Source organism: Pseudonaja textilis, chromosome 1 (assembly GCF_049901715.1).
Source record: "Pseudonaja textilis isolate UNSWEBS1 chromosome 1, rPseTex1.2, whole genome shotgun sequence".
NCBI classification, from domain to species: domain Eukaryota; kingdom Metazoa; phylum Chordata; class Lepidosauria; order Squamata; family Elapidae; genus Pseudonaja; species Pseudonaja textilis.
Genome location: NC_141990.1, coordinates 157,807,528 through 157,868,475, shown reverse-complemented (window position 1 = coordinate 157,868,475; position 60,948 = coordinate 157,807,528). Strand labels below are relative to the sequence as shown.

At 38.5% G+C, this 60,948-nt stretch overlaps 1 protein-coding gene across 1 annotated transcript; it reads left to right on the top strand.

The window, feature by feature from the left end:
- Positions 1 to 2,071: 2,071 nt before the first annotated feature.
- Positions 2,072 to 38,133, top strand: TNFRSF21 (TNF receptor superfamily member 21). Its single transcript, XM_026707699.2, has 6 exons — positions 2,072 to 2,653; positions 10,828 to 11,470; positions 12,558 to 13,052; positions 19,441 to 19,706; positions 34,883 to 35,102; positions 36,742 to 38,133. The coding sequence occupies exons 1-6, from the start codon at positions 2,579 to 2,581 to the stop codon at positions 36,969 to 36,971; spliced, it is 1,929 nt and encodes a 642-aa protein (XP_026563484.1). The 5' UTR covers positions 2,072 to 2,578; the 3' UTR covers positions 36,972 to 38,133.
- Positions 38,134 to 60,948: the final 22,815 nt, after the last annotated feature.

Genomic DNA, 60,948 nt, shown 5'->3' with positions numbered 1-60,948 from the left:
GATCTTTTATGTGTTTCCTGAAGGTGTATTTTTATTAATCACAGGTAGGGTTCCACTTGGATTAAGTGGACAGGTTCATATCTTGACATTCACATTGGGATTATTCGATGTGCTGCAATGGTGGTTGAAACATGTTAACATATGCTCCTATGAGTGGTGGCAGTTCAGCTACACCACTTATATAAGGAAATTTGCACGTGTATCTTTCTCTGCATAGATCTCCCTGCATAGATCTTTATCATATGTCATATCTATACATTTTCAGTGCATAGGAGAGAACTATTGTAGACCTTTCTTTCTCAGTTGTGTGAAACCCTTTTGTACAATTAAGATATATGTATGTATGTATGCATGCATGCATGCATGTATGTATGGTATTCAGCTTTGTTTGGGTATTTTCCCACGTCATTATAGTTGTGCTTTTAAAGTTGTAGCAACGTTTCGGCAGAATCTCATCTTACTGATTTTGTCTGTAGTACCCCTTAGGTAGGGCAGGACAGCTGTTCCATAGGTCTGTTCCTCTATTAGGTCTCCATTATGTTTCAGTGTGTTTTTGTTCTCTGAATTCGAATCCAGAGCCCTAGCCAATGCCACCCACAAACCCAAACTATGGTTAAGATACATCGATGACACATTTGTTATTTGGCCCCAGGGAAAGAAAACCTAAACAATTTCCTAACACACCTAAACAGCACACGCTCAAAAATCAAATTCACCATGGAAACGGAAACAAACAAACAACTACCATTCCTAGATGTACTAATCTACAAAAAAACAGATGGCACACTAGGACACACCATATACCAGAAGAAAACACATACCAACCGCTACCTCAACACCCAATCCCACCACCACCCAGCACAGATAAACACCGTGGCCAAAACACTAATTGCCAGAACCAAATGCCTGGCAGAAAAGACACCTAAAGACTGAACTATGCACCCTGACTAAAGTACTGACAGCCAATGGCTTCCACAAAAGCAAAATCACAGGTCTGATCCACAAAAATACACTGAGACACAATGAAGACCTAGAAGATGAACAGACCTATGGAACAGCTGTCCTGCCCTACATAAGAGGTACTACAGACAAAATCAGTAAGATACTACACAGGCATCACATCAAGACTGCCTTCAAAACAGACAGAAAAATAGCAGCCATCCTAAGAAACCCCAAAGATAAAATTGACCTGGAAAACCAAGGCATATACAAAGTCCCTTGTGCATCATGCCCTGCCACATACATCGGACAGACCAATAGAATAATAAGTACCCGCCTGGATGAACACAAAAATTCAGTAAAAAAGCTGGAAAACACTTCCTCACTAGTCCAACACATGAAAGCCACAGGTCATAGCATCGACTTCAATGGCACCAAAACCCTAGCCACTCTAGAAAAGCCCAGCCACAGAATTATCAGAGAAGCCATAGAGATTGAAAAAAGACCAGAAAGCATGAATAGATGACTCCAGCAGACTGTCAATTTTCTGGAAGCCTGCACTCTCAAACAAAAAAACCCTCCACACCACAAGCCAGGCAAATACCTGGGCACAAACAGATTTCCCCGATACATACAGACTCACACACAAACACTCTCTGACAGACCGACCAGACAGACCGAGGACTGTCCATGGTTCTGGAACAGCCGTGGGCTCTCTCAAGAATGCTTCAGTTGTGATCAACTCTAGCCAGCTTAGCTCGCTTGTCAAGGAAGATGGAAACTGCAGTCTAACATACAGCCTGTTTTGCCGCCCAAAATTAAGATGACGTCCCATCCTTACCATACAAGGCTAATGTCTAGAGTGTCCCCCCAATCTAATACACCTGGGAGAGAGCCCGGGCGCCCGATTCCTGTCCCTGTAGAATCGTGCTAATCGCATCTGACCCAAAACCCCTTTAGGGACGAGCTGAGGCCAGACCCTAGTCTGGAAAAGGAGATGAAGTCCATTCCTCCTCTTTACAGTCGTTTCGAGTCCGACGAAAGGATTTTGCGCGGGACTGGGTTGGGCTGGGCTGGGCAGGACGGGGCCGGGCAGTCTTTCTGAAAAGATGATGTAACAAAAGAAAGGCCCGCCCCTCCTTCTCGGCCCATGTGCGCTCTCGCCGCCTCTCTTCCCGCCCACCGGCTGCCTTTAGGCGCAGACGTTTCCCCGCCCTTCTGGCCATTCGAAACAGGCTGGGGAGTGAGGTAGGTGGGAGTTGGGGTCTCTCGCCGCCCCCAGTCGCTATGGGAAGCCGGCCGCTTCTTCTGCTGAGCGCAGTCCTCCTCCTGTGTCGTTCGGCTCCTACCACCGAGGAGCTGCACGGCTGGCCCCGGAGCCCGGTGCGGCCAGCCTTCCCTCGTGGCCGGGGGGCTGCCCTTTGCTAAAGCCCCTCCAGCCCCTTTTTCCTTCCCCGCCCTGCCCTTCCCCGAGCCCTCCCTTGCCCACCCGCTGCCCGGCCATGGGGCAGCGGGGCTGCTAGATGGGCAGCTCTTCCGGCGGTGGGCAAGGCGCGCCCTTCTCAGCTCTCGGCCTCCATGGCTTCGTAACTGCCTCTGCCCGCCCAGAAAGCATCTTTCCCCGCACCCAGCGCCGGCCATGGGGGTTGCAGCCGCCGCCGCCGCCTTCCGCAAGGCCACCCGAGGAGCCGCGTTGGTCTCCAGCCTTCTCCTGGTGAGTCACCGCCTCAGGGATGCGGGCGAGAGAAAGGAAGACACCGGAACGCCTCGGGAGTTTCCCTATTGCGGTAGAGGGGTAGGTGGTGTGTGGGGGACGGCGAGGGGGAAGAAGCGGGGGGAGGGAAGGGAAGGAGCCGGGGAGCGGAGTCCCTCCGCAATGCTGTTGCTCGGGGAGCTGCGCCCTGAACCATCCAACCATCTTTGACTCGAGCGGTCCGTGCTCCGAAAATGAAACGCGCCGGCTCCCCCCCACCCCCACCTCCCGGTATGGAGAAGCGAGCCAGCCGCCTTTGCTTCGGAAGCCTTTTGAGCCTGCCGGCCGGACCTGAGGAGGCGACTCCAAGTCATAAGCTGCCCTCACGATCGGAGGCGTTTTTTTGTGTGTTTTTGTTTTGGCGGTTAACCTCAAGTGGCCTTCAAAACAAGAGAGAGGGCAAGTCGTTTATCCAAGGGGAAGGCTGGCGCGGGGAAGCCTCACAAAGCCGGCTGCTCATCCCACATGTTCCGAAAGCTAGGAAAAGGCAGGGGGGTTGGCCCTTGGGTTGGGCTTCCTTCCAAAGTTCGTGGGCGAAGATGCCTCCAGGATCTCATGACTTCCATCTGCCAAAGGGCTCCGGCCACCAGACTGGTGGGGAGAGAGATGTTTCAATTTGCTAAGTCATGGATCAGTGCCACTGCAGCAGGGAAACCTATGAATCACCCCTTGCCCAACTGGGAACTGCTCACTTCCTCCCTTCAGGCTGGGAAGGGTGGGGATGGAAAGCTTTTATTTGCCCAGGATAGACAGTGTCTCCTTTTCTTGGCAGCTAGGGAGACGTTTCCATAAGCTGCCTTCATGCCTTTAGGGTAGTCATCCCCATCCCTGGCTTAGAGAGAGATGGCTAATGGGAGAACTGGAGGAGAGGAAGATTGTCATAGAAGAGTTCTCTCAACTCTCGGGTGTCCAACATGGGAAACCCCAGTGCATCTTTGAACCAAACTGTAGTCCCGAACCAGAGATTATTTCATGCTTTCCACATATCATGGTTTATAACAGTGGCTTTGCAAATGCTCTCTTTTGGTATGTCTCAGGACATCCACCCTGAGGGAAAAAGAGCGAAGAGCTGAGGTTATGAAAAGAATGGTTCTGCCACAGCCACTGTTGCTTTGTTGCCATCAGGAGACACGGGGTGGACAAGTGCATTGTTGTTGTTCAGTTTTTGGCCTGTTATTGTTGGAAGGGACTGAGGTGCTGCTATTTTGTTCCTCTTTGATTCCAATGCTGTTTTCTGTTATAAATGAATTAGTAGCAGTGTTCTAGATCGTGCTGTCAAATACCTGATAAACAAAGCATTGAGAATTTGAATGTATTCTTGCTGCACCAATATGCTGCTTTTCTTCATTTTATTTATTACATTTATATTTGCTGTCTTCAAGGGAGGCAAAAGTGTAATTTGCCTGTTTCCCAGTTTTATTCTTGAGCAATTCTCTGAAATTGACTATAGCAAGACACAATGACCTTCATGGCAGTAAGGATTTGCTGTCGTGAAGAATATTAAGTACAAAATACCAGTACAAAAGCGCCATATAGAAGTCATACAGATATTTACCTGCAGTTTTCTATCCATCATCTTTAAGACACTGCGGGTGTGCGAATGGTCTTGTTCAGATCTCTCAGTAGACTCTCTGATGCAAGCTACTATGTTGCCTACAGTTTCTCATCTTGCATTTCATAATAACATTGACTTAATTTAAATTGAAGCGTTTGGAAGAGTGTTACAAAACAATTGTTGAAGTCTTACTTAGCCCTTTTTAACAGCATTGATACTGTTGCAACATCTGGCACATAGGAAATTGCTTTTTTCAGTTACCAGGCTCCTTAGAGGCCATTTAGAAGCTGGACATTTTGTTGTCTGCTAGATGCAGGAATGTTTTCCCAATACTGGTCTAAAATGCCAAAACTTATTTCAAACATAATGCAAAGCTATAACGAGTTCTTTAGGAAGAGAGGGGTAGTTTAACAAATTCATTTGTTATTTTTTGTAAATCACAGTTTGATTTCTTGATAGGATTCTTATATAACACTTGAGGCTGGAGGAAGACAATTTTTGAATGGCTGGCAGAAAACCTCACTTCAAAATATGGGAAAGGCCTGGGAAGATTTAAGTATATCGATAAAATTTAATTGATTAGGAGTCAGATAATTTGATTGCTTAGCATGCATTACTTTCATCTTTCTATCATATTCAAAATCACAATTCGGTAGCAAATCCAGAAAAGGGATCTGAAGCCATAGCCAAGGCTTTAGAAAGCATGATGTGTGCTGGGACAAGAGGTTTTGCATTTGGAAGCTGAACCAAAAATGGGCAAACCAGATTAACAAAATGTTTCACCCTGGTCTATGCCTCCACAAGGATTGTTCAAGTTAATAATGACATAATGGGAGAAAAGAGTAGGATCCTTTGGCTCATTTCTTATCTCTGAACAATGGTAAAGTGATCGTCATATTGTCTGTAGGAGAACTATATGATTAAGGTGATAATGACATATTTCTCCTCTTCTGTGTTGTCAGTGGGAATTTTTCCACTGGACCTCAGGAGATTCACAAAGGTTGGTACAGTTGCATAGCTACTTGGATGTGAACTGTACTGTTGCTATGGTGCTGTACATTCAGCATTTTTCAAGGACAACATGAAGTTTGTTTTTCATTTGGAGGCCTTGTGAATTTGATTCCCTTTATAACAGCTGAATTTGGCTAGCATTTGGGGTTTGGTGCAGTGTTAATCTTTCTTTTGAGATTATTTTTATAGCCAAGGGTGCTTCAACAATATCAGTTGAAAGCTTACTTCTTTACTTCCTCAAGGAGTGACTGGCGCTTCGAGAATAATGATTTTTTTAAAAATGATAATAATTCAGTTAAAGGGAACCATATTCTCTATTTGAGGGGCTGCCCCAGAGAGGAAGGGATCAAGCTATTTTCTAAAACTCCTGTAGGCCAGACAAGGAATAATGGATGGAAACTGAACAAGGAGAGATTTAACCTGGAAATAAGGAGGAACTTTCTGACAGTGAGAACAATCAACCAATGGAACAGAAGTTGCCCTCAGAAGTTGTGGGAGCGCCATCACTTGAGACTTTCAAGAAGAGATTGGACTGCCGTTTGTCAGAAATGGTGTAGGGTCTCCCGCTTGGGCGGGAGTTGGACTAGATGACCTAGAATATAACTTCCAACCCTGTTAATCTAATCTGAAAGAGCTTCTTTTATAGACATGAATGCTGTGGGTTCCAGCAAGACCACTTCCAGGAAGGCCCCTCAGTTTGGACCAATTTTGACCCAGATTAGATTATTTAATTCTCAGGATTAGGTTTAGGATTCACTTACTGCCTTTTATAAATAATAATTTTTTACATGCTAATATATCCTTCCCCAGCCTTTACTGTCTATAGTCAGAATTACACTTGCATTTTCTGTTATGTCTTTGCACGTGCTTTTATAATATAGATAACATTCATTTAATGATCATAATTAGAGCTGGCCACTTGGTTGTTAAGTGGAGTGCTCACTAAATGAAATCATGACTGTAATTATGATCTGTACAACTTTCCTTAGCTGTACAGATTTTAGAGTTGTAAATGTGAGACTTGGTCATAGTTGCTTTTTCATCACTGTCATAATTGCCAACAGTCACAAAATTTGGCATTTCCTAAATAAGGCCTACCTATACTTCACTGCTTCTTTTAATCTGTATATGTATCAGATTAGAAGGAGAGCTTTTTAATGCCTACATCTCCTGAAACAATTCCAGTTTACAGAATTGGAAGGGACTTTATAGGTCAGTGATGGCTAACCTTTTCGGCACTGAGTACCCAAAATGCATGCGCATCCCCCAAATGCATTACACATGCATCCCCCGTGCATGTGTCCCACCCCACATTTGCCCCTTGATCCCCACATGCCCCCCCGCATGCATGGCAGAGACCCAAAGACCAGCTGGCCGGCGGGAGGCATGTGCACATGTACAGCAGGGCTGAGCTGGGGTAATGGCCTGCATGCCCACAGAGGGGGCTCTGCATGCCACCTCTGGCACGTATGCCATAGGTTCACCATCATGGTTATAGGTCATCTAGTCCAAATCTCTGCTCAAGCAGGAGACCCTATTCCGTTTCTGAGAATCAGCTGTCCAGTCTCTTCTTGAAAGCCTCCAGTGGTAAAGCACCCACAATTTCCAAAGGCAAGCTGTTCCACCAATTGATTGTTCTCATTGTCAGAAAATCTCTCGTGAATGAAGATGAAAATAAGGAAAATCTCTCCTTATTTCTAGGTTGAATCTCTCCTTGACCAGTTTCCATCCATTGTTCCTTATCTGGAATTCAGGGGCCTTGGAAAATAGATTGTCACCCCTGGTCCTTGTCTTCAGTAGACTAGCCGTGCCCAGTTGTTTCAGCTGTTATATTTTAGCCTCCTAAATCATCCTGTTTGCTCTTCTGTGCACTTTTTCTAGAGTCTCAATATCTTTTTTTATAGTGTGGTGACCAAAACTGGATTCAGAACTCCAGGTGTGGTCTTACTAAGGTTTTATAGAGTGGTATTAGTACCTCACTTGATTTCGATTGTATCAATTGCAATTTAGGATTGCATTGGCTTTTTTGACTGCCAATGCACACTGCTGGCTTATATTTAGCTGGTTGTCCACTAAGACTCCAAGATCCCACTCACAGTTACTGCTATTAAATCAGGTTTCACCTAATCTGTACATGTACTTTTGGCACGTGTGTGTGTGTGTGTGTGTGTGTGTGTACAATTGATGGAAGAGTGTCAAAAGAGCTTTCTACTTAGACTTTGAAGATAAAACTTCTAATCAGGTAAATGGAAAAAAACAACTGATTATTAGCCTGAAAAATGTAACTTCCTCCATATTTATAATAACCAGAATGTAGAATTTCAGCCTAGAAATCTGATCTGCAAGCATCTCCATGAATGAGCAGGAAGGAGAAGTCTGCTATTTCTGTACTTCAGTTTCTTTTCTTTTTTATGAAATTTGGATGACGTAGCCATTTTACATCATAACATAACAATACAACCCCAAGGGAATAAATTAATAACAAAAATAAGTTTTAAGAAAAACCGTACTGTAATTTCTGTTGTTATTATACATTTCTGTTGCTATTATACATTTTATGCATATCTAATATTAAACAGCATAAACCACTGATATTTTCAATAGAAGTATATTCCTCCCTTCCCAGTAAGAGGGTGAACTAGTTAAGAGAGTGTAAAATATTCGAAGAGACCAGACCTGGTACTCAGTACAATCAACTGGTCCCTGTGAATTGAAATGCTCTGCAAGTATTGTTGCCTCAGTCTTAAACACAAGAATGGTATACTATCGCCTCTGAATATAATACATCATATATGGTTTTTATACTAACACAAGGCTAATAGTTTCATTCAGATTTGAACTTCTCAGACTGCCACTGAATTAATCTACTGCCCCAGTAATAAAGAGTGCCAGCTGCCCTTAATTTTTATTCCCATGCATTAACTGTTGACCTAGTTATTGGTTAGCAACTAATCTACCCAGCTAGCTTTCCCTTCTCTTTTGTCTTTAATGTCCTTATCCTCTAGATTTAATAAGTTGTCACTGATACATTACTTTTTTTGTTAATAAAGTAGCTAATTTTGAGCTATTTCCAGTGCTTTCTTAAAAATAAATCTAAGCATCGAAATGGTAAGGAGCATTCAGTTCTTTGTGTCATACCTAAGCAGTCCAACTAGTATTAGCAAATATTAAGCTTCCTTAAAACTTAAGAAACATTAATAGGTGTTCACTGATTTTAAAGCTTATTTTTCAAGACAATTTCAAGTGTCAAAAAGTTTAAATGTTTAAGAAATTAACAGTTGGAAAATATTGGCATCTTCAGTCTTTTGCATGTTACTCACTAACCCCTGAGCATAATGTAAAAAATTATTCTATTAAAATTAAGTTATTGCCCATTGTTTGTTTATTTTGTATGTGTAATGGCTCTATCTTTTTATATTGTCAGTGATGGCATGGATTTTTAGGAATCTTGTTACCTTGCGATAGCCAGTCATGGTCCTTTTTCTTATAGTGAGGAGTTAATTGGCTTGGTTCATGCTTTAGACTTCACCCAAATTATGATTTATTTTAACTTGATGTGCAAATTCATTCCATGAAAGAAACTTAATTTTACATTTTGCCAACAAAGGCAATGTGAAGTTATTTGTTGATTATAAATCATAGCTTGATATGCCTGAATCATGATAAACTGATTTGCTCAACAGATTTTTGTCAATGCAGATTTTAGCATTGCATACTGTGCAGATATTGCCATTGTAGGCTAAGCCATTGTTTTAATTATGCTTTGATGAACATGCCAGAATCCCACAGATACACAGATTAATGATTGCCTGATTGTATAATTCCTGCTTTGGTTTTCCTTTGTCTTAACCAGTTGTTTGTCTTGAGTTGCTGTAGATTGATTAGAAAGTTTAGGGTAGAGAGGAAATCAGGAATAACCAGAAAATGCTGGTTGTTCACACATCATGCTCATTCTTACTTACAATGTATAAGCCAACAGCCAATTGTAATTATTAAAAGAAATAAACCACAATGTGTCAATATTTATATATCATGCTTAATACAATGCAGAGTGTCCTCATTTAGCAACTGCCTCAGACAGTGCCCATTTATAGTTGCAATGGTAATGAAACAGTAACTTTGAAACTAATCCTCCCATTATGACCTTTGCAGGTTTGCAAAGCAAAGGAAAACTGAAATAAGATCCTAAGCACAGTTGTGGACTTAGCAATTGCTTTGCTTAATGACTGAATTGAGAATGCCAGCTGTGGTTGCTAAATGATGTGTATGTGTATGTAAATCCAGTAGTTTTTTTGCTGTTGTTCTCCCTATATGTTACCCAGTAAAGAGGCATTCATTTTTTACTGATAGATCGATATTGACTGATATTACTCCCAACCTTAAGATTCTTGATAAGACCAATAAAACTTTTGTGTGCATGTGATGTTTGCTTCTGCAAGAGAAGAAAAGAAAGAAGAGAAGCTCCCTACAAGTTGAGGGAAATGCATAGTTTGCAATTTTGAACATGTCAATTTCTGGCAAACCAACCAGTAGGAATATTTCACTGGGAATAGAAGAAATGAACTGAGGATGTAATAGAAGCACCCATAAGTAGGTTGTGATCAAACATCTGCTCTCTTACAAAGTTTGTAGCTGAGACAGAGTTTTGGGTGGACCTGGTATTTGGGATTAGAAAGGATTCTATTAAATAGCAGATTGGTTGACACTATGAGAAGTAGTTCTCATATAGTCAGAAAAACAACAACAACAACTAGATGCTAGCAGATCTTACTGTTGCAAAAACAAGGGGCAGTTGGAATTGGCTCTTTATGTATAGGATGAGATAGAGCATTTGAATACTGATCAAGTCGATTTGAAAATAAGGCAGAGCTGCCTGGGAGCTAGATTAAACCATCTCTCATGTCAATCATACTCTTCTATTGCAATTCCTTTGTCAAAAAATCAAATAGTTGAGTTGAGGTCTTAAAAAGAGAAATATATTGGACATCCTCTCTACATCAAGCTTCCTTGTTTTTACTGAAGTGTACCCTTCTGTTGTCAATAGTGAGTGGTAGCTTTGTAAAGGTGTCAAGTGAAGATGAGCTATTTGAGCTGCAAGTTATGTTCAGAATCTCCTCCAAGATTGCCCATTTTGAAACATGGATTCTTAAGAAATGTCCCTTCCTATATCATCCTGCTTTGTGAGAAGGGTTGAAGTTCTGTCATCGGAAATGTATGTCTATATCTGTATGTCTATATCTGTCTATATCTGTATGTATGAATCTGTAAACTACTATATGTTTTGTGAATGTGAATAAATGTGAATATATGTGTCAGATTTCACCACTGAAATTCAATCTGAAACCCATATTTTAATTCACTTGCTGAGATCAAGAGAAAGGCAAAAAGACTTCCAAGAATCCAAGAAATAAGTGTCTATAAGAGGGCAAATAGTCTCTATGAAACCACAGATTTAAGTATGTATTTGGATTATACTTACTCAGTAAGCCAGTAAAGCTGTAATTTGTAATTATTTACTGTAATTTGCCTTGCAAAATGTATTTGACTTGCATTTGTGTATGTGTTTCAGGGATTTATGTTCCTGGGCACTGTGGATGCTCAGTCTGAGTTGTCATCCGAACAGAACACCATAAGTACATACACCCATCATGATCGTGCCACTAACACACATCTGACTTGCCACAAGTGTCCTGCAGGAACTTATGTATCTAAGCACTGTACCATGATAACCTTAAGAGAATGCAGCTCTTGTGCTAACGGGACCTTCACAAAGCATGAAAATGGTATAGAAGAATGCCATTCATGTAGGAAGCCCTGTGAGCAGTCAATGATTGAGAAGACACCTTGCACTGCTCGGACTGACCGTGAATGCTCCTGCCCACCTGGTAAATTTTTACATGGAGACACCTGTATCCCCTATAAAGTATGCCCCATTGGATGGGGTTTAAGGAAAAAAGGAACTGAAACTGAAGACAACAGGTGCAAACCATGCCCTCGTGACACTTTCTCTGCTGTGCCTTCTAGTGTGCTGAAATGCAAACCCTTTACTAACTGTTCACAACTAAACATGGTGGTAATAAAACCAGGGACAAAAATGTCAGACAACATCTGTGGATTGCAGTCAATTTCCAAGAATGTAGCTGGGCTTTTGTCAAGTCCAGAAGAAGATGAAAAGCACTATGAAGTTTCTTCTGCTACTTTTCTTACCAAAGGTAGGTGTAAAGCATTGGGAAGCATTCTCTGCTCGAACGTGGGAAATAATGTGATGAATATGAAACTTTCTTTTGAAGTAATAAAAGCTGATAATGCTCCAGTCTGGAGTTCCCTTCCTTTCTCTAAAAGTTGCCTGTTGGGCTTCTACTTTACATTATGTTAGGTCCCCCTTTTTACAGCTCTTCAATGGTTAGCCTGATTCAGCTTCAGCATAATCCCTCTGGCAAGTACAGCACATTATGGCAGCAATAATTTGATCAGCATATGGCTAATGGGGAGGTGGAGGGGCCAACTATGCTGTAGTGAAAGAGAGAGACATAAAAGAGTTTTAAGTTGCATCATTTTATCAACCTGATGCAGAATTGTATTTCTTAAACTTGATCTTTCGTAGATATGTAATTAGATACCAAGTGAGTTCTTCATTTTCCAACAATAAAATTGATTAATTTGTATAGTGTTTTGTCTTCTTGCTTGATGGTTTAAAATACTGTATGTAGTACATAGTGACACCTGCATCCTAGTCCACTACTTTTACTAAACCTTTCATTGTTAGTATTTTGATTTCATTTGAAACTATAGTATTAAACTTGGCTTAAAATCAGCATCTATTGCAAAACGTTTTTCATGAAGTGAGGATTAGCCTAAGAACTGTGCTCAGCAACTATGTTTTGCAAGACCTACCCTCTTCATGGCTATTTCACAGCATGAGCTACTTTGGAGTAAACAACTAAACAACCTGATGCTTCCAGGTGTTCGGGACTTCATCAGCTATCAGCATTTTTCATCCTTGTGGAAAGTGGCATCTCCACCAAATAGGGAGGACACTTCATTGTATACCCTTGAACCAGTTACTTCTTTCTAAATTAAGTGCTCTTAGAGGTCTTTTTTGGTCAGAGCTGTATTAATAGCTCTTAGCAGACTTCCCCAACAAGGGCTTTCCAGACAGGCTGGATTTCAGCTCTTGTAATTCCCAGTCTTTTAGATCATGTTGACTTCTAAATATAATTGGTAGCACCAGCCATGGAAAGACAGGCTGATAGGGTCTATGCTTTCTGATTCATTTTTAATATTATATGTGTTTTTCAGGTGTGAATGCTTCCTCTTCCAACTTCACCACCACTCCTTCCCCAAGCACATATGCTGACATGTTGGAGCCAACAGACATATACAATGAAACCTCCAAGAATGAGAATGTGGCAGCTTTGAACTATTCTAAATCTATACATCACCAGCAGCTATATTACCACAAACAAACCCCTTCCAATCTTAACTTACAGCCAGCACTGGAGATGAGTGGCAACGTAAAATCCAGCATTCCATACAAACCCCCTAAAAGAGGGCCCCCGAGACAGGCTATGCATAAGCATTTTGATATCAATGAACATTTGCCATGGATGATTGTCCTGCTGCTGCTGCTTGTGCTTGTGGTTATTGTTGTTTGCAGTGTCCGCAAAAGTTCACGAACTCTAAAAAAAGGACCAAGGCAAGATCCCAGTGCAATTGTGGAAAAGTCTGTTTTGAAGAAATCTTCTACCCCAACCCAACATCGGGAGAAATGGATCTACTATTGCAATGGGAATGGTGAGTAGTTATAGTTCTATAAACAGAAGTACACTCACAGCTAAAATAGACCTCCATCCCAGTTTAAAACACTCAAATCTCATAGCTTCTTAAAAATAACTTTATTCTGACATAAAAGCTTATTATTTCAGGAACCACAGGCCTTCTTTTTCCACAATTATTTGTTACATTTATATGCTGCCCAGCTCACAAAGCAACTCTGGGCAGCTTACAAAATAGTGATATAGATTAACATGAAATGTATTGCTTTATATTCATGATAGAGATTATAACAGATACTCTGTATTCTGTACAGAACACAAATGTCCTCAAAGTGTCCCAAACTATATAACATGTATGACTTGGCAAATAGGCAGACTGCAGCAATCATTTAGGAAGATATATGCTGCATGGGAATTATGTCAGTATGCAGCTATTTATTAATTTCTATGATGTTCAATGACTACAGTAATTCTAGGTGGCTTATGTACTAGGGTTAAAATAAAAACAATAGAGTAAAAGTAACAAAAAGACAAAACGAAGCCAAAAGGAGTTCAACTCTTGAAAAGTCTGGCTATCTTAGACCTATCATATTGGACTTCCTCAGGGCTACGTATTGTAGGTCTGGCTATATACTAGTCTCCAGAGGGTGAGTAGCAGCACTAGGAAGGGACGCACAGAAGATTTCAGTGTGACTTCGTCCATCAGGCAGCAGATCCTCTTACGCTGCCTTAATAAGAGATCAGTTTCCCAAGCAACCTAGGACAGCTCTAAAGCTGTTTATTTCAACAGATTTTCCTGTCTGTCTGAAACAGAGAGGTAATATTTAAAAGAAAGTGGTCCTCTTAAATCAGCATCTTTGAATGTGCATCTTGCTATGTGTTTTTGCCTGTTTTAATGATCAGAATTTGCATTCTGATTGACACTTGACATCTCTTTTCAGAAAATGCAACCATGGGATCCTCAACATTGTGATATGGATAAACTAAAACCTTTTATAGGGGCCAGTTTTCTTTTTTACTATATGCAATTTTTTGTTCTAAAGCCATTCCCCTAACTTTATTTGATTTTTGGTAAATGGTTTAGAACAACAGTAGGGAACTTTTTCCAATTAGGGAAATAAAGTTAAGCAGAAGTCCACCTTCCAAAGATGAAGTGTTATTTTGGTGAAAGTGTTTTTGCTTAAAAGGTAAAAACCAAGCAAAAATTAGATTGCTGACAGTATAATCAGAAGTGCTCTGCAGGCTGGTGGACTATATGCAGCTGATGGGCTTTCCTATCTGAAAATAAAGAATTTGAAAGAGTATCTGGGTCATTTCTACAGGGGCTAAGAATTCCTCCCCTCAAACTATTGTTTAGTGAAAGGTTTGCCACAACAGAAGTTGTAAATGCAAGTTCTGTTTTTCAATTTAAGTCTCTTCTGTGCTGAATCTTGGATCAATTACAACCTAAATCTATTCTGTCCTCCTGTCAACAATTCATGATCTCAAGGACACTGGCATCTTTTATGACCTCATGTGTACTTGGATCAATTCAAGCGTCAGTCTGTTCCACTCTGCTACTATTACATAGGCTCTTTAAAGCAGACTGTTAAAAAAGAAGAAATATTTTAGATTCATTTTTTTCCACTGCCATTTCTGTTTCAGATGATCTTAGGTTCAGCTCAGTTCATAATTCAGTTCAAGTATTTTATTTGCTTGCATTTCCCCCCATATTCTCATTTTTCCCTCTTTCCTTTCAGTCCATCTTTTATTCTACCCAGAGCACATGTTTGATATGATCACGTTTATTTAAACTGTATCTGTTTTCACTGTTGTTTTTATCAATAAAATCATTTCAAGTCAGTGAAGACCTGATATTAGCCAGTGTTCTTGAACAAGACTTTTCTTGGTTTGTTGAAAGAACTTTGTGGTCTTTTGTGTGAACTATCATGTTTTAAGAAATTTAAATATATATTTAGGAAAATGTATGTCAGAAAGATACCCCTGACGTATAGTAAACCTTCACACAGTGAACTTCCCTTGTGTTTATGGTCTATCTAGACTGTATACCCTGTTGGGCAACTGCAAGTGATACCATGACCTATACCTTGGTGTATAAGGTCTGAACAACAATAGGGGTCAATTTTCAATTTAGTCAAATGCTGTATTGTTTATAAGACTTATACCTTTGTGGTTGAACATTTGCTCTCTTGTTTAGGGAAATGGGGACTGTATGCAGAGAGAAAATCAGTCCTCAGATACCCCCAAGAATCTGCTACTTTAAAGTGCTTTTTAATATAGACTTCCTGGCATTTATTTGTAGTTATCTCAATTCTGCCTGTAAGCTTCTGGCTCAGGCTGTGATTACCAGACGTGGCATTTGGCATCAGAGCCTGAGCAGATCACAGGGAGCAACTTGCTTCTTTCTTCTACCCTAGCATGTAGCTTCTTGGGAATCTGTGGTGACCACATTCTTGATATTGATTGTGTAAATGTACATAGTTTATTAATGTGTACTCCTCATTCTGTCACTTTATTTTAATAAGTTTTGATAGTATTCTGATCTATGAGAATGGAAAGAAAGCACAGCCAGGTTCTCACTTAGCACTTGGGAAATTGTTGTTGACGAGGAGAGGTGAAGAAAAGGAGAAACCTATTTTTCTTCCTGAGCTGAGGAGAAACAGTAGAAGAAAGAAATTCTTTAGCATAATTAGTTTCTGTCAATGACAGGCAGGATTTTGTGATAATTATCCTAAAAAAGGAGCTTCAGTGAAAGAAAACAGATAAATGTAAATGTTAGGATTATAGATTATTTGTGTGTCTGAAGATTCATTCTATTTCTTAAGGTCAGTAATGCTGACCTTAAATGCACACATATAAACAGTGAATTTATCTTTCCTTTTGGCTTAAAGAGGGAGGTTAAAACTATCCTATTTTAGTGACTACTTCTATGGCTGGCTTTTAGGCAACATCTGCTGAAAATCTTTCAACTGCAAGCTATTTTTTAATAAAATACATGACGTTTTCTAACATTCTATAAGTACAGGAGAAAGAGCAATAATCAGCAGCCTTTACCAATATGAATATTTTTCTTTGGAGTCAGTTCAGGGTGGCACAAATTGAAAATAAAATATATCCACAACCTTTTTAAAGGTTGATTTCTCACTTTGTATAATTTCTTTATATATGCACACTGGTTTGTTGCAAGAGCACTTTAAATGGTTTATAATTTTAGTCCTGAATTATTAAGAAGCAAAATCCAAAGTCTTGGAATATACAGCACTATCTTTTGCATTTTGATTTACATCTGGCAACATGTGACAACATAGCAAACTTTGCTTGACTGAAATTAAGTAACCTAAAGAACTTATCAAGAAAAAGCTGATAAAGCTCTGGGCTTTAATGCATTGGAATTTCTGCATGGGACCGAAAGTAAATATCAAGATTGTTCAGCTCCTCAGAACTCTAGAATTGAAACTATTGCAAAGACCACGAACAAAGTTAAATTTTAAGGTCACCTGACAGAAACCAAGGAAATAAGCAGGATTTATATGAGAGAGCGATTGCTGGATGGAAGGGATATACCATCCATGCTGCAAGAGGCTGCTGAGAAGAGCTTAGGCACAATTTCACAAAAGTATGATCCAATGCAAAGGGGAGTTTGGAAGAATTGAGCTAGTAGCTACCACAACATGTTGGAAAGCCACAGAACCAGCCAAAACTTGTGGATTCTTAGTGTATGTAGAGTATTGTTTTAGAAATGAATGGGAAACCTATTTTCAGTTTGCATCTTCAGCGCTCCATGGAAATGTAGTAAAACCGTATACATTGACTATTATATCATAGGAGGACAAGTATAAAGAACATACTTCACACTGTTCATCCTGCTTAGTCTTTGCAACATAGATTCACAGCAATTTTATCTAGCTCAACTTGGATCAGAGATATAAAAGAATTATATGCTCAGGGCACTAGGTTTCTTTGTGCTCCCCTATTGAATTCCAAGTACTGTTCCACTCTGGCTATCACTTCAGAGAATGCCCTTCTTTTTTTCCAAATAACTTAGTCCTTTCTGATAGTTTGTCTGCAATTCCATATGAATGGCATTCTGCTGGTTTAATTTTGGGTAATTTCACTAATGGATGAAATAAACCTGCATGATTTAAATCTGCACTTTAGTTGGGTAAGTTTCATTGAAAACTAAAGATGTTAAAAAAAAACCACGCTCATCGAATAAGATAGTCTGACAGCTTTTTAGATAGATGTTGCCTATCAAGTCTAGGCTAGGATAGTCCAAGTAATTGCTGAAAGAGTGGTCTTTCTGACTCTTTTCACTGCCATGTAATAATTATCTGGATATCTGTAACCCAGATAAAGTTTACCTAGGGTTGATTCACACAACAGTGGGTCTTTAACTGAGTTAATGGATTTTATTCTGTTTTATGTTTGCCTTTGAGTCAGTGTAGATTCTTGGCTGCCTGTATGAGTCTGCAGTTTTCCGGGAAAGATTTCAGAAGTTGTTTGCCATTGCCTCCTTCCTAGGGCTGAGAGAGAGTGACTGGGCCAAGGTCACCCAGCTGGATTTGAGTATAAGGTGGGGCTAAATCACACAGTTAATCTTTTCCGTAGAATAGTCATTTGTAACTCTAAAGGCAGGTTTTCTTTAATGATAAAGGGAATTCTCAAAGGTTTACATTTTTTTTTTATCACCTTGTCTGGAATTGAGGGTTTACTCAATTCAGTCTTAGAGTCTCATGGACATACAGTATTTAAGATTCCTTTCCACTAACGAAACCCAAAAATGGGTATAAATAGTACCATTGCCAGGACCAAAGTGGAAGTAACATCTAATACTATACAAGTGGAATTTTGACTTGTTTCTCCCCAACTTCTTAAAATCTTCAGAAAGCTCTGGCGGTGATCCAAAGCAAAATTTGGGCCAGAGAACACAATGTTGTATAGAGTACACTGAGAAAAAGAAATCCCCGAAGAAGGAAATGGCAAACCATTTCCATCTTGCTGCCAAGAAAACTATATTTACATGTCCATCAAGTAATTAAGTTTTGAGTTCATCTTGGGTGAGGCTTGACTTTATGTTGAGAAGAAATCTCCTCCATTGATTCCATTCAGTGAGTGAAAAAACTTTGCTTGTATATAATAACTCTGTTAATATCCATTGCTTCCACCATTGTTTTCTTATTTGGTATCATAAGCAGTTTCTTTTTGGCACGATGAAGCATTATATTGGTTGTTTACATGATAAATATAATAATGAAGGAGATCATTTTAATCTGCTTTTGATTAAGGGAGATAATATACAAAATGCATGAAATTTATTCAGCACAAGTCATATTAAACCTCTTGAAATTAGAATGCTGAAAATTTGACTTTCGTGTTGTTACAATTTGAAATAAATTTGCATGAATTTTGAAGATTGGTTGCTGAACCACACTCTGCCATTTTAAATTTTAATACATTTTATTACAACATTTTTATCTCACCTTTCAATATTGCATGATGTGAATAGCCTCCTTCTAAAATAAATTAGCTAAATTTGTTACAACTTAAAAAACAACCCTGTGAATTAGATTGGGCTAAGGGATGACTGATTTGTTGTTTAACCACTTAGGAATTTGAATATCTTCGTCTTACTCCATCATATTTGGTTCCATTGCTTTTATTTGTCTTATTGTTAAATTCCAGGGTGGAACTCAGTTATTTAACTGTTAGATCTCATTGGCTTGTTGAGAGTTCAGGTTTTTTGCATGCTAGTATTACCAGACAATTATCCAAAGAACTCAAAATACTTTATTGAAAATACTCTGGAATCTATTGGACAGTTGGTTACATTACTTTTAACTTGCATGAAATAAGCTGCTTTTATGTGTGCAGGAATTTTAATTTTTTTAAAAAAAATATTCTTTGATGTAATTAAAGTCTCAATTTTATTGTATTTTATATTTACTTACATTGCTCTTTTCCAGATATTATAATAAATAAATAATTATGTAAATTTATTTCAAATAAATGAAAACACCTTTCTTCTCAACTAGAATGTATTTTGTGAATACATGTAACCTTCAAAATCATGATAGTTGAATGAGGATTTCCAGAGAAGTGAAACCATAATTGAAATTGCTTTGGAAAAAGCAACTCCCAAGTTCCATTTTTAAAAATTGCCTTTGAAAATTATCATCTATATCCATTCTAGCAAGACTGTCAAATAAGATCGCCAACATTGCATGCCTTTTTAGAAGAATAACTATACTGGGGGTTGGGGGGTGGGAATGCAAAGTGTCTTCTAATTTAGAGCAGTATTGCTGTTTTTTTTTTTCTTCAAGCATCCTTACTATAAGGTAAAGAGAACTTTGTGATAAGCTTGTATTTAGTATTTTTTGCACCTTACCCAAAATTCTTCTCTTAAACAGGCATTGATATTCTGAAATTGGTAGCTGCCCAACTTGGAAGCCAGTGGAAAGAGATCTACCAGTTCCTGTGCAATGCGAGTGAGCGGGAGGTGGCAGCTTTTGCCAATGGATATTCTGCAGATCATGAAAGGGCTTATGCCGCTTTACAGCACTGGACTATCAGGGGCTCTGAAGCTAGCCTTGCCCAGCTGATCAGTGCCCTCCGCCAGCACAGACGCACAGATGTGGTGGAGAAGATCAGGGGTTTGATGGAAGATGCAACGCAGGTAATACCTATATTACTAGTTACGTGCATTAATATTGAACACTAATCTAGAGGCAGGGGTACAGAACAGTCTTTTGTAGCACAATTGTAGCTCCTTCTGCTGGTGTGATCCTCTCTCTCTTATTAAAGAATAAATGTGGGGGGAACAGCAACCCAGATACTTGCTGGCAATGTTTGTTTTTCTTGAAATCAAGCAATTGTCTTTTCCAAACATCTTAGTATTGACTCCACGTCAGCCAAAGTGCAAGGAATCTGAAGAAGTGGAAAGGCTACACTGTAGGGTGTTTTATTGTAGGCAGCAAGGCTTCCTTCTCCCAGTTTTCCATCTTTTGTGTCAGTTCATCATTCTATATTCAATATGTGAAATGGGTGCAGCTGAAATAATTCCAGCAGTCATCGGTGGAACCTTAATGCCATTCAATATTCTCCATTCAATATTCTCCATTCAGTGCTGTTCCTTATGACTATCATATATTTTTGCTTTTGTTTGATTTAAATACCCAGCCGTATAGTCCTTTCAACTGAATTTTTTAAAAAAATGCTCAGAGCAGAAATAAATGAAATAGCAGAAATAAAAAAAGAGAAATTCAAGATGATAAATTCAGCACAATTTCTTGGCTTGAAAAGTAGAACTTTATTGAAAGGAGGTATTAATGAAAACAAGTCATTATTGAAATCGTGGGTGAGTCAATTATGGCTTGTGTTTCCTGTTGCATTGCTACAGTTCAGTACTATATCTCTGCTCCCACCCCTGCAGCAGGTTAAAATACTCTGGAAATCACTGGCAAGTCAAGGGTAAGTGGGGCTTCCTCATGTTTAGTGATTTTTCCCAGCTTATGAAGGTATACTTATAGCAAATCTGACTTCTATTTCTGCAATTCAGGAGAAGAGTAAGACATTGCCTAACTTGATGCCTTCAACAAGTGCTTTCCAACATTGCATTACCTAATTTATACCCTTTTTTGCTGATACGTAAAGTGAGCTTTTTATGTTTTAAAAATCATTCTGTTCAAGAGATTCTGTTTACTGAAAAAATGTTGTAACCAAGGAGTTGGCTAACATGGAAATATTTGATCATTTGTCCAAATGACAGAGGCGTCAACTCTTTTTCAATGCTGTGGCCAAGTTTTAATTTCTCTTCCGCTTTCCTTTTTCTTCCTCTTTTTTCTCTGTATCAAAACGGTTTGATGCTTTGTTTTATCATTGTATGTTATCTGAAATTTGTTTTAGAAGAGCTTGAAAGTGCACAATTTTCAGCTGTAACCTTATCACCATCTACACACTAAGAATGGTTTCTAGTTCCTTGTTTTAAATAATAAATGGCTTTGCCTCACCATGTTATACCCTGTAAACATATTTCTAGGCTCATGCAAATCATGCAAAATATTGTGGACTTCGTACACTAAAAGTAGCTAAAGTGCCTGCTCTGGCAGAGAGTCTAGGTTTAATTGAAGACTACAGCAGGTCCTATCTCAAGCATTGCATTCATAAAATAACCACCACTGATAGTTATACTACCAGTAACAGTAATGATCGTATCATATTATATACCCAAATAGATGTTGGCACTCTCCAGAATGCAAAAGCTTATAATTAAAACTTGTACAATAAGAGTCTCCCATTTCATTACCAGAATGTTTCAAATTCCTAATTGTTTTATTTAAATGATGTACTATCAGTATGCCAGCAATGTGAACTTTGTAGAAGTCAGAAGACTAAAGTAAGGCAAATGCTCAACCTCCCATATCTTTGTAACAAGCAAAAGCAGAAAAAAAATTCTGCAAAATAAGAGAGGATAAATGTATGTAACTACATTCATTGCAGAATTCAAGTGATTTTGATGCAAAGCTAAAAGTAGAATGCAAGATTTGACAGAGATACAACTAGTGATAATATAGTGATTATATAGAGGGAGCACTTTTTTTTCCTCCATAAAGAAATAATACTGACAATGGATGTAATGTTTTGACAGGAATGTATCCCACTTTGCACAAATGGGTCTGTACTGGTAAGAATAGTATCCGAGCAAATACACCTGGGTTGCTGGAGAATCATGGCTAACATTTCAATTTTCATAGTTTGATAGTGTTTAAAAACGAATGAGCTTTAAGCCTCTCTTACAATAGCAATGGATTATGGGAGTCATTGCCTGAGTCCTTAGCAGTTTAAAGTCAGCTATTTTTCATCACTGAACTCTCATATTTTGCTTTCAGTAGCTGTGCAGTCAACATGTATAAGTGACTGGTTTCAATGTTCCTGAGCTTCTGAAAACTCATTCTGCACAAAAGCAATAATAAAGGAAGGCATGTGGCTGTCTGATATCCCCCAGAGTTCCAAAAAATCATTCCCTTCCTGGCAAGAAATAAGATATCCAAGATAAAAACAATTCATTTTCATCTCTAAAATAAACACTCTTAATCAGGACAGTTTACAAATACTTCAAATACTAAACACTAAAATTGTAACATGAACAATAATTTTGGTGAAAGCACAAATCTTTACATGGAACGAATGAAAGAACAATCTGTAACCGTTACAGTGCCAAAAATGTTATCAGAATGGTCAGCCAATTCAGTTGTCCAAAATGAGGCACATTAATCACATTCCTAATAGCTGAAAAGATCAATAGTTCACTGTTTTGTACTGAAATACAGATGGGTTATGAGGTCCTGACTTTATATCCCATCATGTGTTCTTGGGATATTTATTCATGTTACAGCCAGTGAGAAAAAGGAGCTGTCCATTTTTAAGCAGGAGCCCAATGTGTAGAGAAATTCCTCCTTTTGATCATAATCTTGATATCCAAATTCTGCAAACTAATCATGCAACCATGTATATTTATCCATGTCAATGGAAACATTCAATATTCTCCATTCAGTGCTGTTCCTTATGACTATCATATATTTTTGCTTTTGTTTGATTTAAATACTCAGCAATATGTCCTTTCAACTGAATTTTTTAAAGAAATGCTCAGAGCAGAAATAAATGAAATAGCAGAAATAAAAAAAAAAAGAAATTCAAGATGATAAATTCAGCACAATTTCTTGGCTTGAAAAGTAGAACTTTATTGAAAGGAGGTATTAATGAAAACAGAAGTCACTATTGAAATCATGGGTGAGTCAATTATGGCTTGTGTTCTACTGTACCCCTTCCTGTTGAATTGCTACAGTTCAGTATTATATCTCTGCTCCCACCTCTGCAGCTGTCAAACACCAGAACTAGAAGAGAACTTGAATGTCACCATGGTTGCAAAAAAATTGTCTCCTATTTTGTTCAAATTTATGAAGAGCCATGACCTGACAAAGAAACTTTCAGAAAAGAAGTTCTTAGTTGAGATAATTTTGTAATCTCATAGTTTATTTTCAGACCAAAATGAGGAACTGGACTAACCCAGAAGCCCATTAAAGATCCATATAAATCCAATGGACTCTTAATTACCTTAATTATAATTATATTCATATAATTATGTAATAGGCATTAATTGGCCTGAAAACAATATTGTTCCTGTAAAAAAGAGAGACATTTAAGAATGTAAGTATGCAAGCTTTCTCTACTGCATTGCTTAGAAACTCTACTTCCCTGTTTATCCAGGAAGAATGAAATCATGTTTTAAATCTGTCGCCCTGTCAAAGATTTGTCCAATAATAGTCCAGCAGTTTTTTATTTGGTTAATCTTGAAGAGAACAGAAGTCCTAGCAGTTCTTGTATTGCCATTAGATTGGGGTGGAAGTGAATAAACAGCATATAGCATAACACCATCCCTACCCCCACTATGTGTCAGGGATTCCTATCTATAGGTTGTTAAGTTAGAATAAAAGACAGACGTGTCAATGGAAAATTTGGAAATAATAAGAACAATCTAAAGATTGATTGATTCATGGAAATCGGGAGCAATTTTTGCTATGACTGGGCTCTACTGAATATGGCAAAGAACAAGTATGTTTATGAAAGTTAAACACTAAAATATAGGGTTCTCCTATATAATGCAATGTTATGTAGTAGTGTACCTCTTCCAACAGTATGTGAAAAAAAGGTTGAACAAATTCTGACAAATACAATTTTTGTCTGTATGGTAAAATCAAATAACATTTTTTGTACATGAAAAGGAGTATTTTATAGCTTAATTTCCCTTAATCTCCTTTGCAGTTGATTTGAGATCTGTGATAAAAATTGATAGGTCTGATGATAACAAATTATCATTGTCAAGTGTTTGTCCGGGCCAGCATTGCCTGATTTGTGTCCCTCAGATAATAGTGTTTGTTTTTGGTTACGCTTAGCACTGCAGGCATGTTAGTATTTCACAATAGAACAATGGTTCCCCATAGTCTTCTGATGCCTACATAGTCTCTTTGCTAGGTTAAACCAACTGTGGAATAAAAAAGGAAGTGGCTCATAAATACTATGATCAGGATTTGCTGAAGCTGCAGCTGGGTCTTAAGTCTAGCTATAGTGAACCAAAATATTTATCTGTGAGTCTGCTCTGTATTACATACTTCGTTGGAGCTGTTTGTACGATATGGTGCCTTATCTTGAAAATGAATTCTTAATGAATTCTTCCAGTAATCCTAATTATATTAGCTAATATTTATTCAAGCATAAATTTGGAATACATGCCTAATGTTCTCAGTGCATTGATGTCCTTAAATCTCTCCATTTATATTTCCTGAAAAGAAATGAGTACTAAATATAGTCTGTTTTGGTTAGATTATGCTCTTAATTCCATTTTTGGTTCATATTCTATCACAACATTTTGTAATACTGGGGTAGCATACTTTCTATTGTGTAGAAAGAAACATACTGCTTGCTTAACAAAGTAGTGTAAGAAACCAAAGGAAATATAATTATAAATTTAGCATAATTTCATCATAATCACATTTCACAAGTACTAAAGAATTGGATGAGCCCTTTAAGCTCCCCTCTTTTTGAGAGGTATTTTCATTTACTGGTAAGAAAATTGTACAGTTTTTATAGAACTACACTTGCCTGTTCCCAGCAAAGCTAATTGGGTATTATGCTAGAAAATAAAGGAATTAGGTCACTAATCTCTACAGTACTGTAAACTGTCTTTAAAGCCTTACAACCTCTATTTTGCCCGTCATAATAATTTCAGTAGAATACAGACATTTGTGTTCCATGATTTCATTATCTTCTAGTTCCCCAGGAAAAGTAACCCTTGGTTTGAAATCTATTCCTTCTACTCTTTGTCTAAGTAAAAACGTTCAGAATTTATTGCAAATATTTCTTTATCAATATTTATCAAGGATAAGTGACATGCAATGCATATTGTCCTCATCATACAATGTTTTTTGGAAACAAGTATAAGGTGTGGTCCCCAGCTGTGCCTTTTGAAGTTCTTAAAAGCCCTTTATGATCACAGCTGCCAAAATTCTCCCATAGTTTTCAAACGTTTTAACGGGAAATAAACAAGAGCAGTGGCTGGGCATAGTTTTAAAACACATTCACAGAATGGCACACACCAGAAAGAACCCTGCCACAAAGCTCTGCCTGTTTTGTATTTTGGCCAATGTAGTGTAGCCTTGAATCTCCGAAAAAATACTAAGTGCAGACCCCTGACCACAAAAGGTCTGCTGATCCCTACCTTGTTCTGAAATATTAATTTGTGAGATTAATTTCGATAAATTTGCTTTTAAATTAATTTAATTTTTTTAAATTGATTGAATTAAAATGAATAGGTTTGGTATATTGGTTAAGGTGACAGGCTAGAAAGCAGGAACACACACACACGAATCTTGAAGCTGATAAAAGTGAGTAAAATTCTTTGAAATCTTAGTTGTGGACTCTGCTATGTGTTTGTATGGGAATCATTCAGATTCACAGAAGAGAGCCTTGTTACAACTTATGTAAATATTCTGCTCTGGCTAAGCAAAATGACTATTATACCTTTTCCAAAAGTTCAAGTAACAGCATCTTGACCTTATTTTATTTTCCATTCAGGAGCTTCCCACATCTTACTCATCAACTCAATGTATAACTTCCATTGTCTAAAGGGCAGAGACAGGGCCACACACGTTGCCATTTTGCCCTGCTTGGGAGATTCAAGAGACATGGCCAATGGTTTATAAGAATGAGTTGGGCTGGGCTGGGCTGAAATATGGGTTTTAGGAAATTTTAAGTGATAAAAGATGATAGTTTTCCCCTTAACCTTTCCAAAGTGCTGGGAGAGGGTTTAGGAAATAAAATAGTGTTTTAAGATTCTGTCAAAAAAAAAAAAATACTACCACAATGTTTAATCTGGTCTCTTCAGGGGTAGCAATGGGATACTGAAGGATGCTGGACCTGAATATGGTGACAGATGGCTCCCATTATGCCACCATTTTTGAAATTTAGGTCAGAATACCAAATTGGCTATTATTGGTACTTGTATTTTCCCAACCATGATTCTCTCTCATTTCTCCCCCATTTTTATTTTTATACTTTAGAACACAGGTAATACCACTACAAAATGCGGTCCAAGGAACCCTGCAGGAAAGAAGATTGTAGGAACTGAATTTCTCTTTTCCTGCTTTATCTACCTCATTCAAGCAACGGTCCTAAAATCTTTCCCCTGTAATCAGGGAATCCAGATAAATAAAGCGGGCTGTAACCCAGCAGGGGAAAGCAAGAATTTCCAAGTATGGGTTTGAGATACTTGGTTTTCGCCTTGTTTGGAATGTGTCTGAGACTTTGAGGGAATGACAGGCAGGGAAAGAGAATTGGATATCAAAGTCATTTTTAAGGACTGTATCACCATGTTTCTCTAGATCCAGCTTCATCATTATCCAATGTCTACAGTTATAAATGAAGTAAATATATCCTCAAGGTGATTTTGACTCCTGGTGACTAAATCTATGCAGTTTTTTTGGTACAGCTACAGAATAGTTTGCTTCTCTGAAATACAGTTTTGGTTTCTTAGTTTTGCCAATAGTCTTGGAATTCCCAGGTAGTTGACCATCCCAAACTTACCAGAAGTAAATTCAGCTTCTGAGTTCAGACAAGGTCAACTAGCTGACTTTGGCTGAACTTTAATCCAAATAAAGCAGTATATATGACATTGATATATCCATCTGCTTTTTGGACCATGTACTTTCAGGTTTTACTTTCATTTGACAAATTGTGCTGATTTTCCAGTATACCCCAATATAGGGTGAAGCATGAATGCTGCATCACTGACAGTAGTCTAAGTATAAGTGAGGAGATAGCAGCTGTTAAATTTTTTTTTATCTCATTATGGGTAGGAAAAAGGCACAAGCTATTTAAATCCAGTACTCCCCCAAATATATTTGTAAGCGAGGATGAGAAAGAAAAGGGTATAATCCAAAACATGACAAACAGAGAGCAGATGGACTTTGAAACCTTGTCTGGTAAAAGATCCATTAGTTGTACAGGTAAGCAGTTCAGAAGAAAGAACTTTAGACAATTCATAAAGACCTGGTCTTAATGATTTCGCTAATAAAGGAAAGCTAAATGTTTGCTTATTTTGCTTGCAAAATTCTGTATCCTCACCTCTACTTTTCTTGGCTTAAACTTGATTAACAAAATTCCAAATGAATGCTGCTTCCTCGGTTAAGAGTTGCAGTTGACTTTTTTCCCTTTAAAAATTAACTATGCAAGATTTTTTTAAAAAAGTATGCTACTGAGTTACACTATATTTATTTAAAAATAGTTTGAGTTTATAGTAGGTCAGGTTTGAATGGAAATTTCAGAATTCATATTAGCAATCCTTAAAACCAGTCAGTCTTAGGAATTACTGTGCAGCTCTGGAAGACAGGAACAAAATTCTAGAAAAAGGCACCTTTGTCTTAAGGAGATGCTGAGAAGATCCCCATGATAATTTCAGTTTAAAAATGTTCAAGTAAATGTGTTTATTCTTAACAATAATCAAAGTTTTGTTATTCAACTTATTTCAGAATATCCTTTTTTTTTCTTAAATCTGAATAAAACATGCTAGATCAGATTCCTTTCAATTAAAGGAACTGCAATATTTACTGCAAAGTCCATTTCATGGACCTTACAGCTCCCCAGATTTACATTTTTTCCTGTATTATTTCATGGTCAAAGGAGTTATAGCAATACCCTGTTATTATGCTAGGATTACTAGGAGTGGCAAAATAAGAATAAAAAATATGTCAAACTGCTCATTTTATTTAAAAAAAATACTCTGTCACAAGAGGTAGCTTTTATGAGGACTTCAAAGTATGGGTGTTCATAAAGTTATGACTATGTACATTCTGTTTTACAGGAAGGGATCTTGTTCAGAGCTTCTGGAAATCTTCATTGCTTTCTTTCTGTCTCAGGGCTACTAGGTCCTGCTGTTTGTCTTCCTCTTAGCTCACAGTTCTTAACCTCATTTTCCTCTGCTGTTGCTCTCTGTGCCAAAATATATTGAATTATATATTGAATTAGTGGTAATTTGGTAGAATCCTCTTTTTGGGAAAAACATGTTAAGGTGAAGACAAAATTCTAAACTATATTTGTGATTCTCATCCTGTTTATTGTAAATTTAAAGACTAGTCTATTTTTACCCATACTGGGTAATGTTAGGAAACCTCTTTATATTCTTCAGATTTTAGGTTTCATTGGATACTTGAAGATCATGCCATTAAGTCCATTGTTCTTTCAAAAACAACCCTCAGAATGGATTGGAATTGGATGCGGTAGGATTAACAGAATAATAGAGTTCGAAGGGACCTTGGAGGTCTTCTAGTCCAACCCCCTGCACAGGCAGGAAACCCTGTACAATTTCAGACAAATGGCTGTCCAATCTCTTCTTAAAAACTTCCAGTGTTGGAGCATTCACAACTTCCGGAGGCAAGTTGTTCCACTGATGAATTGTTCTGTCAGGAAATTTCTTCTTACTTCTAGGTTGCTTCTCTCTTTGATTAGTTTCCATCCATTGCTTCTTGTCCTGCCTTCAGGTGCTTTGGAGAATAGCTTGACTCCCTCTTTTTTGTGGCAATCCTTGAGATATTGGAACACTGCCATCATGTCTCCCCTAGTCCTTCTTTTCATTAAACTAGCCATAGTCAATTCCAGAAACTGTTCTTTATATGTTTTAGCCTCCAGTCCCCTAATTATCTTTGTTGCTCTTCTCTGCATTCTTTTTAGAGTCTCGATATCTTCTTACATCATGGCGACCAAAACTTGATGCAGTATTCCAAGTGTGGTCTTACCAAGGCATTATAAAGTAGTATTAACACTTCATGGGATCTTGATTCTATTTCCTCTGTTAATGCAGCCTAGAAGTGTGTTGGCTTTTTTGGCAGCTGTAGCACACTGCCGGCTCATATTTACGTGATTGTCCACTAGGACTCCAAGATCCCTCTCACAATTACTACTATTGAGCCAGGTACCACCTATACTATACCTGTGCATTTGGTTTTCTTGTTTGGTTTTCTTACTTTTTTCACCATTGAATTTCATTTTGTTAGATAGTGTCCAGTGTTCAAGTCTGTCAAGTTTTTGCATGGTTGTTAATGTGATTGTGTAATTAATTACATGAAATTTGGAATTAAACTGAGATTTTGATTCTGAATTCATTAATTTTTTTAAAGTGATAATACTTACTAGCCTGTAGAGAAAAAAGCTGGTTTTACATCCTGGACATTAGAAAGTAGCAAAGTGGGTCTGTTTGAGGTTTAATTAAGATCTTCTCTATTCTTAGTACAAAATGAAGCAATAGAGAAAACTGTTAAGGTACCACATTTGTGACCTTTACATGCAAAATAGGTGCTCTCCTGATAAACTATATTTTTGGTTTAAAACCTGGGGGAATGGGCTGAATTTAACATCACATTTTCCTGCTGAATTCAGATTTCTGCACAGTCCTAGTATTAATATATTTTGCTATCAACTGTGTCCCACAGTGCAGACATCAATATTGGCAAGCCCTGTTTTATTGCTTTCAAGCAGCAAGTATCGTGCTGCATGACTAACCTCCTGTTTTCAGTGTGCAGTGAGATCCATTGCATCTCCATTAGATTCACATAGTTATCTGTAAACAAAAATTGCCGTTTGTTCAACTATTCATTTTAAAAATGGACTAAATCATACTTTGATATTCTTATTACAATTCATGATAGAGAACTGTAAATCTGTTTAAAATCAGAACCCTTTAACTTCAATATACGTTGACAGGTAAGCAGCCTGTTCCCATGACAAATCAGAGGCATAAGAAAACCCCTGGTAGACTAGACCAAAGACTAGACCAAATCCATAATGATCAGCCTGAAATGAAATGAATGTTGCAACATTCTCCCACTGGAACTGAGAGGCAGAATGGTTTGAAAGATCAGCTCGATACCAGCTTTTCAACACATAAAAGTATCTTCCCAGGTCTGCTTATATTTCCTGAGTTATCACTCTCATGGCACACATTTTGAAGATTTAGATACAGTAAAGCTGTTACTGTAATATCAATTCGGGATACTGATAGGCTTTAATAATCTAAGTAGTTGATCTGTGCCTTCTATCTATCTCCCTTCTCCTACATTCAAGAGTAGATATTTAAGTTCCATGTCCTGTACACAGAATGTCTGGGGGAAAATTGTAACCACCGAGGCACCAAAATAAGGTTTTGTGTTGGAGTATCATGAAAAGTAGAAGTGTGGGCAGGATCCGGTGATTTCATCGAAAGTTGCATCACAGTGCAAGATTTACCCCTTTTGTATGTGTACATAATGTCATAGCACACAGAGAAAATTGGCAATGCTTAAGATGCCTTAATATGACATTACTTTTGTCATTTGCCTCTCTTGATCTGCATCCCATAGGTGCCATCAAATACTAGTGTTTTCGAGAACATTGTATTGATTACAATATTTCAGTTTCCCAAGCCATCACTATTGACTGTGGTTTTTTTCTTCTGATGAGTACTGTATATATGTTAACTTTGAATTATGCACATTCTAATTCTTTAAATTGGCTAAATGATTAAATTAGAACTAGTTCTTATTGTAAACATACCGTCTTGAGTTGGTTATAAATTAGTGATAATGACATTTGATGGGAGAGCTGGAATGCTTGTTACTGCCCTTAGTAATTTAAAATACTTTCCGAATATTGTATTTGGTATTATTTCTCCAACGTTATTTAATCAACTTTCAACTTTCAGAGTGAACAGTAGGGCAAACATTGAGGGCCTTATATTAAGTTATAATCTAAAGCAGCTAGCAGTTGCTAGGTTGCCTACCCATACTTTAGTGTTTTAGGGAGACAGAAATTGTCTTATAGAGAAGGTCATAATAAAGGTCATAATTTCATTCTTGATAATGCTACTTTGGGAACCTTTGCTTCCTGTTGAAACTAATGTAATGATAACCACATCAAATGCATGCATGATCACTTGGTTGCCGTCCGTTGCAACGTCTTGTGTTTCATTGGAGGCAGCTGTACTTTAGTCTGGTATTCAGAATTAGACATTTTTTATGGTTGTTTCAAGGGAAGAACCACAAGTGTACATCTATGGGTCCTGGGAAAGTGTCTTTTTATAAAGAGCTGGCAATGATTTAGCATAAATTACTGTCTAGAACGGACAACAATAGTTAGATAAGGTAGTTTGTGTGGGTTCATGGAGAGGTTTTATTAGTACTAATGGGAGTAATTGTTTTGAACGTCTCTAAGTAATACTATCTGTTATCCTTTCTGTCCCTGCCCTTCCTCTTCTGGCCTCCCATGACCTCATCCAGCTTCCCCCAGCCCCCCCACTTTCTACCTCAAACTCCGCCTTCATCTGATACTCATCTTCAGTCTTCCTGTACAGAATGCTTGTTGTTTTCTGGGTGGAAGAAGATTTTTATACTTCAGCTTAAGCTAGCAGTAATTGTTTTTCTTTATCAGTAATAACTGTTACTGATTATGAAACCTTTTTTGCATTTGAATTTATCTCTGGGTTTTCAGTTTTAGGTTTAGAATTTTGATTTATATTGTCATGTGATGAGGGATTTTTTTTGCACGTTTATGGTACGCAAAAGATCACAGATGATTCTGAGTTTAAATGTCTTTTTTGCCTTCGTTTGTCAGGAATGCCACAGCTGAGAAATTTGTATTGATCAAGAGAAGAATTAGAATCAGAACCAGAATAGAGCTGAAAGGGGCCTTGGGGGTATTCTAGTCCTGCCCACTGCTCAAACAGGAGATTCTATACCATTTCAGACAAATGACTGTCCAGTTTGTTAAAAACCTTCAGTGATAAAGCACCCACTTCCTTCCACTGGTTAACTGTCTTCACTGTTAGGAAGTTTCTCCTTAATTCCAGATTGCTTCTCTCCTTGATGAGTTTCCATCCATTGTTTTTTGTCCTGCCTTCTGGTGCTTTGGAAAATAAATCCCTTCCTCTTTGTGGCATCTCTCAAATACTGGAATACTGCTATCATATCCCACCCCCAATTCTTATTTTCTCTAGACTAGCCATACCCAATTCCTGCAACCATTCTTCATATGTTTTAGTCCAGGCCTCTGATTGTCTTAGTTGCTCTTCTTTGCAGTTTTTCCAAAATCTCAAAATCTTTTTTGTAATGTGGTGACCAAAACTGGATGCAGTATTCCAGATGTGGCCTTACTAAAGCTTTATAAAGCGGTACTGATACTTCACACGATTTTGATTCTATGCCTCTGTTTATACAAACAAGGATTGTATTAGCTTTTTTGGCTGTTGCCGCACACTGATGACTCATGTTTAAGTGATTGTCCACTAGGACTCCAAGTCCCCCCTCACAGTTACTGTTGTTGAGCCAGGTTTCACCAAATCTGTACTTGTACCTTTGGTTTTTCCTGCCAAAGTATAAAACTTTGCTTTTCTCCACATTAAATTTCAGTTTGTTGGATAGGGCCCATTGTTCAAGTCTGTCAAGATCTTTTTGGATCCTGAGCTTGTCTTCTGAGGTATTGGCTGCTCTGGCCAGTTTAGTATCATTTGCAAATTTGATGATTCTATCCCCTCATCCAAGTTATTTATGATGATATGGAAGTGTACCCGGTTGCATGATGCCTTCCTGAATTTTGGCAAACAGGATAGAAAGCAGTAAAAACTGGGTTAGCCTTAATCCTGTTCATGCCAATATTGTCTCCTTGCTCTAGAGTGCAGACCAAGACTCATTGCAAATTAATAATAATAATAAAGCTGGAGAACTCTAGAGCCTGAAGAGAAGTTTCTCCTTGAAGATGGATGGGGTATTATGGCCTTCCAATGGTTTTTGTCTTACATCCATTTTCATCTGGGGAGGTTCAGAAACGGTCCCCTCCTAGGAAGAAAAAGAGTCACCATAGATATAGGGAATGTCTACTATAGGCGACAGAGAACCTAAATTTGCATATGGAGCATTCCTGGGAAAGGTTGATCCCTATTTAGTGTTACCATAGAATCTAAGAACCTTTCCCCAAAGACTCTCTGAGTATCTGTCTAAGCCAGAGGTCTCCAAACTTAGCAACTTTAAGACCTGCGGACTTCAACAGGTCCACAAGTCTTAAAGTTGCTAAGTTTGGAGACCCCTGGTCTAAACATATCTCTCTCTGTAAAATGGGCACAAGAGAAGAAGAACAGACTAGATCTAGCTATGTCTGTTCCTGAAACAGTGATACTTACAGGAAAATTACAGTGGGAATAGATAAAACTCTCCAAAAATAACATCAACATACTAGCGAAACAAGGGAGGGCCCTTGCCCTTAGCAAGTTCTCCCCTGCCCGCCTGCCATGACTAGTGGAGGGGGCTGTAAAACACTGTATCATTGTCACCAGAATAAAGGATAGAAAGGCATGGTAGTAGATATGCATCACATTATGAAGAACTCCTCAAAAGGTAAAGAAAACAGAATAAATCCCTTTGGCCCAGACCACCCATTGTGGTCATCTGCAGATAGGTAGAGTTTTGAACGAGACAAATCCTTTCAGTCTAAAGTTCATTCCCTCATCACATTTTATTGTATTTGTAAACCAAGCTACTGTTGTCTTATACAAGAACAAAGGGTGCGCAAGAGTCCACCCCCAAAAGGACATCATGTGGTTATCCAGCATCCCAGTTCAAACAGCTATTGTGTAATAAATCAGTTCTTGCTTTCCTCTTTTTGCATGTGGGAGATGCACATGCTCTGTTGAGTTCATCTGAGTTTTCAGACATTCTTATATGAATGCTGCTTTGTGCACACTGTGAATTGAATTAAATGGATGAAAGCTGTGTGTGTGTGTGTGTCTATGTGTATGTGTGTTCCCTTGCTTTCCTGAACTCTTGTCTCTCTTGCTTTCCCTTCCTGATGAAAACAAGGCACTGAGTGAATCAGCATCCTACTCTGAGGGTCACAGGATGATTGTTGGTGTAATAGCACCAAGCAATTTGGCTGATAGGAACAGAAGAATCCAAAGAGATTGTTGGAACTAAGCAACCTTTGAAGCTCCAGGAACAGCAAATCATTCGCAGGCTCATATGTTGTTCCTCATTATCCCTGTCTTCTCCCTCTATGTATATAAAACATGGCATTCTTTGGTAGATAATATTTCTTTCAAAAATCTGGTGAACAATTATATTAAATATTTGTTTGAGAGTGGATTTGTGAATGCCAGAGACTGTGCTTTCTCAGAGTGCTCTTTCAGCGATGTACTAGAGTTCCATTGTCCTTTTGTTAATAATCCTGTTAGTCATGAATTATAATGTTTAAAAAATAAAACAAAAAATGTACTCTTTCCTGGTACTTTTAGGACTTCTAGATTTCCCCCCTCCTCACTTTCAAATTTGCAAAGGAGTTTCATTAGAAAAACCACGGATAAATGACACGTTTCATTTTGGTGTAGGCAGTATTTTATTTAGCCAAATGTGATTAGACACACAAGGAACAATGCATAAGCTTTCAGTATACATGCAAAATTTATTTATTCTCCCTTCAAACTTTTCCAGGCAGTGTCTATCACTACATTTTTAGGAATGAATTTCAAATTTAGCATGATCTATAAAGCAGTACTTCTCTGTGTCTGTCCGTAATTTTAATTTCATAATTTCAAACCATTGAGCTTTACTGTTTTCAGATGTGTCTGTTGGAGTAGTGAAATTTCTTAGCCTGCAAAACCATCCTGTTGTCATCTTCATACTTTTCTGAAAGGACCAGTATGTCCTAATGAAAGTGAATTGGCCCAACTTGTCTCAGAACATTAGTATGTAATTTTTTCCCCCATATTATATCTTCCTATTGCAGCTTGAAGCTGACAAGTTGGTTCTTCCGGTAAATTCTGGACCACTCAGCCCCACTCCCAGCCCAACTCCAAAGCCAGAGGCAACCATAATCCCTGTGGAACCGTCTCCCTTGGAAAAGAACAAGTGCTTCTTTGTGGATGAGTCTGAACCTCTTCTTCGCTGCGATTCCACCTCCAGCGGTTCTTCTGCTCTTAGCCGAACAGGGTCTTTTATTACCAAAGGTACTGCTCTCTGCTAGTTTGGAACATCAGTTGTTCATAGGGCCATTGTTTAATTTCATTCAGAATCAGATATAAAGGGAACAGATGGGGCATACTTGGAAGGCAGACTTCACGTTTGTCATGCAAACGTATTTCAAAAACATAGACTGCACATATGGCAAATTATTTAGAAATTGATTTTGGCTTAACACTGTATGATGCCCAAGTCTGCTTAGTATCGTTTATCATTTATACAAATATAGTTTGTATATTTGCTCACCACTGTATAAAAAAGTTGTTGAGATTCTAGAAAGAGTTCAGAGTAGAGCAACAAAGACAATGAGAAGACTGGAGGCTAAATCATATGAAGAACATTTGCAGGATTTGGATATGTCTAGTCTAGTGAAAAGAAGGACTAGGGGAGACATGATAGTCTTCCAGTATCTAAGGGGCTGTCCCAAAGAAAATGGGGTCAACCTATTATCCGAAATACCTAAAGGTAGGGTCTCCTGCTTGGGTGGGGGTTGGACTAGATGAACTACAAGGTCCCTTCCAACTCTGTTAATCTGTTAAAACACTTAGGTCATTTATGGAAATAAGTTGTAATCTGAAACTTCTGAGCCCAATTTATCTGTTACAGGACAACTGGTTCTTTCTGGCTTAAACTATACTAGAAGGAGACATGCCAATTTGGCAACCATACATGCACTGTGTGAACATAATCATCATTCACCTGCTGTATAAGTTTGAGGGTCAAATCACATTGTGCTTGGATCACAGTGGTATAGGGCAGGGGTGTCAAACTCATGTTGTCACAACAGCGTCATGTGACATATCAGGATTTTTCCCTCTTTGCTCACCGGGCGTGGATGTGGCCAGGGTGTGTTGCATCTGGCCGGTGGGCCGGGAGTTTGACAGCCCTGGTGTAGGGAGGGTATTACTACTTTCTCTCTGGGCAGCAGACTCATAGCCCAAGTAAAAGAGTAAACTGCATTTTATTCTATGACAAAAGGAAAACAGCAGAGAGAGAAAAAATCAGTTGTGTCATAGCTTTTTAATATAGAGGAAAGGAGACTTCAGTGATCCCGATTCTCTCATTTCATTACTTCACATTTAGGCTTTCTTCTGTTAGACAGTTGGGATATGCAGGGTCTCATGAGTCGCTGGTCTCATGATGAATGGAGAGCCATTCACCCACCCGCCCTATGATTCTGGGCAGCTTGCAAAAATGTCACAAAAATAAATATTCTACTGAAAGCTTTCAAAAGAAGAATATACATAAAATGCTACAAAAGACAAGAATTTTATGCTGAACATTGGGGGGTGGGGGAGTGGAAGAAGGGGGTTGTTCAATCCTGGTGGCAGTTTGTTCCATAATGCAGATCCTACCGTGGGTAAACTGGCGTTAATTATTGATGTTTTTGTGGCAGGACCTGTTCCCAAAGTCCCCCGTTGATGGTCTTACGACTGTGGCTTGGACTATGGAAACAAGCCACTCTGTAAGCAGGCTATGAAAACAGGCCAGTCTGAATTCGGCATCTGAGTCATAAAGCAGCACTGAAAAGACTGCCAAGCCTAGGGAAGGGTAGCGTCACAGTTTGGGGCAATTCACTCCTTGCAAGTCTGTGATTAACAGACAATTTGTCTTCTCCTTTGATAGAAAAGAAAGACACGGTGCTGCGCCAGGTGCGCCTGGACCCTTGTGACCTGCAGCCTATCTTCGACGACATGCTTCATCTTCTAAACCCCGAAGAACTGCATATTATTGAGGAGATTCCACAAGCAGAGGACAAACTGGATAGGCTTTTTGAAATTGCCGGCGTCAAGAGCCAGGAAGCCAGCCAGACTCTTCTGGATTCAGTTTATAGCCATCTGCCTGATCTGCTTTAGACGTGGGCCTCCAGAGGCCCCCTGCACCTACACCATGGCTGCTGCTTGTATGCGCTTGGCACATGTTAAAAGATAAGACCTGGGCAGGATATTTTATAGAAGTCGTGGCCAGTATTTTCCTCTTAAGATTTCTTTTTCTTTTTTTTCTTGTTTTGTTTTCGGAGAGTAGTTTGCTCTCATGTTTATGGTTTGAATTAAAAGATGTTTTCCCCTCTTCTATTACAACATTTTAATTTTTCATTCAGAGCTGTAATTGTAGCCACTTAAAAACCATGGATTATATGCATTCGTAATTAACTAGCTGGATTTGGACTTGCATTTTAATCCTTTTAACTTTTCAGGAGCCTTTTGGATTTTTTTCCTTTAATTTCAGTTTGATTTTTCTTTGCCCTCTCGTTACAGATACTTTGAACTCTCCTCTGCTCTTTTCATGGTTAGATAGGTCTGCTTTTCCTCAAGATGACTTTAAAGGAAAAAAAAAACTACTGCTGAATGATGCACATTCACTGATGTTTTACTAGCACAGCTATTTATTGTATGGTTTTCACATGGACAAACAAATCACGATAAGTGACTTGCGCTTCTCTGGAACTAGGATGTTGAAACCTTTCAACTGTAACTTCTTCAGCCTTCCAGACAATGAGACAAGGCCTGCAGCTGAATGTAATTCTCTTTTGCTTGACTTAAGGGAGAGAGTGTTGCCTTGGCCCTGTAGGATCTCAGCAGGCTTAATCACTTGGGAGTAGCACCTGGAGCTGGACTCTGGAAAGTAAAGGAGAACCCTGGTGGTGCCACATTTCTCATTCTATAAGATTTATTGACATGTGCTTCAAAAATGGCCTTTTGTGGGTTTTTATACAGATGTGGCCAATAAGTATATTTCAAGGCCTTCATGTGGTCATTGAAATCCTTCCCCATCCCCACCTCACTTTTTATTAAAAATGCTGCATTGTGAAAAATCCTGCCTCTGCTATATTTGCATCCACTGTGCTCCAGGTATAAGTCGATCTACAATCATGCTTACTTAGGAGACAATATTGCAGGGTGGCAACATGATAAGAGGTGATGGAAGGAGAAGATAATTTTTTTTGAAGGGGTCGGGGGAGACAGTTGCCTTCTGGTGTACTAACTTATTAATAAATACTAGGTGTTTGCCATGTGATAATGTTTCTGTTTATCCTCCATAACTAGTTGGGGACTTTAAAAGCAATTCTTGCTGTCAGGCAGGGGCTCAAATGAAATCATACCCTGAGCTCAAGTACATGTGTCTGCATAAGAAAGGAGCAGTTATGAAGATGGGAAGGATGATGGACTATCAAATCTGGCGCACCAGTTTGATGTGGTTAAAGCATCAGGCAAAGACTTTGAGACTATGAGTTTTAGTCTTGCCTCAGGCACAAAGCAGTGGTGGTATTCTACCAGTTCAGCCCCGTTCAGCCAATCCGGTAGCGCCGATGAGCGGTGGAGACACTCTGCTGTTGGGCCCACCCGCCACCTGGGTTCCCATACTTTTTATCCTTTATTCCCTGGTTTTGAAGTGCAGCTGCTTTGCGTGGCATAGTAGATTGCCACACAGCAGCCGATGAAGCCACAGGGAGAGTGCAGGATTGCAGGAGGTGAGTCGGAAAGCCTCTGTGCCTGCGCAAAGTGTGCATTTGGCGCACGTGTGCACAAAAGCCACGCCCACCTAACCAGTGGTAAAAAAAAAAATGAAATGCACCACTGGCACAAAGGTGGCTGAGGTGACCTGGCCTGACATTCTTTCAGCCCTTGGAAGAAGATAAGGTCAAGCCCACTTCTAGAATCCTGCTAATAAAATTGCAGGGACTAATCCATGAAGTTGCCAGGAGTCAATACTGACTCAAAAGCACTCCACCACCCAAAAAGAAAACCCCACCCAAAGAGAAAGTAATGGAAGGTCATACAGCTATTCTGGAGTCAAAAGGCTCACTGTTTTTAACTCCTTTAGACATACTGGCTGCCCTGCAGAGCTTTCATGATATGTTATTGCACTTTCAGGGTGGATACTTATATATGAACCTAACACAGACATTCAAGTAGTTCAGATTTTTTAAAAAAAAAAAAACGAGCACATTTCTCATGTCTTTTTCATTGGTCGAATGTTACAATTAAGCTGACTTCACAGAGGAGGAGAATTGCAAATTAGTTTACCAGGGTGTTGCAACGCTCTGGATTTGGCACAAAGGGCAGAGTTAGTACAGTTGGTAGGCACGGAGTTGAATAGTCTCAGCCCTGTGGCCTGTAGCTGAGTAACAATGATTAAGGGGCAATGTTCTTGGCACACTCTGTTTGCATTCGGGGCTTTTTGGTAGAAAACATAACTTTTACTGCTTCTTGTAAAATAATAGCATTCCTTGATTCACAACTTACGGTAAGCAGGCTTTAAATCTCTTCTGGTAGAATCAGGCATGCAGCTTAGGGTTGCAAATTGTTTATTGCTTGGAGGATTAAAGTCTGTCTTGCACCTTGAGTAATGCTTATTCTGCCCATTTGGCTGAGGCTGTCTTTCAGCAATTTCTCAGACTCAAAACCTTTGTAAGGGATTCTCAGAAGTAAAGAAGCTGCAGTTAATCTACCTCAGATGTTGACTCATTAGGGTGACTCTTAACACATCGCAGAAGGGAGAATAGTGAGACCTTTAGTGCTAAAGGCTGTGCGGCACTAAAATTACAAAGCCAAAAAATTTGGAGCATGTGGGTTGTCTGTACTCACAGAGCAGCTGTCGGTAACTTCTTAAAGCAATTGCAGAAGGATCCTAGGGGGAAAAAGGGGGAAAAGTGTCTCGTCTGCACTGAAGCATCATTTTGCTTTCAGATCCAAAGTGCTGCACTGCCTCTATAACTTTAGAATCTCAGACTTCTTTCTTCCTTGGGTGGTCCCGCAATCTATATGAGATTCAATCTATTGGCAATCTTATCTGTTTGATTGTAGCCCTGTTCTACTCACTGAAAAGTCAATCGGGCTTTTTGCGGTTTGAATGTCAATCTGCATCTGATTGGTAGGCACCTAAAAGAAGAAGAAGATGCCAGTTAGAATGATCAGAAATTAAGACATAATCTCTAGGAGCCAGCAAAGGGACGAGCATGTTCCTTTTGGATATAGATTTTACTAGAACTTCAAAATGTATCACTGTTCACTCATTTTTATGAATTCATTCATTTTTCAAGTTCATTTACAGTAGGTGAGACACTGCCAGTTAATTTAAAGGCTAAAAGCCTAAGAGTAGACCCTAGTGGAAGAGAGACATAACATACATTTGGTAAAGTCAGCAGTTGGGATGGAAAAAATGGAAAGAGCTCCTTTAAAACTGCATGTCACTTTAAAAACACTTTATTTTCAGTGGTTCTCCATGCGACGTGGAAATTCATATCAGGTAAGAACGGCTACTTGACATTTCTGCAAATATCAAGTAACAGCAATGAGGTCTAACCTTCCAAGAATGTTGACCTTTACTCCGGAAATGTTTCCCCATTTGAGTTGGGCACAGAATTAGCCATTCTTGAGCTTTACATGGTGATGTCACGGTAGTTACCTTGTACAGATCCCCTACTTGCCCTCATTTCCTATAGGTGTTCCAGCTGCTTGCCTTCAACAGTAAAGTTCAAGACATTGATAAAAGATGCAGCAATTAGCTACAGAGATTATTTCTGAGAAAAGCATTGGGGGGAAATGGAAGAATCTGAGAAAAGCAGACTCTCATTCCTGATTTGGTTGTAGAAAACACATGGATGCTCCTAAGTGACTGGAAGAGCTGAGCTTTGTGTGGCTTTTGGTGTCTGTAAAGAAAGGAAGGCTATAAGCTGTGGTCACGTTTAAAAAGGGAACAATCTACTTGGCTGGATAGAAACTACATCTGCAGAATTCACTGCATTTTGGAAACGGGACTGCATTCCTCATAGTGTGCAACCCTTTGAATTGTAATCTTTCTATAGCAGATATGGCTGTTTCCTTAATGGATAAGGCAGCCTTCACAAGATTTTTAACTCTTTTATCCAAACATCTGCTACATTTTTTATCTATTAGTTCTGCTAATTATTCCTTACTGTGTCAATTGGATCCCTTAGCATGGAAACTGGAATGTGCCCCAAAGTCCAACTGCAATATTTTATATTTTAGCCTAATTGCAGTAAATGTTATTCCAAAGCAGGGTTTAATAGAAGACACAACTGGAATTGTAAAAAAAGTAACAGCTGATCAAAAAAATTATCTGCCTAATGAGTGGAGAGGGTATTTCTACACCAGAGAGCTTCTCAAATGATTCACTGTATCCATGACCAAGGTTTTCCAAGATGAGGCACCTTTGGCTCAGAAGCTGTGAACACATTTGTACAGTACGTGAGCAAACACCTTTCCTTTATAACAAGGGTCTCCAAACTTGGCAACTTTCAGACTTGTGTACTTCAACTCCCAGAATTCTCTAGCATGGCTGGCACATTCTGGAAGTTGAAGTCGACAAGTTTTAAAGTTAACAAGTTTGCAGACCCCTGCACTAAACTACTGTGTGATTCTAGGTAATTGGAAACTTTGCGTAAGCTCCGGGCCTCAATGAAAACCACACTAGGATGCAGCCAAGAACAGCTTTTCAATGAACCTCTGTGGATATTTTTTAAATTTCCAAGCAGAGGGCAACAACCTCCAACTTAAAGCAATATCTTTTTTAAAAAATTAAATGACATTTTGTCCATATATTGGATAGCTTATAGTTCATGTTAACATGTTCATTGGCAATACACTTACGGATTTAAATACATTATTTTCTGTTTATGGGAGAGGAATACCAATATTATCTTCCAAACAATGCAACTTGTATTGTGTTGCTCATGTGGCCTTAAAGCTATCCATTCTATTAGGTGCTGCCTAGTTTGCTGAAAGCGTTTCCATTCTTCATTTAAGAAAATTCTTTGTCATCTGTGTTTATTGACTGTTCCTTCAAACCATTTATGAAAGTTAGTTTGTTAAATACTGAATGATGCAAGGCTGATAGAAGTTTTAGGTGTGACATCATAGCTTGAGCATAATCACTCAACAACCTTTGAGAATCAAGTGGAATGAAGTGATTTCCCTGCTCCCATGTTTTACACCATAGAAATTATACTTCCAATTTTTCAAACAAAAGCCATCAGCATGTGCTTCAATAGAACGTTTTGCATTGTCTCATAAATAGAATGAGTCTGTTAAAATACTGGTCCTTTGTTCTTAGAAATGTTGAATACTCCTGAGACAGAATGGCTCTGCAACCTTTGCTTTATATAGGGGAAAAGCCTAGAACACACTTATTCCAGATTTGATTGTCTGCATCTCAAGGGCACCTGCTGCACATATGTCAACACCAAATTTCAGTGTCCCCGACTCCCGACCATCAGCAATATTAGATCTCTGCCTCACCCTGTAGTGTTTCTGCCTACCCACTGATTTCTCTTGGAGGACTTGTCAGGTCAAAGTGTTCCGAAAGCATCAGACTTCACTCTGTCCAAAATAGAAAAGGGAAGATTTGCCTAGTGTAGCAGGGGCATTAAAACAATTTTAACTGTATGAGTTTAGTCCTCAATAGTTAGGCACGCTTCTCAAAAGCACACATTTTTCTCAAGAATTTAACAAAGGCCTTTTTTTCCCCCCTCAAAATATGGAGATTAATTGGTAACAGTGGTTGTGACTTTCTAAGTGACCTGTACCTCTTCTTGTTCCTGTCCTTATCTAGATCAGGACAGGTCAATGCAGTTGACTCGGACTATTGACAAAATATATGGGCTACTGCAATCAAGTAGGAGTCATTTGGTTGTTGCTCTCTCAAAATGATAAATACGTTCATGTTTTATACTTAGAAATGACAAAAGTGCATTAGGGCTATGCCAGGTTTGGAAAAAGATTTGAGGACATGCCTCAGACCTTGCATGAGGGCAGAAGGAATGCCAGAGGCAGTAAAAGGTTAAAAAATTCAAGCACTGAACAGGCCCATAAATCAAATATTTCCTTTTGAATAGCCATCTTGTGTCCTGCTAATCAATTTTCAAGGATGTGTTTTACAATTGATAAAATATAATAAAGTTTGCAGGTGTTTCTGAATGTTACAATGAAAATAATAATAAAAGAGTAACTGAGAAAGTAAAGAGTAACCAAGAATAAAGAGTAACTGAGGATGAAAGAAGCTGGGACACTGTCTCTCTCTGAAGATGGTTAATCGGCATTTTCTCCACTGGAAGTTGGAACCAAGCAACCCCACTTTCTCCGGGCTTCAATGCAAACTTGAAAAGAACTAATGCTGTCAGTAGTTTACTGATTTACATTAATGCAACTCTTACAGCAGCTACATTTTTTTATCCAGTGTCATAATAAAGCCTGGAAATGGACAGATCTAACAAATAATCAGAGTTGGAAGGGACCTTGTAGGTCATCTAGTCCAGGACAGGCTACTTTAAAGAATAAGAATGCCTTAAAATGATTCGAAGAAGTCCCTTACACCCCAAACAGCATAACATCTTTTCACTAATGTATACAGTACATTAAAGTGGGTATGTTGTTTATCTGATTTCTGCATACAATGTGCGTGGGGAAAGGTGCACCTGTTTCAGTAAGTGAGATCATTAAGCAATGACTTGTTTCACGCTCAAATGGAAGAGCTGTTTGCTTTCAGAAACAGAAGAGGGTTGGTGTGCTTGCCGGTGGGGGTGGGGTGGGGTGGGGGGCAAGCATTTCTTTCAAATAATTTTTGATGGCTGCACAGTCCAAATATGCACATTTCTAATAATCATCTGTATAAATTGGAACAAAATTTGGCACAGTTAACTGCCAAAAATTAGCAGATAAATGAATCAAAGCACCTAAGGTTTTAGGTATTGTGGCAAATTTTGGAATATTATTCAGTGGGTTTAGAATTCAAGCTTCTCTTTGATTTTGTCAATGTATTTATAATTAACGTAAAGTGACAGGGCTTGAGAGAGTACAAGAATTCTGGCCTGAATTTCTTGCTCAGGCCTCCATGGAGGGAACAGGACACTTGGGTTTCTTTCACCTGCTTTCTTTCTCCATTTCCTGACACCCAGCTGAGTTTCAAAGAAACCCACCCTTGGTTTCCTCCTGTTTTAAACAGCTTTTTGTGAGCCACAGCTTGTTACCTCATTTCCTGTTTTCCAACACTAGCAATAGGTGTTTGTCACAAAAGGAGATTGTTGTTATAAACCTATCTGATGAAAATTGTGTTAAATCATGGGTGTCAAAACTCATAGCGTCACATTGCCATCATGTGACGCTTCACGACATTTTTCCCATTTGGGGAGCTGGGGTGAACGTGGCCCGTTTGCCACTCCTGTCAGTTAAATCATAATGCCCTTTTTAAAAAAATCCCCACTTCATCACCATTTTTCTTTAGATGAAAAGCCTCAAAAATGGTGAATGTTCCTCAAATGTATCTAACACATTCCCTTGCTTTTATCTACTGTACTATACTGTGATAGATTTATGGTATTTCAGGCAAGACCAAACCACAGAATTCATAAATACTGTACATACCAAACTGGACATTTTATTGTATTCCAATTTACCTTTCTATCTAATAGGACCTCAAGATACCAGAGGGTAAATACATGTTCATGCTAACTGAGGAGAATGGAAGGTGGAAGCCAATATCTATCTTATCATACATACAGTATTTAGTTTAGATTGCATTTCCATCTATTCCAGGAACTTTGGGAAAGATGCCTCTGAAGCTTTTTGCAGAGCATTAGTTTGCATCTAAATAAATTTGTGTCATTTTCAGCCTAGCCCCCTAATTGCTCTCTATAACTCCAGATAAGGTTTCTGGAAGAATGTGCTTGATTAAGATGCCAGGTTCATAAACTGAAATCCAAGCATGTACAATATGGAATGCCTGGATTAGCGGATGGATCATAATTGGTCCACTAAATCCACCAGCATCTACTTTCTGATTAACTGGCCTTCTGCTTTTCGAGCATTACAAGTATAACAAGATTATTTTTATTCAAGGACAGCTGCAATCTGAATAAAACAGACAAGGAAACTAAAGAAATGCTGCAGCACACCAAAATGTTTATGGGAGAGGAGTAATCAATAGTATGATTGGAAATAGCATCTAGAAGTAAAGATTGAAAGAAAAATAATAAAAAAAGAACATTGTATCTTGGAAGAGTTATATTATTATTATTCATCTAATGGCATTTGCTAGGCATATTAAAGGCATTTTATTCCACAGTTCCATAATTAAAATCTTCTTACAAGTAGTTTCATGCATCAAAGAAAAAGATCAGCATATTGTGATTCCATGCAGCAAATAAAAGCAGTAAGGCTCACCATTATGGTCTTTTTGCTGAAAAAAACACACCTTTAATTTATGGTTTTGATGATTAGAAAGGGTAGTTTATGAAAATTATGATGCAACGAGAGAGGGGGGGGGGGAGAGAGAGAGAAATATAAATGCACTTATAACCACTGTCAGAAAGATGGGAAATCTTTTCTTTTTCTATTTTCTTTCATATTTATTTAATATTCTTTTTTTCTTTTCTAATATTGTTAATATTTTTATCTTGTTAAAAGTTTTTCATTAAAAATGAGAGAGAGAGAGAGAGAGAGAAGGTAAATGTTCCCCTTGCACATACATGTTAGTCGTTTTGGGCTCTAGGAGGCAGTACTCATCTCCATTACAAAGCTGAAGAGCCAGCGCTGTCTGAAGATGTCTCCGTGGTCACATGGCTGGAAAAATGTACATGATATCATAAACCAGGTCTTCTTTTGATAAAGTTAGTAAGGATCTCCACTCAGCCAAACAAAAATGCGCCACTTTGAACTCACATGATACTTTCAAGGCTTATGTAAAATTGTGGACAAATGTCAACTTTGTTCAAGCTGTGCCTTAAAATAGTTTATGGATCCCTTGGCTCTACAGAGCAGCTGCTACATACTTTGCAACTTGCCATCAGTACTGCTCATCTATCTTCTAACCTACTAAAATTCTCCAGTAATGTTAAGTTCACAATTTCCACCCCATAAGGCCAGACATGTCGACTGCAGAGTCTCTGAGAATTATGGTCCAGACTGAGCTATCTGCTCCAAACAATGGTCAAAGGTATTTAGTTAAGGAATACTAGCAGATTGGATAGATAGAAACAGTGGACACTTATTTTTCTGGTTTCCTGACTCTATTTTTGTTCTTATGGTCCAGAGGGCTACCTCTAGGAATGGAGCTGGGCTTTTTCCCCCTTGGCCATTTAGACTTTGTCCTAATTCTGGAGTCTGCCAGTAATGCTAATATTTGTCAAGGCTGCTGTGCATGCGAAGCCTTATAATTATTACTAGATGCTTGCTAGTAAAAAATTGCTTGAAGGAATAAGACACACTGCCTGATTGAGGAAGAAACTGTTTTGCTTTCCATAAACAAGACAGTGCTTGGAAAGTGAAAACTCTCATTTGTGGGACACAGAAGGTGCCAAGTAATAAGGTTGCTTTCACCTGCCAGCAAGTTTTTTTCTAGGGTTGTTACTGCACAAAAAGCGTTTTGTTTGCTTCACCTGGAGACAGCCCAACCAAGTTATCCAAAATAAGATCACGCTGACACATCAATGAGAATTTGAAGTAAAGCTGATGGTTCAGTATTCTTTGTTCATGTTCAGTTATGGGACATGAGATTCTATGGACCAAAAAGTGACCTTTATTTATTTTTAAGTATTAATGTTATTGCTCATGTTACATCATAGAGCACGTAAAGTAAGATGTAAAACGATTGACAAGATTGCTTATCCTGAAGGTTAATATGAAAAGAAGAGTAGATCTCATGTCAGATCTCATATTGGACTAAGAGTAAATTAAAAATATTTGGAAACCAGATGAATAACAAAAATATTTGGGTACATACTAAATGGGGTATATTAGGACACTATATATTTATCCATAGAATTGACTCTAATTATGATTAACTCTAATTTTCTTCTAAAAAAAAAAAGGGTGATATCAGAGTCCATGAATATTCAATAATCTTTCTGAATATTGGCTTTCCAGTTGCATGGAGAAATGGAGATTTTATAAAGAAACATGAATTATGTTAAAAGATCTAAATCCCATAATTAAGTAATGTTTATGCTATAAAAAAACCCAAAATACTGCAAGAAGTGTGTAAAGGGTTAAATTCTCCAGAATATACCAGTTAGAGTCATACAAAAAAGAAGGAATGGTGGAAGTAGTTCCCCAAATTAGGTCAGATTGCCTAATAGTAGAATCAAAATAAATGTGGTCATTACAAATGAAATTATTGGGAGATGTTGCAGATATCAAATTACATCTGACATTATACCATAATGAAGCAGTGGTCATCAATTCTCACTCCAGGACTTTAATTCACACTCATTTTTCATTTTATATTCAAAACACTTGGGAAGGAGCTAGTCATATTCACTCTTGACATGGATGGAGATGAACTTTTTTCAGAATTAGATTTTTTTTTAACATGTCGACAGTGCTCTTTCAGCTGTGCCTCCACTATTGCCTTCTATATTCCTCTCCATTCAGGGTGTCCCTTCTTAATTCAAGGTTGATTGAAAAAAATGCTGTTCCTCTAGGTAGGCTTTAAAGGCAACCACTTAGTGAATTGGAATCCAAGGTTAATAAGAAATGTGTAGATACTTAGACTGGCCTACATTTTTGTGTGCTTCTAATCTAAATAGTATTTAACAAGACAAAAGCATATAGTGTTATTCTTTTTTTCTTGTAAAACAGTCTAAATGTGAAAAGCATTTCAATGGCATGTAAATGATGTGTAAAAAATTGTCATCATACTCAGAGAAGGAACTGGTTGCAATTCTGAAACAACATCAGAAAAGTTTCCTATATATATAAAACTCTCCTCATCAGGCCATGCAATAATAGCATACCTGATAGACTTCTCCCTGCAGACTACCAGGACTTTCATCAATGTTTCAAATGTGATCTACAAATATTCAATATTTAAAACAAAAGACCTGCATTAAAAATGAATTTTAAAAGCAGCTCTTCTGATATTCAGATGGATGAAGTGAAAATTAAATAAGCTGACTTTAAATACTCAGTAGTTCCTGAAGTAGGGCTTATTTACATTTACTTTCTTATGGAAGAAAGTGATAAAATATATAGAAACAAAAGTAGAGCTGTCCACTACATGAAGTGGCAGATCAAAAGGCTGAATTGTTCCCCACCTCTATCCCTCATTTCCTCTTTCACAGTCATTTATCCAAGGATCTCAAACTAGCACAGTTCTAGTTGAGGGATTATAATATTCTTGGATAACTACAGTTGTTTTCACCCTACTGCATATTTTAGATAACTTGGAAACTCTGTAAACTGAAAAAGTGCAAAGGAGCAAAAAGAATCTAGCATGTAGCTTCATATAATAATGATGGCAACACCAAAGGGGAATACTGTAAATATTTCTCAATATGAATGCTAGCAATTTGGTGGAATTTTTGTCAAAGGTGTTTTTAAAGAGTGGTTTGACAAAACTGTGCGTCCTTGCTTCTAAATTTTTCATAGAAATTACAAATTTTAATATTTCCAGACTTTGCCAACAAAACTAACTGGTTCACATTGATTTTCCATCTCTGTCATTTTTATTTATAGCCAGAAGTAAAAATAAACATCTTCACATTCATATACATCTGGTGTGGGCCCAGGATTTAAACTAGATATTTTGTGCATTTCTTCTGAACTTGATTGCTGTTTAGTTTGGCTTCAACTTATGTTAATTGTATACATTTGACAGGATTCCTTTGTTATAATCGGTATTAGAAAGAGAAAGGACTTCTGAAAGTTTCTTTCTTTCTTTTCTCCCTCCTTACATAAGCACTTAAAAAATGTTTACCACAAGACATTAAAGTAATATTGCAATTCACAGGCAAAAACACTTGCAATATTGAAGATACATATTTTTACATCTACATTTTTTGTATTTGGTTAGTTAGTTTCTAAGGCTATCCACAAACCAATGCATCTCGGCTTACAGAGGGTTAAAAATAGGTAAGAACTAATGAAATAACAATGTGAAAACAATGGCAATCTACCACAATTAATAGGTTCACATCAAAGATGGTATTCAGCAAGTTTGTGATTACCTGAAGTGTAACACAAATGTAACAAAATCCAAAACGTAAATAAATGTCCTTTAATGCCTCCAACTTGGCCCCACTGTTCAATAACTCTCAGTTAGAGATAAAACTTACTCAAAAATAGTCTTCAAAAGAAAGCAATACAGCCCAAACTTAATGAGCAGATAGAGGCGAAATAAAAAACCAAACAAACTACAATGAAGACATTTCCACAATGGACCAGAATAAGTAATTACCAAATTCAAGGAGATAACAAGGCACAGTCTGTTGGAAGGATGGCAACCAAGATAACTTCAGCCCAAAATAAAACACGTTTTGCTTCTGGCAACGCTGTGTTGTAACCATCTCTCTTATATACTATTCTCCCCAGCTGCAACTAATGAGGGGGATCATGGCTACTTCCTCTCTCATAAGCCAAATTGTTTCCTTCTCCGTTCCTCCCTGCGTGTCCTAGGATGAAGAAGGGATGGGCCTGGTTCTTCCTCTGACTGCCCAACCGGCCTCTGCCCTTCCCCACCCTCATCCACAACCTCTGGAGCCACACCTCCACTCCCTGTCAGCTGTTCCTCCTCTCCTTCAAGAGTCTGACTCTACCAAGGGCATGACAAGGTTCTGACCAGTTCTGGAGAACCGGTAGCGGAAATTTTGAGTCGTTTGGAGAACCGGAAAATACCACCTCTGACTGGAGATTTTACAGTATCCTTCCCCTGCCCCGCCCACCAAGCCCCGCCCATAGAACCGGTAGTAATTTTTTTGAATCCCATCACTGGTTCACATACTATCATCAACTCTGTCCCTGTGCAAAAATGTAGGGTTTTTTAATGCTGTCTGAAAGGTCAACAGGATCAAGATTGTGTGATCGCTCAGGGATTGCTTTTCCAAAAAAAACAGCCAAAAGCAGGCCTCCTGGGTCCCATGAGTGACACTGCTTTATGGATGGGATATGGGACAGGCAGTCCTGTCCAATCTTATATAACTGCATGTATACTGACACTTTTTAAAGTAATTGGGCATGTCATATCTTGGCACTCAAGGTAAATTTTGCCTGTCGGAATGTGATGAGGTCATGCTGATCACTACAGCAACCTGACCTTAAAGTGCAGGCGGAAGATATATGTGCCAATCATTTGCAGTATTAAGAGTCTGGCCTTTACTGTCTGGGATAATTATTGACCAGGCTATTAATGGCATGAAAAAGGAACTGCCAGAAATGTTTTTCTTCTTCTTCTTTTTTTTAATAAAGTTTTATTTGGGTTTTCACACATACAAAATACAAGTAAAACATCTTTTTTGAAAATAGCATGGTCCCGGGTGGAACTTCTTTATACAGACACAAAACTCAATTTCATGCTCCTTTTTGTATTCTATTCCATATCTTATACTATTCTACATTTTCTATATAGTTTTTCCCTTCTTTTAATTTTCTCTTTTAATTTGATTTTGATTATCTCATCTCAATTCAAATCATTATATTTATACTTTTGTCTGTTCTGTTTCAATTTCATATTATCTTTTCTCATTAAACAAATTTTCTCCTGTAGTTACTAACTGGAGTATGACACCTTTATATCTTTTAATTACATCCATTCAACTCTTATTTAAACTTCAGTATATACCTTAAGGTTATGACCTTCAATATAATACATAATACATAACTTCCAATCGAATTCTGCTTGGTACATTCTTATAATACCCACTATATTCTTTTTAAAAAAGGATTATAAATATATGTAATTATAAACCCTCATTCCATTCCAATTCAGTTCTATCATTAATAATTATTAAAATCTTAACATTTTAGCATTTCTTTTCTAAACACCTGCCAGGTCATTCAGATCATTCCCCCTCAAAGATTTATTTTGATTTGATTAATCAGGCAGGGCTGGCCTATTTTAAGGTTGTTCACTCATCAAAAGCTACTCCAGCTTTAAGGCTGCAGACGATTTCTGAGCAGATGTGCAGTTCATAAGGGTTTGGTTTCTTTTCTGTTTAATCAGACAGGGATTGATTTCAAGAGCTCAGTCTATTTTGTAACATGAATCCTAGAACAAATTATCCCTCCTAAACATTTTAAACTCCAACAGGAACATCTCATGATAATTTGAGATATTGCCCTGTGCAACACTTCTTTCCTTTTCTAATCCTTTTGAAAATTTTGTTGGCTTTGCTGTTGAGAAAGGAGACAAGGGTTACACTCAGCTCTTTTAAAGACAGCAAGGCTGTTCATGAACAATGGAGCTGCTAATCCACATCAGGCTCTTCTCTGTCCATTTCTCTGTGGAGCAGAGTGATGGCATCCAGACCAGATTTTCAGCATGACAAACCAATCACTACAGATTTGACTAGCAGATCATCTACTCTCAACTGCTAGTTAAGATGATGCCACTCTTTGTCTTGGTATCTTACCGTTGCACCAGTGGTGGGATTATTATTTTTTTACTACTAGTTCTGTGGGCGTGGCTTGGTGGATGTGGCAGGGGACGGAGACTGTAAAATCTCCATTCCCACCCAACTCCTGTGGAAAGGTTACTGCAAAATCCACATTCCTTCTCCACTTGCGTTCCAGCTCCGTTCTCCCATGCAGGACAACAAAAGAAGAGCCAGACGATCAGTTGGGACTCGGGCGGCAGAGAATAGATGGTGGCGGGGCCAGTCAAAGGTGGCATTTGCCGGTTCTCTGAACTACTCAAAATTTCCACTATCGGTTCTCCAGAACTGGTCAGAACCTGCTGAATTATATTAATATAATATGTTTTGCTGCCAGTCCAAAAAACAAATCACTCTCCCTCCGAACACAAACGGCTTACACTGGTTAATGAATCTGTTGTGACTGTCCAGCATTTTTCACCTACCCTTCACCAAAAGTAGCAGGCTTACAGAAGAGAGGTGGGGCAAGTTTTTTGGAACCAATGATTTCGGAGAAAGAATATTAGTGGTACAACATAAGGTTTATCTGTAAAAGGTCCTATGGCTGAATTCTCGCCATCTTCTCATAAGATTATTGGAAAAGATCGAAAATCCCAGAAGATCATTGCCAATTCTAGACAACAATATTGGTGTGTGTGTGTGTGCGTGTGCCAAATAAGTGGCACAAGAGTATCGAAAGATACATATTCAGCATTACAAGACAAGATAGAAAGACCTGCCCATGGATTAGAGAACAAATGAAAGCATGCAATGTTATCAAGAGAGTAAAAGAATTAAAATGGAAATGGGCTGGTCACATAGCAAGAAGAACTGATGGCAGGTGGACCAAGGCAGCCATAGAATGGATCCCAGTTGGTAAAAAGCATTCATGAAAGAGGCCTGAAGCGAGATGGATTGACAACATCAGAAAGTATTGCAGGCCCAATTGGCAAAAAAAACTCAGGACCTTATTAGTTGGAAACATGTGGAAGAGGCCTTCATCCTTTATATATATGACAACTTTATTTCAAAACCTGTATATAGGACAAATATGACATTTGAATATTTCAAAACTCACACACACAGACATATATAGGTTTTGAAATACTCAAGTGTCTTTTCTCTGTCTTTTATTTACACTTGGTTTCGTAAGAAGTGGTTATTTGGCCAAATGATCCAAAATCACACCAAACATTAGGAGAAAATGCCTTTGATGAAATTTCTGGATAAACAACAGAATCCTTTTGACTTGTATCCATCCCCCCTCTAGTGTCTGGCGCTGGAACAGCAGAAAAAGGAGGAAAAGCACAAAGAGTTCAGCCAGTTGCATTCTGCAGATCTGCACATAAGGTAAAGTTATTCTTCCAAACTTACACATAGCCTAATGTTCTGGCCTGTGATTTTTTTTTTAAATCATTGTAACTGTAATTCACTTTTTGTTATTCTTTGAATTCTTTGGAATTCATTTCAAAACTCAATAGCATGTCAGGCATCTGCAATTATTTCAAATACGTTCCCCAGAACTAATGTCAACTGCAAGAAATATCCTAACTCCAAAGAGAATACAAAGAGATATGGCCACATTGGGGTGTGTGTGTGTGTGTGTGTGTGTCCTGCAAGGCAACCTCTGGGCCATAATCAAGAAATGGGACAGAACCAGGACAATCTAAACTGAACACATTCTTAACTAGACATTAAATACAAATACAGAAATACAAATGTTCTGCAGAAACCGCTTTTCTCTCTGTCATGCTGGCTAACAAGCATTGCTTTGAGGAGAGAACTGCACTATTAAGTAATGGCAGCATTTCAAAAGAGAAGTGTGTTTTTTAAAAATATCAGCATAAATAATTAAATTAACCCCTCCCCCCTTTCCCACAACAATCTCTAATTGCAGTTCTCCATGAACACAGCCCAGCCTTATACTGACTCCCACCAGGAGAGGATGGCTGAGAATGCAGAAGCCGTTTGAGTCCAGAGGTTGCACAATCTCTTCTTACCTAAGTACATAACGGGGTGGGTAGCAAGGATGTGTGTGCATTTCTTAATTTTGAAGTTCCTTTGAAAAGAATCTGGTTTAAAAGGAGTATAAGGAGGCGGAGCGAACACAGCTTTCAAGGTAAAATAAATGATTAGGTCAGAGGTCTCCAAACTTGGCAACTTTAAGGCCAGAGGTGATATTCAGCAGGTTCCAACCAGTTCTGGAGAAATGGTAGCGGAATTTTTGAGTAGTTCAGAGCAGGGGTCGCCAACCTTTAGGACCTCTGGGACCGCCAAACTCATAATTTTAAATCTGCGGACCACTAATATGAATTTTGACTGACAGTGACTTGCTGATGTTTTCCCAGGGTCTCTGCAGAAAGCAGCAGAGACCCTGGGAAAATCCCCCCAAAAGTCTGCAGGAAAATTCCCCACCCTGTTTTCCTACCAATCAATCATTTTTTATTTGGGATTGCAAGATAACATCTCCAGCTCTGTTCTCAGGGGGAGAGAGAGAGAGAGAGAGAGAGAGAGAGAGAGAGAGACTTTTAGCTTCAGGCAAGGAAAGCAGCAAAAGCAGCAGAAGTCTTTCTTTCTCTCTCCCAAACTCTGCCAGAAATGAGTCTTTGTGAGACTTGTCGTGCCGGCGCAGCCTCTTGGAGCAGGATGTCTTGCAGGGTCCCAAAGACTCATTTCTGGCAGAGTTTGGGGAAGAGAAAGAAAGACTTTTGCTGCTTTCCTTGCATGCAGCCAAAAGCAGAAGAAGAAGCAGAAAGAAGCAGCCCGGTGGCTAGGCCAGGCGTGTGGGATGAATGGGGCAAGCTCCCCCCCTCACCCTTTCCCCCCGCCCCTCACTACCTTGTGTTGTTTGAAATGCAAGCGACACAAGCTTTGTGTTCCCATGGGCCATGTGGGCGGCACAGCCTTGTGTTCCCGCGCAATCTGGATTAATTGCTTGGGGGGGGGCTTTGGGGTAACATTTCTCTGCTGACCACCAAAATTTTCTTGCGGACCACCAGTGGACCCCAGCCCACTGGTTGGTGACCACTGGTTCAGAGAACCGGCAAATACCACCTCTGACTAGAAATTTTACAATATCCTTCCCCTGCCATGCCCACCAAGCCACGCCCATAAAACCGGTAGTAAAAAAAAATGGAATCCCACTACTGTTTAAGACTTGTGGACTTCAACTCCCATAATTCCTCAGCCAGCATAGCTTAAAGTTGCCAAGTTTGGAGACCTCTGCATTAGATGAATAACAAGCCACAGAGCTGCTGCTGTGCTTCACTTTAAAAATTCTGCTGCCATCTAATGGCTGCCTCAATCTTTTCTTTTTCAGGCCAGATATTGACAAGCTTCATCTCAAATCATCTACTAAAATGAATAAACCAATTTGCACCAGTAGGTGGTAGGCATGTAACAGACATAAACCATCATTTGATCTCAAATTGAGCAAGTTCTGGTTTTAGCTGACCTAGTAATTAGCTGACCTAGTAATTTAGTTACCTAGTAATGGGATGGGATGCCGTCAGTTTTGGTGACATCCAAGTAACATAGTGAATGGGTTGTGGAAGAGAGTCATAATTTCTGCGTTGGGGTTGGGGGCTCTCTGATTTAACCTCTATCCCACCCACCCAATTTGGGGTGCTTTTCAACCAATTAAAAAAGGTGTTGCTCAAAATGCTTGGCCTGAAATAGGACATGTTTCTTACTGCAGTAACTCAGCACACGTGTTGAACACAAGACACTGGATGCTTCTCATAAATACTGCAGCATTATGAGGGATGGAGATGGAAAAAGATAAGAGCAGACATTATGCCATCTCAGAGGGATCTGCAGGTACTGGCCACTGTGTCTGACATTTTTGTCCAAATTCTTGCATTATTTTGAATTCTTGCCTCAAGTTTTTTATTTCATAGATTTCATAGAACTCCAAATTCCTGAGACATATAGCCCAAATTCATACAATTTTGGTGATTTCAAATGTCTTTACTATTTCTTTATTTAATTTCCAAATTTTGCAGGGACCATCTGTGATTGATATGGGTGCATCGGTATTCATTTTACACTATACTGAGAAATGTTGCTAATGTGATAAAAACACATGCTAAGTGGTGAGAAGAAAGTTTGAGAGCCAATTTGGTATAGCAATGAAAGCACCAGGCGAAAAACAAGGAGATTATGTGTGTGTATCTCCCTCCCCTCACACACACACACACACTTAGGCATGAAAACTGGCTGGGTGACTTTGGGCCAATCACTCTCTCAACCATAAAAATCACCTCATAAAAATCACCTCACAAAACTCTTTCCGGAAAAATAGGAAGGGGAAGGGGTATTCAGTATATCTGAGTTATTTATAAAAATAATAAATGAAGGATAAAATAAGTTCCAGTCTTATCTAAATCTAAGAACCATGAGGAAGTAGACTGACTCACCTTCTACAGGAAGAGAACTCAGTAAAAATTAATAGTGATTTTGATCTCAGATTGAGTGCATACCTGGAATGTGGCTGAAACATGACTGATATAAATAACATGTCCCCCCCCACCCCCGTATTTCAGCTATCATGATTGCACAAATGACTTGAGAACATCACTGATTTTTTTCTTTTAAATATCAATTCCCTAAATTGCAAACAGAGATTTTGATAGATTTTTTTTTCCAGAGGGCAACACAACTGTGACCAGAGAAGATCTGGATTCACACCTGATTGAGCATGATGTGTGGAAGTTTGAAAACATTGCTTGAAGGTAAACATTCTATTTGAACACAGCCATTTGTGGGTTAAACGTGCTTAAACAAATGATGCCTTGCTGTAGTTTATGACTCCCCTGAGGCTCTATATTTGTTCTCCCCCCTTGTACCAATCTGATTACTTAAAAAAAATAACCTCTAAGAAAAAAAAAACTCCCATCCCTCCGTGCATCTGAAATTAAGCATGTAATTTTATATACATCTAAACTTTCATTGAACTGTTAGAAATTACACTTGTGTTTTTGTGACGATTCAACTCCATCTCTTCAGCCAATGGACATTTTGTTATAATTAGGATGCCACAGATTTCACAATACTAACTGTACTTGATAACAAGTTAGAGCAGCTGTTCTTGGGTTTGTTTGTTTTTGAAGTGGACAAAATATTCATTTCTTATTTATTGTATTCTGACTGCTGTTCTGGACTGTTTATATTGCATTACATTTTTGTTGTTAGAAATTAGTGTTAGATTTTTTTTTTCTATCAAGCATTTTTTTTGCAAGTACAAGAGTGTTGCTCAACTGGTTGTGACAGGAACTGACCTACCAGTCTGTCAATAAATAAAGAATACAAACTTATCAGAACAGGGACAACCAAAACAAAGAATGCAGAAAAAGCAGATAGACCATGAACTTGTGGCTCCACGTGAATGATCTTAGTGATCAAAGAGTTTTGATTTGTGGTTTTATATGTTGCCTCCAAGATTGCATGTTATGTCACCTTCTCTGGAACACATTTTGTCCTTTCATTCCTTGATGGTGTTGGCAAGCCCCAGATATTATAAGACACATATAACCTTCCTTTTACTGATAGCCATAAAGGAAATTATCCCTTTATTTAGAATTGGATAGTTGTAGTGTGCCCGAAAAACGTATAAGTGGAAGCAGATCAACAAGATAATAAAATTGGGAGCTTTTTGTCATCCATTTTGTATCATAAGTATGTGTGGAATTTTTCTCCAACTCACTTCTGGTTTATCAGCCAATATTATATAAAAGTTAAAAAAGAAAGGAACAAGACAGGTTGAAGTTACATATCGATATATGCCAGATATACGATTACATTTTACTAAATCAGGGCACAATCTTCTAACTTGTCTGTGCCTGAAAACAAGATGTTCAGAAAGACAATTTCAAGAAAAGACAGACTGCCATAGAATGAAAGGAATACAATACTTTTAAAAAAACATGTCTTTCTTAAGTAAGCTTTGAGGACACCATAGCAGTTTCTTTGTGGGGGTAGGGTTCTGCTGTGGTCTTAAGCCACAGCATGTTCAATACATGTTGAAGAATTAGAAATTACAACAGGCGTACTGTGAACTACACTGTCACCCTTTAGCACTTTCTCTGTATTCCAGAAACATCTAATCTAACACAAAGGTAGAGTCAAAATGTGTGTGTGTTTTGGGTACAGCATCTGATGGAAAGAAAGACCAATGATAAAATATTTTGGGTGAAATAGCTATTTGGGTGATATAGCATCAGATCTCCTCTAATGAAGACTTTAAAGATATAATTATGTATGTGTCTTTAATTTTTCTCAATTATCCATCTAAAGAAACTGGAGCAAGGGCATGTGACGGGATACCAAGATAACCATTCCGCAGTTTAACTTATTGTTTTGGCTGCTTTTCATTCTGCATAATAATAGTCACTTTCAAATAAGCCATGATATCTCCAGATAATTGCTTTACAATGTTTAGTTGTTTAGTCTTTTTGTAAACATATCTAATATGAGTTTAACAGAGCAGTTTTGTAATGTCTTGTTTGAATTTGAGGCGTGGGAAATTCCTTAAGCAAGGCAGAGCTTCCTCCGATTGTTAAGCACAAAGGAACACACTGAAACCAAACTAAAATTCCTCTTTCTTTAACCCATTCATCCAGTCTGAAGGATAGATTCTCAGATCACTGCTTGTGGCGCACACATACTGCCATTATTGAACCTTCACACTGGCTAATATTTATACACATAATTACAACATAATTCTTTTCTATTGGGTAAGCATAATTAGGCCACATCTTACATTTATCTAAACCTCCCTGACTTAGTAAGACTAATTTTGAATTGATAAATAAAATCTATAATATTAGGAGACTGCACCCATCTAATCAAGATGTGCACTTCTGTTTGCCTATCTGAATTTGTGCATCTTTTTCTACAATAGCTATTGCAAATAAAGCACAAGATTTTAAATTTTTGTATGTTAAGTGTTATGTGTTGCATGCCATCTGTAGTAATAGGACTCCATTATTATTTGAGGAAATGTATGGCCTCTTCTTTAACTTGTTAGCATTTCATTTGTCAAATCAAATTAATCTTTATTACAATCAAAGGCCAGAATAAACAGAACGTGATACAAGAAATTTAAAAGCATAAACATACAAGATACAAAAATAAAATGATATAAAAAGCTAAAAGATATTATTTTTTAAAAAAAATCTAAAAGGAGGGGGTAAAACAATGCAATACATATAAACAAAATACCCTGTAATAACAGTTTAGGTTAAAACTAATTTGTGGCACAGGTGTGGCACATCTGACATATTTTAAGTGGTGCTGTACAGAAGCAGGGCTGGTATCTGAGAAGTGGAGAAATGTCTTATGTGCCCTGGTATTTATGCAATAATAGTGAAGTGAGGCTAATATGAGTGACTCGATAGTATAGGCAGTGGAGAAGCATATGTTCCATTGTTTCTACATGTGCAGAGATGAAGGGACCATGTCTCTCTGCTAAATAACCAGTGGTGGTATTCAGCAGGTTCTGACCAGTTCTGGAGAACTAGTAGCAGAAAGTTTGAGTCGTTCAGAGAACCAGCAAATCCCACCTCTGACTGGAGATTTTACAGTATCCTTCCACTGCCACGCCCACCAAGCCACACCCACAGAACCCGTAGTAAAAATTTTTTGAATCCCACCATTTTAGATAATCCTGCTAGATCGGCCTTCAAGAGCCACTGAGGGGAGGTCATGACATTGTGCCAAAGTAATGTCTTTCCATGATTAGGCACTTTTAAGATTTGTTAAGTAGGCCATGAGGGAGGCAGAGTATCGATTGTGTTTCATTGGAATCACATGGATGAGAAGGAGAAATTTAATCATCAGTTCCAACCATCTCCTCAATGTGAGAATCCACATTAAAACTTCCCTGAGTAATGGTGTCCTAACCTGTGTTTGACACACTGAGTGAAGGGTACCCCACCACTTCCTGGATATTTGGTTTCACTGTTGAAACATTCTTACTATTAGGATTACATTCCATCAGAACCTTTTTCCTGTAAATCTGTATCCTGCGCTGAGATCAAAGAGAACAGGAGTTGACCTTATTTTTTTGTAACATTTTTCAGTCATTTGAATAGCCCTCCCTGTTGTCATTTCTCAAGGTTCAACATCCTGTATGGGGGCACGATTGCTCAGTGATTAAAGATGCTGAGCTTGAGACCCAAATGCTGCATGAAGGGGTGAGCTTCCGTTATTTGCCCCAGCTCCTGCCCACACAGCAGTTCAAAAGCATGCAAGTAGATAAATAGGTGGGAATACCTTCAATGGGAAGGTAACAGTGTTCTGTGCGCCATGGCGTATTGGTCATGCTGTAGGAAGTTAGCACCCACCCCTCTCCTAGAAAATGGAAATATCCTAGGAAATATTAAAAAGGCAGAATATTTTCCCTAAAAAGAGTAGAAACTCTGAGGCAGAACTCACCTCAGAAGTAGAAGCTCACCCCCACCTTTGTTAATGGGTGGGCCATTAAGGCCTGGGCCAGAATATTTTACATAGCAAAGATCACCAGATAAAGCTATAGTAATTGCCCAAAGCCCTTTCAGTGCATCATCCAGCAAGGCTCAACCAAGCCTGGAACTCAGGTCAGCCTACAGAGCTGCCCCTGCATGGCCCCATGGGAGTCTGACTCAGAGTCCAATCAGAATACAAGCTCAAATTCAAGTCTCAACAGGGTAAAAAACTTTCATCCCTCCTCCTTTTTCTTGATCTCTTCCTTCACTTTGAAGCATGTGATCATCCTTCCTTTTTGACTCTGGAGCTCCAGGCCATGTGGTCCTGTCCACCATTAAACCATCTTTCCAAACAGCCTCCATGTTTCCAGTGTCTTTTTCCCCACTTGGAACTGAACCCAGAAGGATATTTCTTCCAACAGTGCCAACCACATGACCTCGAAAATATCTTCAGAAAATTCTGGCTCCCTTGGCTAAGAAACAGAGATGAGCACTGCCCTCCTAGACTCAGACACAACTGGACAGGGGAAATGTTACCTTTTCGAGATTCTGCACTCCATCAAACTCTTTTTATAGGACAATTTTTAATCCTCTGATCATCCTTCTACTCCAGTTTCTTTGAATCCTTCCTAAATTGTGGTGCCTACAATTGTTTTGCATGACTGTCTCTTTACTCATTTTTCAATTAGCTGCTATATAAATTGTAATAAATTGTGGCCTCTCACAGTGCCAGAACTGTTGGGACTAGCTTATTGAATTAGCTTATGTTTTCCACAAGGCCCCAAATTAAACTATAAAGGGTTAATCAAAATAATTTAATAAATAATATTTGAAGCTTTTGACACATAGGACAATCATTCAACAATCAAGTAATTATAATTAACAATTTGCAGGCAGACCCAGAGACCTTAATACAGTCAATAGTCAATGGCCCATGTCGCACATTCAGCTGAATGACAGAAAGATTAGAAAGAGCATATGCAAGAAAAGATGAGGGATGACATC

Coding starts and splice junctions, on each gene's coding strand:
- TNFRSF21 (XM_026707699.2), top strand. CDS start 2,579: ATGGGGGTTGCAGCCGCCGCCGCCGCCTTCCGCAAGGCCACCCGAGGA. Junction 13,053..19,440: donor CTACTATTGCAATGGGAATG/GTGAGTAGTTAT, acceptor TCTCTTAAACAG/GCATTGATATTCTGAAATTG. Junction 35,103..36,741: donor AGGGTCTTTTATTACCAAAG/GTACTGCTCTCT, acceptor CTCCTTTGATAG/AAAAGAAAGACACGGTGCTG.